This window comes from Oncorhynchus gorbuscha, linkage group LG06, assembly GCF_021184085.1.
Source record: "Oncorhynchus gorbuscha isolate QuinsamMale2020 ecotype Even-year linkage group LG06, OgorEven_v1.0, whole genome shotgun sequence".
NCBI classification, from domain to species: domain Eukaryota; kingdom Metazoa; phylum Chordata; class Actinopteri; order Salmoniformes; family Salmonidae; genus Oncorhynchus; species Oncorhynchus gorbuscha.
In genome coordinates this window covers 32,345,781-32,416,495 of record NC_060178.1, presented here as the reverse complement: position 1 = coordinate 32,416,495, position 70,715 = coordinate 32,345,781, and the positions used below count along the sequence as shown (strand labels likewise).

Below are 70,715 nucleotides of genomic sequence, written 5' to 3'. Positions count from 1 at the left end.
AGGGGGCTGTGCATTCACAGCAGCAAGATTTGTGGCCCGTTGCCATGAGAAAAGGGCAACAAGTGGAGCACAAACAACATTGTAAATACCACCAATGTGTATCTGTTTATTTATTTTCCCCTACTATTCGTACTACAGCTATTTGCTTTTTCCTTTGCTCTGCAGTCCAACTCATCCCAAACCATCTCAATTGGGTTGTCGGGTGATTGTGGAGGCCAGGTCCTCTGAAGCAGCACTCCATCACTCTCCTTCTTGGTCAAATAGCCCTTACACAGCCTGGAGGTGTGTTTTGGGTAATTGTCCTGTTGAAAAACAAATGATAGTCCCACTAAGCGCAAACCAGCTGGGATGGCATATCGCTGCAGAATATGTCAAATATATTTTGATTTGTTTAACACTTTTTTGGTTACTACATGATTCCATATGTGTTATTTCCTAGTTTTGATGTTTTCACTATTATTCTACAATGTAGAAAATATAAAAAATTAAGAAAAACCCTGGAATGAGTAGCTGTGTCTGTATATTTTATTAAACCTTTTTGAGTGCAATATTTAATATTCAATTAAAATCTTTTTTTGTTGATGTTGTTTGGTGTCTTCTCATTTAGATGTATTGTTTAATTCACTTGCTTTGGCAATGTTAATATGTTTGCCATGCTAATAGAGCCCCACAGTGGAGATGTCATAATACCCATAAAATCCAGCAGTCAAACAGGGAAATGGTTCCAGTTGTTTTTCCACCATTCATTTTCCCCATAGGTAACAATTAAAAAATAAGGGCTGTGTTTTTTGTAGGTTTACCCTGGCGTGATGTTTTGATAATCATATACATCTCTCTCGGACAAGGTGAGTTTAATCAACATATTCGACTCTATTAACTCTCAGATTTGAAAATGCTCATTTATCAAAGTAAACATCATGCAAGACTACAAATCCCTGCAAGCTCCTGCACATCATCTCTAGCGGACACCTTTGCTAGCAGCCATTGTGTCAATTTAAAACTTGGACACGACAGTTCACATAATTGAACATTCAAAGAAATGTTGCCAATTTATATATTACTACATTTGGCTAACATTAGATAGATAATCCAGAGATTCTTACATTTGCCTTGATCCGGCAGTCTCATCCAGGTCATCATGGTATTTGTAGTTCTTCATGATACCACATTAGCAGCTAATTAGCATTTCATTTTTTTGGAGGGGGGATAAATAAAAGCAAATATATTGATAAAAGTCACCTTGTCCTAGAGAGATTTACACGGTTATCATAACGTCATTCCAGGGTAAACCTACACAAAACACACCCCTTATTTAAAGTGTTTCAAAAATCCTCTATGGGAAAAATGAATGATGGAAAAACGATTGGAACCATTTCCCTGTTTGACTGCTGGATTTTATGGGTATTATGATATTGCGTTACTCTATAAAACCCCATTGAATTGAAAGAAAGAGAGAGAGTGTGTAAGCGAGAGAGAGAGAGAGAGAGAGAGAGAGAGAGAGAGAGAGAGAGAGATGCCAAAATATGAGCCTTTCTTTGTTCCCCATGGATGTTGTTGGCTTTTTGCAACTTTTGTGTTGTTGTAATGAAATAGTAGCAACTCTTCAAGGATTGGTGTATATATCTGTCATCTTGCTGACACTGAATGTAGACACTTTGCTGGAAGGACCCTAGAAAGTTGTGTGAGGGTCAATACAGTTGTACGTGGCCAGACTGCCATCCAGTGTTTATGTCGAGTATTTTAGTACTAATGGTGAATTGTGAAAGAGTCCTAAGGGATGTAAGTGAAGTGGCACAGATTCTGCAACATCCAGAATCCAAGACAAATAATCAAACAGATGGGCCTCTGCCTCCCATGGCAGCCTGGAGGAAATGCCTTTACATTGATTCCACTACGAATAATGGGATCTGTGTGTGTGTGTGTGTGTGTGTGTGTGTGTGTGTGTGTGTGTGTGTGTGTGTGTGTGTGTGTGTGTGTGTGTGTGTGTGTGTGTGTGTGTGTGTGTGTGTGTGTGTGTGTGTGTGTGTGTGTGTGTGTGTGTGTGTGTGTGTGTGTGTGTGTGTGTGTGTGTGTGTGTGTGTGTGTGTGTGTGTGTGTGTGTGTGTGTGTGTGTGCGCGCGTGCGTGTGTGTGTGTGTGTGCATGCGTGTGTGTTGGTACATCTTGTGGCCAATGCCTTTCTCTTTGCCCTGTTCTCACTCTCCCCCACCTCGTGGGTATTTGCTTTGGTTGGCACCTATCACCTATGACTGTAACCCACAAACAGAACAATGGAGGATATTCTCTCAACTCAGCATCTTGGTGAGAGAGCATGGTCAAACAACAACAAGGAGCAAGACTGAGACCAGAGAGACCACATTACTGAAAGTCGCATTGAAAACCACAGCAAGCCGATTAACACCACAGCACAAGGCATTATTTTCATGTACGCTTTCAAGTGTTGAAATCCTTCACCATGCACATGGGGGGGAAAAATAAATTGCTCTTGAAAGTTATATTATTGAAAACATTGTCTAGGCTAAATGTAAAACTGCCACTCGAATTGGTAGACTGCGTTGTTCTCTATGCTTTGTGCCAGTCCATTACAGCATTGAGAAAAGATTTCTCTCTGCTTTGGAAAGAGTGTTAGGTGGAAACCTCTTAAAGGCCCAGTGCGTTTTATTACACTGCTCAAAAAAATAAAGGGAACACTAAAATAACACATCCTAGATCTGAAATAATGAATTTTTCTTATTAAATACTTTTTTCTTTACACAATTGAATGTGCTGACAACAACATCACACAAAAATTTGCAATGGAAATCAAATTTATCAACCCATGGAGGTCTGGATTTGGAGTCACACTCAAAATTAAAGTGGAAAACCACACTACAGGCTGATCCAACTTTGATGTAATGTCCTTAAAACACGTCAAAATGAGGCTCAGTAGTGTGTGTGGCCTCCACGTGCCTGTATGACCTCCCTACAACGCCTGGGCATGCTCCTGATGAGGTGGCGGATGGTCTCCTGAGGGATCTCCTCCCAGACCTGGACTAAAGCATCCGCCAACTCCTGGACAGTCTGTGGTGCAACGTGGCATTGGTGGATGGAGCGAGACATGATGTCCCAGATGTGCTCAATTGGAATCAGGTTTGGGGAACGGGCGGGCCAGTCCATAGCATCAATAACTTCCTCTTGCAGGAACTGCTGACACACTCCAGCCACATGAGGTCTAGCATTGTCTTGCATTAGGAAGAAACCAAGGGGTCAGAGGATCTCATCTCGGTACCTAATGGCAGTCGGGCTACCTCTGGCGAGCACATGGAGGTCTGTGCAGCCCCCCAAAGAAATGCCACCCCACACCATGACTGACCCACTGCCAAACCGGTCATGCTTTAGGATGTTGCAGGCAGCAGAATGTTCTCCACGGCTTCTCCAGACTGTCACGTCTGTCACATGTGCTCAGTGTGAACCTGCTTTCATCTGTGAAGAGCACAGGGCGCCGGTGGCGAATTTGCCAATCTTGGTGTTCTCTGGCAAATGCCAAATGTCCTGCACGGTGTTGGGCTGGAAGCACAACCCCCACCTGTGGACGTCGGGCCCTCATACCACCCTCATGGAGTCTGTTTCTGACCATTTGAGCAGACACATGCACATTGGTGGCCTGCTGGAGGTCATTTTGCAGGGCTCTGGCAGTGCTCCTCCTGCTCCTCCTTGCACAAAGGCGGAGGTAGCGGTCTTGCTGCTGGGTTGTTGCCCTCCTACAGCCTCCTCCACGTCTCCTGATGTACTGGCCTGTCTCCTGGTAGCGCCTCCATGCTCTGGACACTACGTTGACAGACACAGCAAACCTTCTTGCCACAGCTCGCATTGATGTCCCATCCTGGATGGGCTGCACTACCACTAGAGTGAAAGCACCACCAGCATTCAAAAGTGACCAAAACATCAGCCAGGAAGCATAGGAACTGAAAAGTGGTCTGGTCACCACCTGCAGAACCACTCCTTTATTGGGGGTGTCTTGCTAATTGCCTATAATTTCCACCTGTTGTCTATTCCATTTGCACAATTTATTTGTGAAATGTATTGTCAATCAGTGTTGCTTCCTAAGTGGACAGTTTGATTTCACAGAAGTGTGACTGACTTGGAGTTACATTGTGTTGTTTAAGTGTTCCCTTTTTTTTGAGCAGTGTATATATTTCTAAACTACAAGGTTGGTGTAAAACGGTGAAATGGTGAACATGATGATAATGCCCTTTAAGTGAAAGAGCTGTTTGAAAGTGTTTTGTTGTGATTTAATCTGCCATGCCTCCACTTGATGTGACACAACTCCCAGCTTCCCCCCTTTCCCCCACCAGCTTCCCATCCTCCCAGTCTGGGATGTCTACAAAATGCTTCAATGCGATCACGGTCTGTAAAGTACCCGGCCCGGACCTAATTCCCCAGAAACTGTTGAAAGATTTGACTTGTGAGGGCAGCAACTCTCCTATGTCATGTTCACAGCTCCTCTTTGAAGGAGGACCTAGTTCCTAAGCATTGGAATGAAGCAGTGGACATGTCGACATCCCCATCCTCAAAACCTGTCCATGTAGAACAACTAAGACCAATATCTCTGACATCCCAGTTTGCAAAGATTGCTGAAGGCTTTGCTCTCCAGAGGATACTCAATGAAATCTCTTCTGACCCCAGACAGTTTAAAAGTCTAAAAGGCAGGTCCACCTCCCATCATCCCCATGACCTTGTTAGCCGTGTCTCTCCAAAGACTCAGAAAAAAACTTGGTCCGCTCTTTGGTAGCCACAGATTTCAGCAAAGCATTTGACAGGGTTATCCTCACAATCGTCATAAAAAAAAGATTCTGTCAGTGGGGGTGAGGCTTGAAATGGTCCCATGGATTTGTGACTTTGTCGCTGACAGGAGATGGTGAAGCGTGATTCATCACTCCAGAGAATGCATTTTCACTGCTACAGAGTCCAATGGCGGCAAGCTTCGCACCACTCCCGCCGATGCATCATTGATGAGTGCAAGGAAAAGGACAGGGCCAAGGAAGGTGAGGGACTCCCATTCAGATCGGACACCACGATAGCGATCACCATCTGGCAGTCCGATGGACAAATCTGGGATTGGTGGATGCCAGGAAAACGCTACCTGCCCAAATGCACAGTGCCAACTTTAAAGTTTGGTGGAGGAGGAATAATGGTCTGGGGCTATTTCTAATGGTTCGGACTTGGCTCCTTAGTTCCAGTGTAGAGAAATCTTAACACTACAGCACAAAATGACATTCTAGACAAGTCTGTGCTTCCCACTTTGTGGCAACAGTTTGGGGAAGGCCCTTTCCTGTTTCAGCATGACAATGACCCTGTGCACAAAGCGAGGCCCATACAGAAATAGTTTGTCGAGATTGGTGTGGAAGAACTTGACTGGTCTGCACAGAACACTGACCTCAATTCCATCAAACACATTTGGGATGAATTGGAACACAGACTGCAAGCCAGGCCTAATCGCCTAAAATCAGTGCCCGACCTCACTAATGCTCATGTGGCTGAATGGAAGCAAGTCCCGGCAGCAATGTTCCAACATCTAGTGGAAAGCCTTCCCAGATGAGTGGAGGCTGTTATAGCACCAAAGGGAGGATCAACTCCATATTCATACCCATGATTTTGGAATGAGATGTTCAACGAGCAGGTGTCCACATACTTTTGGTCATGTAGTGTATGTCGATGACACAAATCTGCATGAAATCAGGAAACTGCAGCAACCATCATCAATGCAGAAGCATTGACATGCTCCTCAATGAAAAGAAATGTGTAGTGATGTATGTTACACCCCCTTCTTCATCAATGGCGTTCCCCTGTCAGAAACATCAAAGGTCAGGGTGCTGTGTCTCACTGTCCAGCAGGACCTGTGTTGGAGGAGCCAGGTTAGCACCATGACCACAAGCACCAGAAGGAAACTGTTCCTCCTCAAGCGCATTAAGCGCTTCTCTGTAAAGACCTACTGTCAATCTACATTGGCTACGTAAGACCAGTTCTGGAGCATGTTGTACCTGGCTATTTGTCACGTGCGCTGAACACAACAGGTGTAGCATTTCCTTACAGTGAAATGCTTACTTACAGGCTCTAACCAATAGTGCAAAAGGGTATTAGGTGAACAAGAGGTAAGTAAAGAAATAAAAGCAACAGTATAAAGACAGTGAAAAACAGTAGCAAGTCTATAAACAGTAGCGAGGCTATAAAAGTAACTAGGCTACATACAGACACCGGTTAGTCAGGCTGATTGAGGTAGCATGTTAAATGTAGATATGGTTAAAGTGACTATGCATATATGATGAACAGAGAGTCGCAGTTGTGTCAAGAGGGGTTGGCGGGTGATGGTTGACAGGACACAATGCAGATTAGCCAATGTGGTTAGCCAATGTGCGGGAGCACTGTTTGGTCCGGCCAAATAAGGTAGTATGTACATATGTACATGAATGTATAGTTAAAGTGACTATGCATATATGATAAACAGAGAGTAGCAGCAGCGTAAAAGAGGGGTTGGGACACACACACACACACACAAAGCAAATAGTCTGGGTAGCCATTTGATTACCTGTTCAGGAGTCTTATGGCTTGGGGGTAAAAACTGTTGAGAAGCCTTTTTGTCCTAGACTTGGAACTCCGGTACCGGCTTGCCATGTGGTAGTAGAGAGAACAGTCTATGACTGGGGTGGCTGGGGTCTTTTATCCATTTTAGGGCCTTCCTCTGACACCGCCTGGTGTAGAGGTCCTGGATGGCAGGCAGCTTAGTCCCAGTGATGTACTGGGCCATACGCACTACCCTCTGTAGTGCCTTGCAGTTGGAGGCTGAGCAATTGCCGTACCAGGCAGTGATGCAACCAGTCAGGATGCTCTCGATGTTGCAGCTGTAGAACCTTTTGAGGATGTCAGGACCCATGCCAAATCTTTTTAGTGTCCTGGGGGGGAATAGGCTTTGTCGTGCCCTCTTCACGACTGTCTTGGTGTGTTTGGACCATTCTAGTTTGTTGGTGATGTGGACACCAAGGAATTTGAAACTCTCAACCTGCTCCACTACAACCCCATCGATGAGAATGGAGGCGTACTCGGCCCTCCTTTTCCTGTAATCCACAATCATCTCCTTAGTCTTGGTTACGTTGAGGGATAGGTTGTTATTCTGGCACCACCCGGCCAGGTCTCTGACCTCCTCCCTATAGGCTGTCTTGTCATTGTCGTTAATCAGGCCTACCACTGTTGTGTTGTCTGCAAACATAATGATGGTGTTGGAGTCGTGCCTGGCCATGCAGGCATGGGTGAACAGGGAGTTAAGGAGGGGACTGAGCACGCACCCCTGGGGGGCTCCAGTGTTGAGGATCAGCGTGGCAGATGTGTTGCTACCTACGCTCACCACCTGGGGGCGGCCCGTCAGGAAGTCCAGGATCCAGTTGCAGAGGGAGGTGTTTAGTCCCAGGATCTTTTGTTAGTGATGAGTTTTGAGGGTACTATGGTGTTGCACTCTGAGCTGTAGTCAATGAATAGCATTTTCACATGAGTGTTCCCTTTGTGCAGGTGGGCAAAGGCAGTGTGGAGTGCAATAGAGATTGCATCATCTGTGGATCTGTTTGGGCGGTATGCAAATTGAAGTGTGTCTAGGGTTTCTGCGATAATGGTGTTGATGTGAGCCATTACCAGCCTTTCAAAGCAATTCATTGCTACAGACGTGTGCTGTGGGTCTGTAGTCATTTAGGCAGGTTGCATTTGTGTTCTTGGGCACAGGGACTATGGTGGTCTGCTTGAAACATGTTGGTATTACAGACTCAATCAGGGACATGTTGAAAATGTCAGTGAAGACACCTGCCAGTTGGTCGGCACATGCCCGGAGCACACGTCCTGTTAATCCGTCTGGCTCCACAGCCTTGTGTATGTTGACCTGTTTAAAGGTCTTATTCACGTCGGCTATGGAGAACGTGATCACACAGTCGTCCGGAACAGCTGGTGCTCTCATGCATGCCTCAGTGTTGCTTGCCTCAAAGTGAGCATAAAAGTGTTTTAGCTCATCTGGTAGGCTCGTGTCACTGGGCAGCTCGCAGCTGTGCTTCCCTTTGTAGTCTGTAATAGTTTGCAAGCCCTGCCACATAAGACGAGTGTCAGAGCCGGTGTAGTATGATTCAATCTTAGCCTTGTATTGACACTTTGCCTGTTTGATGGTTCGTCGCAGGGCAGAGAATAATTTCTTGCAAGCTTCCGGGTTAGAGTCCCGCACCTTGAAAGCGGCAGCTCTGCCCTTTAGCTCAGTGCGAATGTTGCCTGTAATCCATAGGTTCTGGTTGGGGTATGTACGTACAGTCACTGTGGGGACGACGTCCTCGATGAACTTATTGATAAAGCCAGTGACTGATGTGGTGTACTCCTCAATGCCATTGGAAGAATCCTGGAACATGTTCCAGTCTGTGACAGCAAAACAGTCCTGTAGTTTAGCTTCTGCTTCATCTGATCACTTTTTTATAGACAGAGTCACTGGTGCTTCCTGATTTAATTTTTGCTTGAAAGCAGCGATCAGGAGGATAGAGTTGTGGCCGGATTGACCAAATGGAGACTGCTCAGCTGGAGTGTGTCCAGAAGAGAGCCTGCAGAATAATTCTGGATGGGTCATATACCAGCTAAAAAAAATCAGAATAATGTCCTTGGAGAGCAGACAAGAGCAGAACTCCCAGATTGCAGACTGGCTCACCTCAACCAGACAGCAGATTACTGGACGGGCAACCTGCAACAGCCACAACCTGAACACTCCCATTACACGCACAGGGCGCTAATCAGAACTCTCCCATTCCATACTTCACTAAACTGATTAATGCACTTAATGCACACACCATAGAGCCCAGGGGCCTTAGAAATAACTTCCTAAGAACTTTAAAGACGTATCTTCTAAAGCTGCCACCCCAAACCTTGTCGTTGTAGTATAATTTGTTTTGTATTTATTGCATATTTTAACATTGTAATCTATTAAGTTTTTGCTAGATTTTACTATTTGATAATTATATATAATTGATATTATGATTGTAAATTGGTGTATAATTCAGTCTATGACTTCGAGAAACCAATAAAGCCTACTACTACTACTTCTAAAATAGCCTGTTATGGTGGGATGTGTTTTTGGACATCCATGGTGACATCCCCATGGGGTAAATTAAGTAATAGACCGAAAAGAAAGAGAGTTCCAAACCTCTCTACCAATAACAGCACGTTTTCCCATCCCCACCCAGACCTCTCTCAGACAGTACTAGCCAAATTCTTGCTTGAGAAATTTCCCTTTGCTAAGAAGCTATTTTTGTTTGTTTTTTGACCATTTGAATTGGAAACAATCACAGTAACGTACTTAATTGGGGCGTATTTGAGAGAGAGCTTGAGTGTTCAGAGGATTCAATATAAGAGATTTAGCAGCTGCTCCATAACGTATTTTCTTTTAGCCTTAGACCTCTGGCTCAGTGAGGGCAAACCACAGCTATGAAAGAGTTTATATTCATTTGATGTGACATAGCCTGCTACATATGACCCCTGTGAAACCACAGTTATTCCATCTCTCAGATCTACACAGTCTCCCTACGACAAACATCAGAGTCCCAGATGTACCCACTCCCTCTATTCACCTCTCTCTCTCCCCCTGTGGGGTGGGACTGTTAAGCGTTAAGTCAGGGCCAGTCGGATGCAGGATTGACGCCGTTTTTTGATCGCCAGTTTCCATGAGAGTCTCAAATCAGGCTTCGCTGTAACTAGTCTCCAGGGAGCAGTAACACTGGGAAACTCACACCTGCACAAAGACTCTCCCCAGAGCTACTCTGTAATGGATTGCTGCTACAGCCATTAAACAAATCAACCAGATGGTTTTTTATAAGTTACATTCCAGAATCCAGGCAGGGCTTACTGGTCTGAAGCACTTAGGCCAGATATATTACGAATTTCAATTTGTACCATATTTTACGAATTAAAATTCTTACAATATGTAACACAATTGCAAAACGGATGATAAGTTACGAATTCCAATTTGTTGTGGCTAACACTAGCTATGTGGCTAGGTGGCTAACGCTAATGTTACCTAACATTACCTAGGCGAGGGGTTAGGGGTTAAGGTTAAGATTAGGGTTAAGGTTAGGAATAAGGTTAAAGGGTTAAGGCTAGGATTAGGGGAAGGGTTAGCTAACATGCTAAGTAGTTTCAAAGTATCTAAAAAAGTAGTAAGCAGTTGTAAAGTTGTGAATTAGCTAAAATGCAAAAGTTGTCCATGATAAGTTTCGAGCATAGAAACTTTGGGTTGCTAGTCATTTGTGTTATACACCAACCCATCCACCCCGACCAACCACCCTACTATAATTTTGGCCTTAAATCGCATTTCCTGGTTGCAAAAATGTGTATTTTATGTGACAAAACAAATAAGTATAGTGTAGAGAATCATTGTACCATCTAAACTGCTGTGAAATATCTTATTGAAAATATTGTATTTTCAGCCGTTTGAAGCTGGTGTACAAAACCGAAAGTAAAAGATGCAAAAACAAAACTTAAGAACGTGAAGCATAGAAATAGCACACATAGAACAGCTCTACCGCTTCTTAGACTTGCGTTGAATGAGAATGACAGATCCATAACATACATTTCTGTGTGAATTTGGTCGGGTCGCCCAAAAAGTTACATATTGTAGCTTTTGTCTTACGTAACCATACCAAACGTAACATACAGTACCGTAATACTTGAGTGTCCCGGATTAATGTTTACTATGTTACAGTGGCAAGGAAAAGTATGTGAACCCTTTGGAATTACCTGCCGCAAACAAAGAGATCTCAGAAGACCTAAGATTAAGAATTGTTGACTTTCATAAAGCTGGAAAGGGTTACAAATGTATCTATAAAAGCCTTGATGTTCATCAGTCCACGGTAAGTCAAATTGTCTATGAATGGAGAAAGTTCAGCACTGTTGTTACTCTCCCTAGGAGTGTCCGTCCTGCCAAGATGACCGCAAGAGCACAGCGCAGAATGCTCAATAATCTTTAGAAGAATCCTAGAGTGTCAGCTAAAGACTTACAGAAATCTTTGGAACATGCTAACATCTCTGTTGACAAATCTATGATACGTAAAAAAACACTAAACAAGAATGGTGTTCATGGGAGGACACCACGGAAGAAGCCACTGCTGTCCAAAAAAAACATTGCTGCACGTCTGAAGTTTGTGAAAGTGCACCTGGATGTTCCATCCAAAATATTCTGTGGACAAATGAAACTACAGTTGAGTTGGTTGGAAGGAACACACAACACTATGTGTGGAGAGAAAAAGGCACAGCACAACAACATCAAAACCTCATCCCAACTGTAAAGTATGGTGGAGGGAGCATCATGGTTTGGGGCTGCTTTGCTGCCTCAGGTCCTGGACAGCTTTCTATCATTGACGAAAAACTGAATTCCGAAGTTTATCAAGACATTTTGTAGGAGAATGTTAGGCTATGTGTCCGGCAATTGAAGCTCAACAGAAGTTGGGTGATGCAACAGGACAACGAGACAAAACACAGAAGTAAATCGACACAGAATGGCTTCAACAGAAGAAAATACGCCTTCTGGAGTGACTCTGACCTCAATCCGATTGAGATGCTGTGGCATGACCTCAAGAGAGCAGTTCACACCAGACATCCCAAGAATATTGCTGAACTGAAACAGTTTGGTAAAGAGGAATGGTACAAAATTCCTCCTAACAGTTTTGCAGGTCTGATCCACAACTACAGAAAACGTTTGGTTGAGGTTATAGCTGCCAAAGGAGGGTCAATCAGTTATTAAATCCAAGGTTTCACATACTTTTCCCACCCTGCACTGTGAATGTTTACATAGTGTGTTCAATAAAGACATGAAATGTATAATTGTTTGTGTGTTATTTGTTTAAGCAGACTGTGTTTGTCTATTGTTGTGACCTAGATGAAGATCAGATCAAATTTTATGACCAATTTATGCAGAAATCCAGGTATTTCCAAAGTTTCTTGCCACTGTACGTCTAGTTTATGAGACCAGGCTGGTACCCCTAGCTGGTTCCTTACTCTGTAGCTGTAGACTCTGTAGCTCTGACCACCTGTGAAGAGGACTGGATTGTTCATTGAAGTGAAATGTTTTTGCTCCCTTTTCATGTGTCCTCGTTCATATACACTGCAAAAAGTTAAATCTAAGCAAGCCTAAATCTTATATTGAGGGATATTTCACTTCAAATGTATGTTTTTTTCTCATTTTTTTTCTTACCAAGTGAAATAATATACATTGGTTGATAATTTAGCTTATTTTTACCTAAAAGGCTTAATACAATTAATGTATTTATTTCAGGATATTTTACCTCAGTAAGAAGATAGAAGTAAAATGTTTTGAAAAACATCTTGAAATGAAAAACTAGTTGTAATGAAGCCTTTTATTTTTTTTTTTTTTTTAAAATGATCTGTGAATGATGTTAGATAATTTTGCTTGGTAAGAAAAAAAAGAAAAATACACACATGCAGTGCAGGTTGAAGGTTACATTAGCATGACCTCAAGAGCTTTAGTTGTTGTTAATCAGAACACTCTCCATTTCTGTTGGAAACTGGCATGAGACCGTTATTAAAAGATCCAACTGCAAAAAAATATATACTTTTTTTATTGATTCTGTATTCATTCAGAGAGAAATTATCATGACAGCCTTCACAGCTTTAACGACGTCTGAACGACGTCTGAAACGCTAGTCTGTCAAAAACATTAACCAAATCACCTTACAACTGGGCCCTTTGTGTGTCGTTGTGCTTTTAAAATAATTTAAGTGAAAATGTTTCTTCAAATGATTAGCAGTACCGGGTCCAGACATGTCTCTGGAAACTGGACTGATTTCAAAAATAAAATATGACTGTTTCAACAGGCTAGTGGAGCCACAATTCTCTCTGTGTTCTGAGCCCTGAATGTCAGCCAATCATTGAAAACATTTGGTTACTGAGAGCTTTGATTGGCACACAGGTGGCAGAAACCAGCAGGGTTGGTTAGGTTACTTTCTAAATGGAAGAAGACAAAAACTATCCATTAAAAGCATATGGTGTGTCATCATATTGGTCTCTGACATGTGGTCGGACTCACTCAGGTGGGACAAACTCAATCTTGGCCCTTTTTTCATTGCTGAATTGAATATCATTGAGAAAACAGAAAGGTTTCCCGCAAATATATTTTCTGAATTTAAAAGTAATCCAAGAAGTAATCATCTAGTTTTACAAAATGATCTGTAATCAATATTTTATCTGGTAACTTAACCCTAACCAGTCACCTGTCTCCAAGCTGATGACAACATCCTCTGAAACCTGAGGTCCAGCGGGCCAAACATTGATCTTATGCCTCCACGTTTTAAAAGACAGACCTTCCTTTTGAACTAACGCATTGAGGCTACACAACTCAGTGACTTTCATTGGTCATCGTTGCTTGTGAAATTCCAGATGTGCTACAACAGAACAAGGGGAGGAAAGAAACGTTGACAAATCTCTGCAGAGGGAGATGCGATGGCCAAACAGATTAAGTAGGCCTAGTTGATGTGAGGTAGATTGATCTTCAGAGAGATCAGAGGAAGGAAGTGTTTGGCAACGGAATCGCTGGCAGAGTGGTCCGTCCGGTTTCGGACCTCGCTGGAGTCGAGCTGCGGAGGTAATGTTGTGTCACGACTGTTTGGACTTTCCTCCTCAGGGTCCGGACGTCAGGCTGGCTGTTACTCAGGCTAACGTGGCTGTCGCCTCTGGCCAGCCCCCATACTGACCTCACAGACTCAGCAGAGCCTAGTCATTGTCCAAGGCCATATCACCACTGGCCGACTGGGACAAAGAGAGATGCATCCACTACATCCACTCCCACACACTGTACACTCCAGTACACTCTTCTTCTGTATGTATGTATGTATGAAGTCACACAGATACTGTACACGATCTGTATATTTCTAACATACTGTAAACTCTCCAATCACACCTCTCATAACTCTCCCACTCTGCCTACCCTGGTCCCTGCTGTCATAAACAGGTCCATCCTGTGCAGCGGCCACTGTGTCCTGCTCTGGACCAGATGTGTTTTTATGGCCCTCCAGGGCCACACAGACCCAGAGTCTCCAAGCGTCCAGCGGTTTCCTGACTTACTCCTCCAGTGAGGGATTTCTCCATCAGGGAGCAGAGTAAACTGACCAAACCCCACCACGTCATTACAACGTGGATAATTGGGTAATATTTGTTTGAGACATTGAGATTATAACCTATATCCACCCACTCAAAAAGACAGCCAATGTGTTATCACTATGCTTTCAACCATCTAAAAGCACAAACATATTCCAACAGAAAACAACCTCTGTTTTTTGGGTTTAGTTGTCACCCAAATGTCTATCACTGCGCTTCCACGTCACAATATGTTGACAAAGTACGTTGAAACAACATTGATTCACCACAACTCTGGACCCCTGGCCCAGTCTGTTTCACACGAACCAATATCCACAACCACTATGAACAGTTTCATAAACTTTGTCTGTGAGAAAGTACAATGTAATCAACTTTGGACTGGACACAATGTAATCTGTTGCAATCTCTTGAGTAAGCATATTACAAGTTCCCATGTTCAGAGAGTGTTGTTGATTGGGAATTGGGAACTGTTCTTGACAGTAGACACACACACAGCCTTGCTTTTGTTCTGTCCTGCGAGTCTACTCTGAAACCTTTCCTCTAGATATTTTATTCCCTAAGTTGAATGATATACATCTTTATCTTGCACTTTCCCCCCCCCCCCCGTTCCCTCTCTCCCCCCTCTCTTCCTCCTTCTATCCCTCCATCTCCCCTCTCTCTTCCTCCTTCTATCCCTCCATCTCTCCCTCCCTCTCTTTTTTCCTCCATTTTCATATTCTCTTTGATTTATGCACTTGAGTCCGATCACCCATAACCGTGTCATCATGTGCAGTGATATACGGCCCTATTAATGGAGCCCTGTTCATCTGGCAGGCTGCAAGGCCTGGAGATGGGGGCCAGAGGCCGGGCCAGGGAGGGTATTCACTCAGACTTCCACTTGGAGTAGAGAGAGCGAACTGGCCAGAACTGAATACAACACAATGAAAATGGCCCTGGGCGAATGAGAGGAAGCATCATATGCTCCATTGATGTCGAAACAGAGCTTTGAGGCTGAACTGAAGGCACCATTTGGACTCACATCTCTGGATCTAGCCAGGAGGAGGTCCAACTATAACACAGCTCCTCTAACTAGGGCTGTAAATACATGTCTCACTTCTATCTCACAGCCACACATCCATGTGCTCACCTTGGTGCAACAAGACACAGTCGCTCGAACTTTTTTTTTTAAATCCAATTTTCCACAGAGATTCCATGTCACAATGCGTTGAAACAATGTTGATGTTCAACCCGTTTGTGCAACAGTGAATCTCTATTCAGTCTCCTCAGTGGAGCAACTCTTTCTCAGTTTCTGCACCGATTCCGCGTATGAAATTGCATGTCAATATTCATGTGCGTGTCATTATGTATATGTCCACATGTGTTTTGCTCTCTAACAAAAGTTCGAGTGAGTGAAATATTAAGCCTTTAAAGTCAGGAAGTGATTTCGAAGTGTCCATTAGTCTGTGATTTGAGGACCTATAAAAACTATAGGGGGTGGGTTTAATGGTTTTTAATACAGAAGATTGCAGGCCTGAATGGTTTTGTCACATGTGGAGCCACCAGAGGGCTGAGAGCGGGGGAACCGTCTGACCCCAAAGATTCAGCCTGGGTCCAGGGCAATAGATCAGGGAAATTGATTCACCTGCAACTAGGGCAATAGATCACATGTGACTTGTGACCAGGGAGATAAATCCCAGGTGACCAAACAGGAGATACAGATGGGTTCTGTTTGGTTCTGCCTGCACTTCATTACCCCATGCACTTTCTCCACAGCTCTTTGACTCTTGGAAAGCAATACGATTCACAAGAAGGGTTGCAACGGGAGGGTATATTAGTGGAAACTATTGAAGTTTACCAGTAAACTACCAGAATTTTAATGGAATCTGTCAAAAGACATCTAGTGGCCCCTTTGGGTAATTCAGATTTTTACAGGTGTCTAATTACCTCTGGCCCTCTGTTGCGGCCTTATCAAATGTAAAATATATGAAATAATTTAATAAGATGCTTTTAAAATAAAAAATAGACTGACAAAGCTGTAAAACATTATCCTAAATATGAACCATCAACTTAGTGAATACCATTGGTGTTGAATATGAGGGTTTCAGGATGAAATTTACACACTTATTTATTTTCGAATGTTAGTATGTACTTTTTCTCAATGTTTTGCATCAAACTAGTGGCAGTTGTAAAATATGTCAATAGTTGGAAGAGTTGCAGAGTTAATAGAAAATAATGCAATTTTTGATTGAATGCTTTTTCATTAATTAGGCTATTTTCTCTTGAACCATATGGTCCATCTACTAGAAAGAAGTTCATGGACAATATTGACACAGATATCAAAAAATAATATTATATATGAATACATTTTTTAAACGTTATCCAAGTATAAATGACCAAAGTTACGATAGATTGCCATAGATGTTCTGTTAATTACCAAAATGACTGAAGAATCCGGTAACTTTGGTAAAAATACGGGTAGCTTTGCAATCCTACTCACAAGGTTGCAGTTTATGTACAGTTCATTTGGAAAGTATTCAGACCCCTTGACAATTTCCACATTTTGTTATGTTACAGCCATAATCTAAAATTGAATAAATAAGTTGTTTCCCTCAACAATCTACACACAATACCCATAGTAACAAAACAAAAATAGTTTTTAGAAATGTTTGCTAATTTATTAAAAATAAAAAACAGAAATGTATTATTTACATAAGTATTCAGACCTTTTGCTATGAGACTCCAAATTGAGCTCAGGTGCATCCTGTTTCAAATGATCAATCCTTAAGATGTTTCTACAACTTGATTGAAGTTCACCTGTGGTAAATTCAATTGATTGGACATGATTTGGAAAGGCACACAACTGTCTATATAAGGTCCCGCAGTAGACAGTTCATGTCAGAGCAAAAACCAAGTCATGAGGTCGAAGGGATTGTCCGTAGAGCTCCGAGACAGGATTGTTGTTGACAGTGCACGTCAGAGAAAAACAAAACAAGCTATGGGGTCGAAGGAATTGTCCATAGAGCTCTGAAAGAAGATTGTGTCAAGGCACAGATCTGGGGAAGGGTTCCAAAACATTTCTGCACCATTGAAGGTCCCCAAGAACACAGTGGCCTCCATCATTCTTAAATGGAAGAGGTTTGGAACCACCAAGACTCTTCCTAGAGCTGGCCGCCCGAGATCCTGTGTGGAGATGGGAGAACCTTCTAGAAGGACAACCATCTCTGCAGCACTCCAACAATTAGGCAGTTATTGTAGAGTGACCAGACAGAAGCCACTCCTCAGTAAAAGGCACATGACAGCCCGCTTGGAGCTTGCCAAAAGGCACCTAAAGGACTCTCAGACATTGAGAAACAAGATTCTCTGGTCTGATTAAACATCTGAAAGACATTTGGCACCATCCCTACAGTGAAGCACGGTGGTGGCAGCATTATGCTGTGTGGATTTCTTTCGGCTGCAGGGATTGGGAGACTAGTCAGGATCGAGGGAAATATTAACAGAGCAAAGTACAGAGAGATCCTTGATGAAAACCTGCTCCAGGTCGCTCAGGATCTCAGACTGGGGCAAAGGTTCACCTTATAACAGGACAATGACCCTACTGTAAGCACACAGCCAAGACAATGCAGTACTGGCTTCAGAACAAGTCTCTGATTGTCCTTGAGTGGCCCAGCCAGAGCCCGGACTTGAACCCGATCTAATATCTCTGGAGAGACCTGACAATAACTGTGCAGCAACGCTCCCAATCGAACCTGACAGAACTTGAGAGGATCTGCAAAGAAGGATGGGAGAAACTCCCCAAATACAGGTTTGCCAAGCTTGTAAAGTCATACCCAAGAAGACTCGAGGCTGTAATCTCTGCCAAATATGCTTCAAAAAAGTACTGAGTAAAGGGGCTGAATACTTATGTAAATGTAAAGTTTCAGTTTTTAATTGTTAATACATTTGCAAAACCTTCTAAAAACCTGATTGTGTGTAGATTAATGAGGGAAATTAACAATTTTATCAATTTCAGAATAAGGCTGTAACTTAACAAAATGTGGAAAAAGTCAAGGGGTCTGAATACTTTCCAAATGCACTGTATTATAACGTCCACCAAATGAAAAAGAAAAAAGCTTCTACGTTTGCCACCACAGGTTTCAGCTCCTCAGTTCCCATAAACCCATAAAGTTGTATTTTTTTAAATGATGGGTTATTACACGTTCTACTGGGCGTTCAAGTCCCAGGCATGGAACAAGATTATGTTGAGACAGGAAACCATGTCGAGAGAGAGAGAGAGAGAGAGAGAGAGAGAGAGAGAGAGAGAGAGAGAGAGAGAGAGAGAGAGAGAGAGAGAGAGAGAGAGAGAGAGAGAGAGAGAGAGAGAGAGAGAGAGAGAAAAAAAAAAGAGAGAGAGAGAGAGAGAGAGAGAGAGAGAGAGAGAGAGAGGTAGAGATTTAAAGCAGCAGACAGACTAGAGGGTCCCATATGAAGTACATACAGTGAGTGAATATAGTGTACCGTATGGTCATGTTGCTTAGGGCGCCCAAAAGGCTAGAGCCGGCCCTGCATGTTGGGATGGACCTGCCTCTCGATAGGGGAGAGTTGTGAGTTATTGTCCCCAGAAGAGACCCGGCAGAGCCAATAGAGACCCCTTTCTCTCTCATCTGTCCCCCCTGGACTGCGGGGTTCTGTGGTTAACCACTCCATGACCACGGCTGACCACAGCACACCTGTGTAAACATTCCCCTGGCTCTGAAAGAGAGAGCTATCAGCTCTCACTAGTGTGGTGGCGCAGCAGCACAGCCCCTGTAGACAGCAGGTTGGTCGCACCTTAATTGGGGAGAACGGGCTCGTGTTATTGGCTGGAGTGGAATTTGTGGAATGGTATCAAATACATCAAACGCATGGTTTCTATGTGTTTGATGTCATTCCATTTGCTCCGTTCCAGCCATTATTATGAGCCGTTCTCCCCTCAGCAGCCTCCTGTGCTGAACTGTGACTCAGTTCCATCTATGCCATGGTAACGGCTGGCCCTGGCACTGGGTATGGGAGCTAGGAGCTGATTGGACCATGCGAGCCGGGTCAGAAAGGACACGCTCGGTGTGGGAATGGGGTGAGGAAACATGGCCGGAGTTTCCATCACATCCTGGATGGAGTGATTGAGGACGTCTGCACGTTCCAGAACACACAGGGTTTTCCATACATATTCCCCGGTCTCCCAGGATTCAGAGGTTCACTAAACACAAAGGTTAAACAAGGATATATAAATAAGTTAATGTGAGGAAATGTTTCAAACTGGCTGATTGCAAGGGAGCCACAATCTATCAGGAGAGTACGGAAAAATAACACATTTACATATATTTTAACAACATGTATGTACATGTGTTAACATATATGTAAACGACAGATATCTAAATATAATCCTTATATGTACATATATTTAAATATATGGACAAAAATACATGGACATATTACAAAATGGGCAGTTTTCATAGAGTTCTACAAATGTGTTTATGTGTTTAAGTATATGGTGTGGAAATATTAAGCTATTAAAATATATTCCAAAATATATTTCATAAATATACAGTACCATTCAAAAGTTTGGACACACCTACTCATATTTATTTTTACTTTTTTTTTACATTGTGGAATAATAGTGAGGACATCAAAACTATGAAATAACACATATGGAATTGTCAAGGATCTTCCCAAGGAGAAGTGTGTGTGGAGTCAGGCGCAGGAGAGAGCAAATTTGAAAAGGGCGTTTTATTATACAAGTCCAAAGAACAGGAAGAGGACTACAACAGTAGCCTCAAAACAACCGGACACCATCCAGAAAAAAAGACCTGTTCAACAGAACACAAGAAACCGCAATCCAAACAAAATGACAGCTAACGTAACAATCCTGCACAAAACCCAGAGGGTATGGCGAGATTAAAATATCCCCCTAATTACCCTAAATCGAACACAGGTGAAACACAAGACAGACATAACCAAATGAAAAGGAAAAATGATCGGTGGAAGCTAGTAGACCGCCGTGCGCTCCTCTCCGAACAGGGAGAGGAGCCACCTTCGGTGGAAGTCGTGACAGGAATCATCTAGTAACCAGCTTCATGAGGTAGTCACCTGGAATGCATTTCAATTAACAGGTGAGCCTTGTTTAAAGTTCATTTGTACATTTTCTTTCCTTCTTAACACATTTGAGCCAATCAGTTGTGTTGTGACAAAGTAGGGGTGGTATAAGGAAGATAGCCCTATTTGGTAACAGACCAAGTCCATATTATGGCAAGAACAGCTCAAATAAGCAAAGAGAAATGACAGTCCATCATAACTTTAAGACATGAAGGTCAGTCAATAATGAAAATTTAAAGAACTTTGAAAGTTTCTTCAAGTGCAGTTGCAAAAACCATCAAGCACTATGATGAAACTGTCTCTCATGAGGACCGCCACAGGAAGAACCATAGTTACCTCTGCTGCAGAGGATAAGTTCATTAGAGTTAACTGCACCTCAGATTGCAGCCCAAATAAATGCTTCACAGAGTTCAAGTGACAGACACATCTCAGCATCAACTGTTCAAAGGAGACTGTGTGAATCAGGCCCTCATGGTCGAATTGCTGCAAAGATACCACTACTAAAGGACACCAATAAGAAGAAGAGACTTGTTTGGGCCTTAAACATGAGCAAAATACATTAGACAGGTGGAATTCTGTCCTTTGGTCTGATGAGTGCAAATTTGAGATTTTTGATTTCTTCCACCGTGTCTTTGTGAGACACAGAGTAGGTGAACGGATGATTTCCGCATGTGTGGTTCCCACCGTGAAGAATGGAGGATGTGTGATGGTGTGGGGTGCTTTGCTGGTGACACCGTATGTGATTTATTTATAATTCAAGGCACACTTAGCCAGCATGGCTACCACAGCTTTCTGCAGTGATACACCATCCCATCTGGTTTGCGCTTCGTGGGACAATCAAACAGTTTTCAACAGGACAATGCCTTAAACACACCTCCAGGCTGTGTAAGGGCTATTTGACCAAGGAGAGTGATGGAGTGCTGCATCAGATGACCTGACCTCCACAATCACCCAACCTCAACCCAATTGAGATGGTTTGGGATGAGTTGGACCGCAGAGTGAATGAAAAGCAGCCAACAAGTTTTCGGCATATGTGGGAACTCCTTCAAGACTGTTGGAAAAGCATTCCTCATGAAGCTGGTTGAGAGAAGAGTGTACCAAGCAAGGCAAAGGGTGGCTACTTTGAAGAAATATAAAATATTTTTAAAAATGTTTTGCTTACGACATGATTCCATATGTGTTATTTAATAGTTTTGATGACTTCACTATTATTCTACAATACAGAAAATAGTACAAATAAAGAAAAACCCTTGAATGTGCTGGTGTGTCCAAACATTTTACTGGTACTGTATATATTTTTAGGAACTCAGTCTGGTTCTCAACTTACTGTTTAGAGTTGGAATAGTAGAATACATAAGGTGCAATTGTTTTTTGTCACTCACTGACAGTCACTCAATTAGCCCGATTTGACTGGTACTGTACGTTGCCATCTATTTTAATGAATAAAATATGTCGTTTTTTACTTTACATACTTTAGCTAGGCTACATTAAAATGGATTGCATAAAACTACAAATTTGAGGCAAAATCACAATAGCATGCTGTGGTATACTTTGAAAGGTTTGAATGAATGATTCATGACTGACAACTACTGAACAAAAATATAAACGCAACATGCAACAATTTCACAATTTTACTGAGTTACATTTCATGTAAGGAAATCAGTCAATTGAAATAAATAAATTAGGATCTAATCTATGGATTTCACATGACTAGGAATACAGATATGCATCTGTTGAGCAGAGATAACTTTTTTTAAAGGTAGGGGAGTGGATCAGAAAACCAGTCAGTATCTGGTGTGACCACCATTTGCCTCATGCAGCGCAACACATCTCCTTTGCATGAGTTGATCAGGCTGTTGATTGTGGCCTGTGAAATGTTGTCCCACTCCTCTTCAATAGCTGCGCGAATATTGGAACTGGAACACCCAGTCATACATGTCCATCCAGAGCATCCCAAACATGCTCAATGGCTGACATGTCTGGTGAGTATTTAGGCCATAGAAAAACTGGGACATTTTCAGCTTCCAGGAACTGTGTACAGATCCTTGTGACATGGAACTGTGCATTATCATGCTGAAACATGAGGTGACGGCGGTGGATGAATGGCACGGCAATGGGCCTCGGGATCCCGTTGCGGTATCTCTGTGCATTCAACTTGCCATCGATAAAATGCAATCATGTTCATTGTCCGTAACTTATGCCTGCCCATACTATAACCCCACCGCCACCGGGACACTCTGTTCACAACGTTGACATCACCAACCCGCTCGCCCACACGATACCATACATGCTGTCTGCCATCTGCCAGGTAAAGTTTAAACGGGAATTCATCAGTGAAGAGCACACTTCTCCAGGGTGCCAGTGGCCAGCGAAGGTGAGAATTTGCCCACTGAAGTCGGTTACAAAGCTAAACTGCAGTCAGGTCAAGACCCTGGTGAGGACGACGAGCAAGCAGATGAGCTTCCCTGAGATGGTTTCTGACAGTTTGTGCAGAAATGATTTGGTTGTGCAAACTGACAGTTTCATCAGCTGTCCTGGTGGCTGGTCTCAGACGATCCCGCAGGTGAAGAAGCTGGTTGTGGAGGTCCAGGGCTGGCGTGGTTTATATTGTCTGTGGTTGTGAAGCCAGTTCGACGTACTGCCAAATTCTATAAAACAACACATGGTAGAGAAATTAACATGAATTTATCTGGTAACAGCTCTGGTGGACACTCCTGCAGTCAGTTTGAGACATCTGTGGCATTGGGTTGTGTGACAAAACATTTTAGAGTGTAATGATCATGCCGTTAAATCGTTATCTTGATATGCCACACCTGTCAGGTGGATGGATTACCTTGGCAAAGGATAAATGTTCACTGACAGGGATGTAAACACATTTTTCGTTAAAAAATAATTGGGAATTAGCTAGTTAAATGATAAAAGGCTACATTGTCTGGGGTCTGTCCATAGGCAGCTGGCTCCAGACCAGATGGATCCACTGCAGTAGAAAAATATGAATTTATTTTGGCTAAACATAATATACTGTAGCTAGCTAGCCAGTTCTATCAGAGACACCTGACCCTCAGTAAAGCTAGCTAAGTTATTTAGCTAGCAATCAACACATTGCTTGGCTATCCAATAATGTCTAACAATAGCTTTGACAATATTATTTTTTTAATATATATTTCACCTTTATTTAACCAGGTAGGCCAGTTGAGAACAAATTCTTATTTACAATTGCGACCTGGCCAAGATAAAGAAAAGCAGTGCGACACAAACAACAACACAGAGTTACACATGGAATAAACAAATGTACAGTCAATAACACAATAGAAAAAATCTATATACAGTGTGTGCAAATGAGGTAAGATTAGGGAGATAAGGCAATAAATAGGCCTTAGTGGCAAAATAATTACAATTGAGCAATTAAACACTGGAGTGATAGGTGTGCAGAAGATTAATATACAAGTAGAGATACTGGAGTGCAAAGGAACAAAAAATAATAATAATAACAATATGGGATGAGGTTGTTGGATGTTCTATTTACAGATGGGCTATGTACAGGTGCAGTGATCTGTGAGCTGCTCTGACAGCTGAGTCTTAAAGTTAGTGAGGGAGTCTCCAGCTTCAGTGATTTTTGCAATTCGTCCCAGTCATTGGCAGCAGAGAACTGGAAGGAAAGGCAGCCAAATGAGGAATAGGCTTTGGGGGTGACCAGTGAAATATACGTACTGGAGCACGCTACGGGTGGGTGCTGCTATGGTGACCAGTGAGCTGAGATAAGGTGGGGCTTTACCTAGCAAAGACTTATTGATTACCTAGAGCCATTGGGTTTGGCGACGAATATGAAGTGAGGGCCAGGCAACGAGAGCATACAGGTCGCAGTGGTGGGCAGTATATGGGGCTTTGGTGGAATGGATGGCACTGTGAAATGGATGGCACTGTGATAGACTGCATCCAATTTGCTGAGTAGAGTGTTGGAGGCTATTTTATAAATGACATCACCAAAGTCAAGGATCGATAGGATAGTCAGTTTTACAAGGGTATGTTTGGCAGCATGAGTGAAGGATGCTTTGTTGTGAAATAGGAAGCCGATTGTAGATGTAATTTTGGATTGGAGATGCTTAATGTGAGTCTGGAAGGAGGGTTTACAGTCTAACTAGATACCTAGGTATTTGTAGTTGTCCACATATTCTAAGTCAGAACCGTCCAGAGTAGTGATGCTGGACGGGCGGGCAGGTGCGGGCAGCGATCGGTTGAAGAACATGCATTTAGTTTTACTTGCATTTAAGAGCAGTTGGAGGCCACAGAAGGAGAGTTGTATGGCATTGAAGCTCATCTGAAGGTTAGTTAACACAGTGTCCAATGAAGGACCAGAGGTATACAGAATGGTGTCGTCTGCGCAGGGGTTGATCAGAAAATCACCAGCAGCAGGAGCGACATCATTGATGTATACAGAGAAAAGAGTCGAACAGAGAATTGAACCCTGTGGCACCCCATAGAAACTGCCTGAGGTCCGGACAACAGGCCCTCCGATTTGACACACTGAACTCTCTCAGAGAAGTATTTGGTGAACCAGGCGAGGCAGTCATTTGAGAAACGAAGTCTGTTGTGTCTTCCGATAAGAATGTGGTGATTGACAGTGTCAAAAGCATTGACCAAGTCGATGAATACGGCTGCACATTATTGTCTTTTATCAATGGCAGTTATGATATCATTTAGGGCCTTGAGCGTGGCTGAGTGCACCCATGACCAGCTCGGAAACCAGATTGCATAGCAGAGAAGGTACGGTGGGATTCTAAATGGTCGGTGATCTGTTTGTTAACTTGGATTTCGAAGACCTTAGAAAGCCAAGGTAGGATAGATATAGGTCTGTAAAAGTTTGGGTCTAGAGTGTCTCCCCCTTTGAAGAGGGGGATGACCACGGCAGCTTTCCAATCTTTGGGGATCTCAGATGATACGAAAGAGAGGTTGAACAGGCTAGTAATAGTGGTTGCAACAATTGCAGCGGATCATTTTAGAAATAGAGGGTCCAGATGATCTAGCCCAGCTGATTTGTATGGGTCCAGATTTTGCAACTCTTTCAGAACATCAGCTATCTGGATTTGGGTGAATGAGAAATGGGGGAGGTTTGGGCAAGTTGCTGTGGGGGTTCAGGGCTTTTGACCGGGGTGGGGGTAGCCAGGTGGAAAGCATGGCCAGCCGTAGAAAAATGCTTATTGAAATTCTCAATAATCATAGATTTATCAGTGGTGACAGTGTTTCCTAGCCTCAGTGCAGTGGGCAACTGGGAGGATGTGCTCTTATTCTCCATGGACTTTACAGTGTCCTAGAACTTTTTGGAGTTTGTGCTACAGGATGCAAATTTCTGTTTGAAAAAGCTAGCCTTTGCTTTCCTAACTGACTGTGTGTATTGGTTCATGACTTCCCTGAAAAGTTGCATATCGCGGGGGCTATTTGATGCTAATGCAGTACGCCACAGGATGTTTTTGTGCTGGTCAAGGGCAGTCAGGTCTGGAGTGAACCACGGGCTACATCTGTTCTACATTTTTGAATGGGGCATGCTTATTTTAGATGGTGAGGAAAGCACTTTTAAAGAATAACCAAGCATCCTCTACTGACGGAATAAGGTCAATATCCTTCCAGGATACCCGGGCCAGGTCGATTTAGAAAGGTCTGCTCGCTGAAGTGTTTTAGGGAGCGTTTGACAGTGATGAGGGGTGGTCGTTTGACCGCAGACCCATTATGGACGCAGGCAATGAGGCAGTGATCACTGAGATCCTGGTTGAAGACAGCAGAGGTGAATTTAGAGGGCAGGATGATATCTATGAGGGTGCCCGTGTTTACAGATTTAGAGTTGTACCTGGTAGGTTCATTGATCATTTGTGTGAGATTAAGGGCATCTAGCTTAGATTGTAGGACGGCCGGGGTGTTAAGCATGTCCCAGTTTAGGTCACCTAACAGTACGAGCGCTGAAGATAGATGGGGGGCAATCAATTCACATATGGTGTCCAGGGCACAGCTGGGGGCAGAGGGTGGTCTATAGCAAGCGGCAACGGTTAGAGACTTGTTTCTGGAAAGGTGGATTTTTAGAAGTAGAAGCTTGAATTGTTTGGGCACAGACCTGGGTAGTATGTCAGAGCTCTGCAGGCTATCTCTGCAGTAGATTGCAACAACGCCCCCTTTGGCAGTTCTATCTTGTTGGAAAATGTTATAGTTAGGGATGGAAATGTCAGGATTTTTGGTGGCCTTCCTAGGCCAGGATTCAGACATGTCTAGGACATCCGGGTTGGCAGAGTGTGCTCAAGCAGTGAGTAAATATATTGATATATAATACATACATTAAATTAGCTAACTCTACTCAACTTCAATTTTCAAAACAATTCTTACCTTGGTCAGTCACAATGCACGTTGGTGGCGCAAGCTAAAGATGAGCTAACTAGGTAGGTAGCTAGCTGTGTTAGCAAGTTCGTTGAAATCGTATTCTTCTGTCACCCACCATGTGAAAAACATATTTTAATTCAATGTTATGAATGTATAATCAAATAAAATGCCATTATCCATTAGAAAGCTTTTTGGAGGTGACATTTGCTCTTCTCCTTCTGAAGTCTCCGCGAGACCACGGGAAAATTCCATTTAATTCTCCATCGCGCTATGAAGCGGATCTTCAGCATTACGGATTGAATAGTCCCTTTACAGGCACTATCTCATCGCCAATCAACTATGACCAGTGAGCTGCTATCATCAACAAAAAGGACCTGGAGGATGGAAGTTGGCCTAATGTCTGTTTCAGTTTAGTGTCTGCTCTGTCAAGCAGGGGTGCTAACTATATGCGCTGGACAGCCAACTGTGTCATGTGTCTGGCCTGTGAGGAGAGGAGGCGAGCAGGGCAGGACTGGGCAAGGCATTGCCTGGGGAGAGGGAAGGGGAGCAGGCCAGGACCGGGCAAGTCCTGGGAGAGTGGGCACTAATTAGACTGTGTTAATTAGGGACTGTGAATGCTGGATAATCACGAGACTGGCATCACCACTGGGATTGTGCTTAATGAGTGCATTCATATGAACACACAAAGACACACACACACACACGTGCGCTGCACACACGCGCTCTTCAGCATGTCTGGGGGCTCTTGTGTCTTATGTCTTTTCTTTCTCCCTGTTGCTCTCTCCATGGCTCTCAGTGTCTCTTGATGGAGAGTCATGGTTTAGGCCCTAATTTAAAAACAAACACTTAGTCTTGCACCAAGTTCCTGGTGTGCAGTGACTTTGAGAGTCCAAGGACAAGGCCAAACTTCCCCTCTTCTTTAAACAAGTCAAAAGCATATTTTTGGCTCAAGAGAAAACCTTTGTCTTTTCTGGAGCCACTCTACTCCCCTGCAGAGTCTAGTCTCTACAGTGGAACAACAGTGCCCTCTCATGTCTTACGTGCGTGCAATATGTACAGGAACTCCATTTTTAACATCAGTGCAGAACAGTAGAGGAGACCCACTGAGATCAACACCCTGATGAGATTCTAACTCGAACCCTTTACAATGGTGGAGCATACTTTTAATAGACAGCTCTAACTTCACCCATAGGGAACATGCCTGTTTTTCCTTTCATGCACTATGAGGGGCACTGGTACTGTAAAGGATGATGGAAGAGTCATTTGCTATAGTTGGGAGAGAGAGAGGGAAGAACGTTACGGTGCAACATGTTTCTTGCAGTAAGAATAACTTCAACCAGGGTTCTTTGAGGACACAGAATACAGTATGAGCAAAATAGAGCAGGTTTTTCATGCTGAAAATTACAAGTGTATGAATTCATAACACATCTGCATGCATTATACCAAGCAGTGCTTTCTAATTTTGCTGTCGGCTTGAGTCCTGAGACATTGTGTAATTACATGGCTGTAGTCTCTCTAAATAGGCCAAGGCTGGGGGAGGTTATGTGATATCCTGGCAACGACAGAATGGTATTGTTATTTGTCCTTGTGGTCAGTGAGTCTTTCGAAACAGTTTGTCTTAGTAACTGGTTTGGTGTGTTCCATGCCTGTCTGCCTGTCTCTGTTTGGTCTCTAGACTCTCTGACAGGGACACTCCAACAGCCACCCACATCATGAACAACCCAAAACCACATTGGTAATGGGATTATTTGCCACATAGGATGTCCTCCTCCCATCCTCAAATGGACCTGTTCATAGCCTACATTCATAGCCTACATTCATAGCTTACATTCATAGCCTACATTCATAGACTACAATCATAGCTTATATTAATAGCCTATATTCATAGACTACATTCATAGCCTACATTCATAGCCTACATTCATAGCTTACATTCATAGCCTACATTCATAGACTACAATCATAGCTTATATTAATAGCCTATATTCATAGACTACATTCATAGACTACATTCATAGCTTACATTCATAGCCTACATTCATAGACTACAATCATAGCTTATATTAATAGCCTATATTCATAGACTACATTCATAGCCTACATTCATAGGCTATATTCATAGCCTATATTCATAGCCTACATTCATAGACTACATTCATAGCCTACATTCATAGACTACATTCATAGACTACAATCATAGCTTATATTAATAGCCTATATTCATAGACTACATTCATAGACTACATTCATAGCTTACATTCATAGCCTACATTCATAGACTACAATCATAGCTTATATTAATAGCCTATATTCATAGACTACATTCATAGCCTACATTCATAGGCTATATTCATAGCCTATATTCATAGCCTACATTCATAGACTACATTCATAGCCTACATTCATAGACTACATTCATAGACTACATTCATAGCCTACATTCATAGCCTACATTCATAGCTTACATTCATAGCCTACATTCATAGACTACAATCATAGCCTACATTCATAGCCTACATTCATAGACTACATTCATAGACTACATTCATAGCCTATATTCATAGGCTATATTCATAGACTACATTCATAGACTATATTCATAGCCTACATTCATAGACTATATTCATAGGCTATATTCATAGCCTACATTCATAGGCTATATTCATAGACTACATTCATAGCCTATATTCATAGCTTACATTCATAGCCTACATTCATAGACTACAATCATAGCTTATATTAATAGCCTATATTCATAGACTACATTCATAGACTACATATAGCTTACATTCAGCCTACATAGACTACAATCATAGCTTATATTAATAGCCTATATTCATAGACTACATTCATAGCCTTCATAGACTACAATCATAGCTTATATTATAGCCTATATTCATAGACTACAATCATAGCTTATATTAATAGCCTATATTCATAGACTACAATCATAGCTTATATTAATAGCCTATATTCATAGACTACATTCATAGCTTATATTAATAGCCTATATTCATAGACTACAATCATAGCTTATATTAATAGCCTATATTCATAGACTACATTCATAGCCTATATTCATAGACTATATTCATAGCCTATATTCATAGCCTATATTCATAGACTACATTCATAGCCTATATTCATAGACTACATTCATAGACTACATTCATAGCCTATATTCATAGACTACAATCATAGCTTATATTAATAGCCTATATTCATAGACTACAATCATAGCCTATATTCATAGCCTATATTCATAGCCTATATTCATAGACTAGGCAATCATAGCTATATTCATAGCTATATTCATAGGCTATATTCATAGCCTATATTCATAGACATATATTCATAGCCTATATTCATAGACTACAAAGTACACATAACCTACACAGTATATTTAAATGGCATATATTATTATTATTATTATTATTATTATAGCCTACATACACAACACGATCATAATAACTGACTAGAATTCAGCATGTTCTGCAGGAAGAAATTACTGACAGTGGATGAGGGTAAGGACTGCAGGAAAATTTACTGACAGTGGATGAGGGTAAGGACTACAGGAAAGAATTACTGACAGTGGATGAGGGTAAGGACTGCAGGAAGAAATTACTGACAGTGGATGAGGGTAAGGACTACAGGAAAGAATTACTGACAGTGGATGAGGGTAAGGACTGCAGGAAATTTTACTGACAGTGGATGAGGGTAAGGACTGCAGGAAAAAATTACTGACAGTGGATGAGGGTAAGGAAGACAATAATTCAATTAGTCTTCATTATCACAAGAAATTGATAGTAAAGTTATTTATTTATTTTATCTTTAAAAAGACACAATCTCTCAGTAAATAATTTAGTTTTTTGTATTCTGTAACAAGAACAGCACAATTACATGATATATATTTGAGTCCAAGTTTTTGGGGTTTATCACCACGTTTTGCATACACAACACTAACACACTGTTTAATGCAAAATGAAAGATTAGACTGTATAATGATTTCAAATAGTGAAAAATACTTAGGCTCCACATTTCATTGATTTACAGCCTAACAATTATCCTAAATATGGTATATGTTGCTCTTGGATCTTGTGCGTACAGTAGATAATAAGCAACTTCATTAGGACTAACAAAAAAAGGCATCTTTTCTCAAGTCAACCATTTGAAGTTACAGAATATGTTTTGTATCATTTTAAATCCCTTCTATTGTTCCAAATCCATTCAAACCACACATCTAGCTAATATCACAACACCCCAAAAAAAGAAACATGGACTGGAACGGATGACTTTACAAACTGTATGCTTAATCATTGTTCTCAGCAATACCAATCTCTCGTGTTTTTTGTGGAGTTGAACAGTTCTGACTGAACTTTAGCACCATGTGTCTTACAACAACAAAAAATCGACCAACAAAAAAGCAGGCTAAGACTTACATTAAAATGACATACAAATGTATTCATTATATTCTTTATAACCCAGAGTCTATCAAGGTTTGAGGTTAAAGATAAAACCTAAACTACAACAGTCTCAGAAAATGATACTGTGCAGGTCTAAATGTCCTTAAAAAGTTACATTACGGTCAACCACACAATCATCCTGGTTTTGCATAGTGCACAGTTAAGAATCACTAAGATAATGTGATAGATTATGCGCGCACACACACACACACACACACACACACACACACACACACACACACACACACACACACACACACACACACACACACACACACACACACACACACACACACACACACACACACACACACACACACACACACACACACACACACACACACACACACACACACACACACACACACACACACACACACACAGCCTTGTCATGTGCTGCTCCAGCACCCTGAAAGGATTGTTCTGAAAGGACCAGCTGCCAGAGTCTCTGGATACTGTAATGGTAACATGGAACATCTCTCCAGAATACTGTAAACCCTGGACCAATGTCCATATTGACACGGAGTCTAACTACTTAACATCAAGTCATCACAACTGACAAATAACGACAGGATCCAGTCCATTAAAGCTAAAGATCTGTCTTTGTTGCAAACATGAAATCGATGTGTAGAATTTTGTTTTCCTTTTGTAACTCAGTGGTCAGTTAGGGTTTACAGGCGACTGGCGGAGAGACGTCCGGGAGAGGGGCTTCTGCTGCGACTAAACCCCTGAGAAGGAGAGAAAGTCTGTCACACAGAGCATTTCTTGCACCTTTGGATTTGAGATGAAGTTACTCTCTCCCACTAATACAACATCTAGGAGTTGCTGTTTTGTTGTTGTACTTACCCCAAGGGCTCAGGGTATGCATGGATGTATTTTGGTGGCAAAAGAAAAGTCTAAATCACACATGCACAGCTTTCATCTAGTGTGCTTTCCCACCCGCAACTTCCCTGAATATGTTCTTGCTTCATAAAAACCCTGGGCTGACACATCTTTCCAAAGAGTTTCTTGATATTTGTGACATTATTTCAACGTGTTAGGTCTCAGTCGTCGTAGTAACTTACGAGAGTGCGTGAGGGGCTGCCAGAGCGAACAGGACTGCAGCTCCTGCTTCTGCTCCTCCACTGGAAGAAAGCAGAGAAACACCACATGAGTCATTCTGCATGTTATATTGTGATAATGCAGTAATTGCTCAAGCAAAGCCTATGACTCTACAGTAGGGACGGAAGGTGCATCAGTACCAGAGCTCCTCTCCTGGTGACTGCCTCTCCCTTCACTATGACACCGTCCCCCTCCACCAGTGCTGGCCACACATGGTACGCCACCAGAGGAGCAGTAAACTCAGAGTCATAGCTACGACGATACCTGGTAAAGAGCGAGAGAGAGGGAGAGAGAGACAGAGAGAAGAGGGAGGAGATGTATATACACGGGACCAGGGTGACATCTAGTGGTAAGATTAGGAATTGCACATCTAACATGTTTTTTTTTCCTGTAACTTCATGAAGTCAAGGGATGCAGACTGACTTGTTGTCGCTGTAGAGTTCTCCACCGCTGGTGAAAGCCAGGTCCAGAGGAGAGTCCAGTGTCTGCATGGCGAAGGCCACTCTGCATGTCTCCCGGATGAAGCTGTTGATCAGGACAAAGTCTACCTCCGGGGGGAAGGAGATCCGTGGGTTTACATTCATGGCGTTGATCACGTCCTGGGAGAGGGAAACACATCACAATACACTCTGACACACATCTCCTATTAACATACACTCAATGAGCTACAGTGCGTGAGACTCTTGAAATTGTAATGTAAAGGTGACTGGAATCTACAGGTTTTTGTAACATGTCAGACATGTTAGTAAGAGAGAAAAGTGTAGGCCGTACATTAACACTGGCCTGCACGTCGTAGAGGTCCAGGTTCCTGACGATATAGTCCACCACCGAGTCCTCCAGGGACTCCGGCCCCAGGTGGGAGGGTGACAGGGTCTTCTTTACTCTCAGCTTGAATTGACGGTAGGCCAGCTTGGCTGCCTGGAAGGCCTCCTGACAAACACACACACACACACACACACACACACACACACACACACACACACACGCGAACACGCACACGCACACACACACACACACACACACACACACACACACACACACACACACACACACACACACACACCACACTCAGACAAAGGGATTAGAGATACTGTATGCTATAGGAGATTTACAGAGAAACCAGAACCTCAGATCTGACATGTCAAATTGGATGAAAACAAGGTCAGGTGGTTCCATGTGCTAGGATGATCATCTCCTATACATTGTGAATCCCAGCTAATCATCACAGGTTGTACTGTATGTAGTGTTATTCCATAATGTACAGGGTTTCCAGATGTCATACCACAGTGGCAATGAAGATGATTCTCTGGACCATCTCCAGGTCGTCTATGTAGCGTCGGAGAAGACTCTGGGCCTCCAGGCGCTCCACAGCATACAAGTCACTGAAGCGGGACACCAGCCTGGCGTGGCGGGACGAATTGGTGAGCTGGGCCCGGGTGGGAGACTCACTCTTCAGAGGGCTGGAGGGGCGGCTCTGTCTGGGCAGGGGGCTGGGGGAACAACTCCTCACCAACCTGAGACAGATAGAAAGGAAGAGGGGAGGGATGGTTGACTTATGCCATGTTAATATGATATCTGAGTGAGTGACTAACAATATCAATGAGGGCCCCATGGAGGTCTCCTGTGCACCTACCCTGCATGCCCGTCAGTAAGTCGGCCATGATTACTACATGTTTAAATAGCTGGCTAGACAAACTAGTCTAATTTACCAATCTAAAAAAATGACTGACCTTGGGTATTCTACTATTCTAACTCTCAACAGTAAGTGACTGAATTCCTAAAACAAGTGTTAATATTTTTTGTTAAAGATTTTTTTTTTTTAAATGACCAAGGTCTGACCCTCTGTGTCCTCAGTTGAAGCTACGGCCCTGTGTGTGTGTGTGTGTGTGTGTGTGTGTGTGTGTGTGTGTGTGTGTGTGTGTGTGTGTGTGTGTGTGTGTGTGTGTGTGTGTGTGTGTGTGTGTGTGTGTGTGTGTGTGTGTGTGTGTGTGTGTGTGTGCGCGCGTGCGCGTGTCCTGCTCACCTCTCCTGCAGCATGCTCTTCTCTGCTGTGAGGAAAGACACCTCATCCCTCAGCAGACGCACCTGTCTCTCATAGTCATCCAGAACATCCAGCTTCCTCTTATAGGTCTCCACCTGGTCACGGGACGCACGCAACCTGACACACAGATACACACCATAATAACCTCGGAACATACACATCAATAAGCCAAATAGGACAAATAATACTCAAATGAAACGTGTACAGTGTTGTATTACAGTATTTATCCCTCACTCTGCTTTCAGCTGTAGTATCTCATCCTCGGTGGCCAGCAGAGTTGTGGCTGACATATTTTTTGTGTTGTCCAGTTGCAGATGAGCATCCGCCAGTCTGTAAACGCATTCAAGATACCAGTAGGTGAATAAAACAGAGACCAGATAGTTAGCCATACTAACGTAACCTGGGGCAGACTGATTTGTTTGGATAGAAATGAGTAGGTCTATTGTATAGCTGAGTCATTTGTTGTATGTTTAGTGCAGACTTACTCCTGTTTGACAGAGTCCAGCTGTAGGTGAGTGGAGCACAGCTGAGTCTCCATCTTCTGCATGTCGTTCTCATGGGAGGCAGACAGCTCTCTGATCTTCCTCTCCTTCTCCACGGACTCCTGCATGACAACACTCCTCATTTAACCTTGATTATCACTGTCTTATTCACACTATGTGACAGGACAGCATAATAGAATAGAATAACTTAATGAATGTACAGTAGCTAGAACCATAAATAACAGAACAGATTATTTCACCTGGATGAGGTTGAGGCTGGTGTCATTGGTGACAGAGGAGGTTGCCATGGAGAAACAAGTCCCCAACCAAGGCAGCAGGCGTGATTTGAGCACATCCACTCCTGCATAGTGACCACCTGACTCAAAGGAAAAGGAGACATTATTAGAGAATGTCAAAGAGAGAGGGAAGTTGTGAGAAGCTTGGACACATACCCTCTCTAGCAGTGAAGTTGAGGATGGTGAAGAGTTGACCCTGTATCTTGGAGGTGAGCTCTACCAATTCACAGCACCTGTTCAGATTCTGATCACAGGAGATGACCTTGGAAGGTGACAGACACTGTATGAGAATTATGTACCATCACAAAAGGGACATATATTTTAAAGATGTAATGTCATCTCAATTGTGGGGTCAACAATGTAGGACATTTAAAAAACAAACATTCACATGGATCATTGATTAGTGAATATCTGTATTGATCATATTGAATTGAGGGATGTACTATATGTGCTTTTAAAATAAATGATCTGTGACTTCCAGGCAAATGCACTGGTTGGTCTCTGGAGTATCTGTGTGATAATACATGGGTTCTATCAGGACAAGCGGTTCGGGTTCACACCAAAATGCTCAAGGGGGCGTGCTCGAGCCACTAGCTTTCAGAGTCAGCAATGGTTTCACGGTCGCCATGACGACTAGCGTCTATAGCAACCAAACTTCGCCAGAAAATCTATTTAATCGAAACAATTGAATTCCTTTAGCCCCTACAGTGTTTCAAAAACGTTCCAATCCATTGTCAATGTGATACATTGTAAAAAAATAAAATAAAAAATACATACCAAATAATGATTCCAAATATATTACACTATCTGGCCATGAGTGGCATAATCAAGTAGGCTAATCAAGTTATTTTAGATGGGTGGACAGAAATGCTATAGAGGAATCAAGTTCTCAAGGGAAGAACGCATTTGCTGAATCAAACAGTGATTCATTAAATATGCTATTGATTTCCACACCAATATCACATTTATTATAGCCAAGACTAATTTAGACAATAGCCTAAACTATTACACGGATCGAATGGTTGCAATAATCATGTGTCGCCTATCTTTATTGTTGGTTAGGCCACTTTTCAACCAACAGATTTAGGACAGAAATCAATTATTGATGACTTACATGGTAGTCCTTGTACCAGGACTCAAGTTTGTCCTGTAGAACGCTGAAGGAAGATGTGTTAACCAGCCTCCTTAGCGAGTCGGCCATGTCTGCTCCCTCACTAATCTTGAAAGGTTCAAAACGCTTTGGACAACCGTGGGATTTAATCTGGGGCGAGAGCGCCCGTGACAGGCGCGCGCTCCCTTTTTATACCCGCCTTAGAAATTCTTGCCCTTGACGTTTTGTCCACCTTCGTTACAACGGGTGCCAAGTACCATCTCAGTTGTGGCAACGCTTTTTACTCATTTTACTCATATACAGATTGAGAATGTTTGATAAAGCCACTTGCATTGTTTTCAGTAATAGTCTGGATATTCTTGTGAGAAAAGTATAGACCGTAAACGTCTTCTGCCGGTTCTTCCTTTATGATGTAGGCGCTCAAGTGAAGTAGGCTGTCTGTGCTGTAAACAAGACCATTGTAATGTCATACTGTTACACACACGTGGGCGTTGGGTGTCTCCTGCCATTAATGTCATATGTGGAAGATGTGAAACACTGAGCTATTTTTCAGAGGCACAGTCAATTTCGGATGACGTCAGTATTAGTTAAATCGGTTATAGGCCAAGTGGTACGTTTGTGTTTTAAGGTAGGCCTACTGTACTATGGTAATTTTGTAACCCAATCAAAATAAATGTTTTTTGGTTTGTTGCTGAATGTGTTCTGTGCTTGAAAAAAATGGTATTGGTTAGTGTGACATCATCGTAGTGTGTGTGGTCAGGTTTCCTAGGTGGGGCGACCTGTTAAAACTCATAAAAAACCGGCATACATATGAAAACTTGCGCTAGAATGAAAAAGGTATAATTCTGTCAATTATAATTAATTATAAACAATTTAGCTTGTTGTGTTAAAACAAACTGTTATTGGTAGTGTTTTAAACTATAATAATTATTCATGTAAACAGTTATTGTATTTTATGAAAACCAGGTTTATAGTATTGTCCCACTTCCCCTGATTGGTGTTTGATGAAACTTAAAAAAGGATCTTTAATTAATTCAAATATATTTATGGCATTAGATATTATAAAATACATTGTAATTTGTTGTTTAAGTTGTTCATAGCATCTCTGAATCGATGTCATACACTATATAGCAAATAAACAGTATAGGATGAGGGTGGAAGGAATTAGAGGGAAGATAACAAACAAGGGTAGGAAGGAAATAAAGGAAGCACAATGACATGGAAGAAAGAGACTATAGAAAGAGGCTACAATAATTTTGAAAGGGGAATTTGGGGGATAGTAGTGTTCCAGGATCAAGTTAAAGCTGTGCAGACTCCTAAAAGCTTGGAATGTCCCCCAATTCATTTTCCAATGGCATGGGGAGGGTTTAGTAAATGTTTATTGTAACAAAATTGTGAAAACAGTGTGTTATCTACAAGCTTCTACAAATTCTACAGTCTTATTGATTGAAGTGGGACACGAATGTAGTTCTAAGGAGAATACAGTGTCCCAGTTCATTTACTAAAATGTCCCACTAACACTGAAAGCCACGCTTTAGTAAAAGTGTCGGTCTGGTAGTGTTTTAGGGGCTGTGGAATCCATACATTATCAAGTTGTGTCATCATCTCTGATAAAACCTTTATTACTTGAAATAAACAACACTTAAGTAGGGATAAAGTGATGTTAATTGTCTGTGGACTAGTCTATTCGGAAGCCCTGCCTGGAAGAAAATATGAATGGACAGGCTTTATATGGACTTTCTTATTTTGGAATCCTGTTGCGGGCCTTTCCCATTGGCTGGTTTAGCCAGGAAGGAACCATCTGTGATAAACAGTGATCCAGCTATGAACAATTTGATAAAAAGGCTTCAAATTCCACCTGCTAATATAATAATTACCCTAATAAAAACCTCGTTCCAAGTATTAAAACTGGAGAGATATATATTATTTTATTCATTTGAATGAAGTGGTCTAGTCCACTGTCTTTCCGGACTCCGGAGCTGTCAAACGCTTTGGAAGAGGGGGAGGGTGAACATGGCGTCTGAGCAGGTCTGTTTCCATTTAAAGACATTATTGTTTTTCTACATTTTCCATTCCCGTTTTGATGTAGGCATCTATATGTACTACGAACTCATTTGAAAGGAATTACGGTATTCGGGCGGGCGTTGTAAAGCGTATGCGGAATATCCATAGTACGCTATCACGCTTCCAAGCCCTGTACTGCTGTTACGCTTTTTATGATAGACATACCTCGAAATAACGGCTTGATTGCCGCAGTTTTTCCACGGCATTGGGAAGTTTAAACTGGTTGTATTACCCCAAATCATGAAGTTATCTTTTCATCCGAGTTGAATATGGACCTGGACTATTCATATTTGTTACGTGGAATATACGTGTACTTTATTTTTAGTCATTACCTACAGACAGAGAGACCCGGGTGTTTAATTGCGCGCATTCCTCAGAAGCAACCTGTCTATACAGCGACGCCTGCATAAAGTCTAATAAAATAGAATGTGGTGGTTACAATATGTGGTGCTGTACTCAGAGATACAGTATATTTGTTACATTGTAACTACATATGACAGCTAAATAAGCTGTCAATTGGGTTGTTACAATGTATCAACTACTAGATCAACTAGATTGCAGAGTGGGGAAAAAATAACATGTGGTAGTTACAATGTATAGAACTCTTAATGTTTAATCTCACCCAGAGAGGTGTACAGTGAAGTCAATGCTTTGATTGATGGGAACCACCCAGAAAGTGTTGTTTGTAGATGTCACAGCAGTATAGCATGTTAAAGCTGAGTGAGCCTACTGAGCCTTGACATTGCTGCTGTTCTGTGTGCTGAAGGAGAGTTCTAATGGGCCTGTGAAGAGGTCCATGAGGGAGAAGGCCATGGAACGGCGGACCACCAACAAGGAGCACAACAGCAACTTCAAGGCGGGCTATGTGCCCATTGAGGAGGAGCGCCTGCACAAGACAGGCCTGAGAGGACGCAAGGGCAACATGGCTGTTTGCATCATAGTCCTGCTCTTCTTGCTGGCTCTCATCAACCTCATTGTGAGTGCCCAATGACACACAAAACATGCTCTGCATAATGTCACCATCCTTATTTATCTGAATTCACTTTTTAACAGGCTAGTATCATCAGAATGTTAGTTATGGATATGTTATAACTAGTTCTGATTATGACAAATCAAGTCAATGTATCTGAATCTCTGACATTTGTCCTGTCTCTCAGATAACTCTAGTGATATGGACAGTGATCCGCATCGGGCCCAGTGGTTGTGACAGTATAGAGTTCCATGAGAGTGGGCTGCTGCGTTTCAAGCAGAAGGCAGACATGGGTGTGGTCCACCCACTACACAAGAGCACTGTGGGGGGCAGGAAGGACCAGGACCTGGTTATCACCGGCAACAACAACCCGGTGAACTCAGGCAAAACACACTCACTTATGGAAAAATACACTCACTTAGGCAACACACACACACACACAAACACGCACACACACACACACACACACACACACACACACACACACACACACACACACACACACACACACACACACACACACACACACACACACACACACACACACACACACACACACACACACACACACACACACACACACACACACACACACACACACACACACACACACAGAGGGAATAACAAATACATTGGTATAAGCAGTCTATACACACACTTCCCCAGTCTGATTAATGTATTCATACCCAGATATGAATACCTTAATCAGACTGTATGCTCTTACATGTATATGGTTTTTGTATATGTGTTCCAGGTGGTGTTTCAGCAGGGCTCCACTAAGCTCAGTGTTGAGAAAGAGAAGACGTCCATCACCAGTGACATGGGAATATCCTTCACTGACCCCCGCACTCAGAACACCTTCTTCAGCACAGACTTTGAAAACCACGAATTCCACCTGCCCAAAGGAGTCAAAGTACTCAGTGTGAAGAAAGCCTCCACAGAAAGGGTATATTCCAGGCCAACAGAAGCCATCTAATAAAACATGTAGCACCACAAATAGTGTTACTGTAGATAAAATACATTCTAGTATCCATTCCTGTCATTGTTTTTTTTTTATCCCAGAAAAAAGTGGTAGATCTCTGAATACTCTCTCTGCTTTCAGATCACCAGCAACGCTTCCTCTGACTTGTCCATCAAAGGGGACAGCAAGGCCATCATCCGCGGCAATGAGGGGGTCTTCATCATGGGCAAGACGGTGGAGTTCAGGATGGGAGGGGACATCGAGCTCAGAGCTGTGAGTGTTACCCCTTACCCAATTTGGTCTACTTGTTTATCAGGCCCTCTCCTCGGGCCCCCCAGACTTTTCACATTTTTCTTTTAGCCCTAAACTGGCACACCTGATTCAATTAGTTAAAGACTTGATGATTAGTTTACTAATCGAATCAGGTGTGCCAGTTTAGGGTTATAACATACATGTGAAACATCTGGGGGGGGGGTCTGGTCTATGGTGTATTGCATTCCATTAAAACTTATGGTTAACAAGGTCTTTCCCCTTGCAGGAGAACAGTATTGTTCTGAACGGGTCGGTGATGGTGAGCATCAGTCGCATGCAAAACTCCTCAGTGGGGGCCAACGTGTATTTCGACGAAGGTCTGTTGAGGTACAAGCTGTGTATGTGTGCAGACGGCACTCTGTTCCGTGTCCAGGTGAAGTATCAGAACATGGGCTGCCAGACCTCAGACAACCCCTGTGGAACGGCCCACTAAAGAGACTGGAAGACAAACTGATGTGACACCATCCATCTTGTCCTACAATTAACAGATGGTCAAGTATGGCCAACCAATGTTGAAATAACCTAGAACAATGTGCAGTGCATACTGCATACACATTCAAAATGTAACACCCAGAAACACACACTTTTTTATGGAGGCCTTTTTGTTTGTCTGCATATCCGCTTGGCCAAAGATAAGAGCTACATACAGTATTATCATTTTGTTTTGTTTAGACTTAGAGCAGCACACTATATGAAGTAACAACAGACACAGCACTCTACCAAGCAGTCCAGTATTATTACCGGTGTTCTGGGTATTTATATTGATAAGATTTGCTTATGTATATTTCCACTGGCAGCTGTGTGTGACTCGAGTACAAGTCCCCATGTATTAAGCATCAGCCACTGATCACTTAGCCACTATATTTATGTTTTGAGTATGGTTAGTTAAGGAGTAATGAGTTGGAGTTAGTGGGATATGTACAAGGGTTAACACTTAAAATAGGAAACATAATTTGAGCTTAAAATAGGAAACATACTTTTAGTGCTCCCTACATTGCTATCTACAGTGCATTCGAGAATTCTTCAACATTATGTTACGTTACAACCAATTAAAATTTAAAAAACAGAAATACCTTAGTTACAAAAGTATTCAGACCCTTTGCTATGAGACTCGAAATTGAGCTCAGGAAAAATCCTGTTTCCATTGATCTTCCTTGAGATGTTTCTACAACTTGATTGGAGTTCACCTGTGGTAAATTCAATTGACTGAACATGATTTGGAAAGGCACACACCTGTTTATATAAGGTCCCACAGTTGACAGGGCATTTCAGAGCAAAAACTGAGCCATGAGGTCGAAGGGATTGTCCGTAGAGCTCCTAGACAGGATTGTATCAAAGCACAGATCTGGGGAAGGGTTCCAAAAAATGTCTGCAGTATTGAAGGTCCCCAAGAACACAGTGGCCTCCATCATTCTTAAATGGAAGAAGTTTGGAACCACCAAGACTCTTCCTAGAGCTGGCCGTCCAGCCAAACTGAGCAATCGGGGGAGAAGGGCCTTGGTCAGGGAGGTGACCAAGAACCCGGTGGTCACTCTGACTAAGTTCTAGAGTTCCTCTGTGGAGATGAGAGAACCTTCCAGAAGGACAACCACCTCTGCAGCACTCCACCAATCAGACCTTTATGGTAGAGTGACCAGACGGAGGCCACTCTTCAGTAAAAAGCATATGACAGCCCATTTGGAGTTTGCCAGAAGGCACCTAAAGGACTCTCAGACTATGAGAAAGATTCTCTGGTCTGATGAAACCTAGATTCAACTCTTTGGCCTAAATGCCAAGTATCACGTCTGGTCTGGAGGAAACTTGGTACCATCCCTACTGTGAAGCATGGTGGTGGTAGCAATATGCTGTGGTGATGTTTTTCAGCGGCAGGGACTGGGAGATTAGTTAGGATGAACGGAGAAAAGTACAGCATGAACGGAGCAAAGTACAGAGAGATCCTTCTTGAAAACCTGCTCCAGAGCACTCAGGACCTCAGACTGGGGCGAAGGTTCACCTTCCAACAGGTCAACGACCCTAAGCACATAACCAAGACAACGCAGGAGTGGCTTCGGGATAAGTCACTGAATGTCCTTGAGTGGCCCAGCCAGAGCCCAGATTTGAACCTGATTGAACATCTCTGGAGAGACCTGATAGAGCTTGAGAGGATCTGCAGAGAAGAATGGGACAAACTCCCCAAATACAGGTGTGCCAAGCTTGTAGGGTCATACCCAAGAATATTTGAGGCTGTAATCTCTGCCAAAGGTGCTTCAACAAAGTACTGAGTAAAGGGTCTTAATACTGTGATAATAAAAAATATAAAAAATGTTTAATACATTTGGAAAAATGTCTAAAAACCTGTTTTCACTTTGACATTATGGGGTATAGTGTGTAGATTGATGAGAGGGAAAAAAATATGTAATCCATTTTAGAATAAGGCTGTAACGTAAAAAAACGTGTGGAATAAATCAAGTGGTCTGTATACTTTTGGAATGTCCTGCACATCTGCCTTCTCGTCCTGTATGTGCCAAACATTGTCTCTGTGTTTTCACAAGGGAAGAGATTGGAGTGTCTTTAGTTTTGGTGCCAAATGGAATTCATTTTGATGTGTCTATAATATCATACTGCCTAATGCTCAGAAACAGGACAATTATAAGATATACTACAGATTAATGCAGTCAGCTGCTTTTTTTGGGGCGGGGGGGGGGGGTATTCATGAGGCTTTTGTGTTTGTTTCAATTATACATTTTGATAACATTGGTTTGAAACAAATCATTTTGAGTGACATTTTGTGCAACATAACATGAGTGGCAGTGCTACACGTGTGATGTGTATTTACTTTGTGCTAACTGGAGTGTATATTCAAGTGTTGCTATGGTAACAGTGTGGTCATCATCTCAAGCAGCAATATGGACTCCATGCCTTTATTTATGTATGTATTCATTGTTTTCACTGGAACCTTGAGAATGAGCTTTTGGAAAAATGTCCATTATTTAACTTCCATGTTTGTTTAATAATAAAGGGTTGTGCTGTGTTTGAAAGGCCCTGTTGTCTTTTGTCAATTTGCAGTTTTATTTTCATGTTTAAAACCACCCTTTTTGTGCCCTATCCCACAATGCCCACTTGGAGGTGTTATGCCACAATTCATTTAGTGTGTATTACATGTTTACTACATTTCACACTGTAAAGGGGCTAAATAACCTAGATTTCTTTTTTTTTTAGCTTAATTCAGTTCCAATCCAGTGATTTATCAATCAATAATAAATCCAAGCTGGGCTTAGTTGTCCTTGTTATGAGGATTCCTGGCAGCACAGTTACCTATGAAGGAGAGGGCAATAACATCCTGGTAAGACATTAACCATGGCATGTGAATGATTGAGGGAATCTGCGAAATGCTTATGCCATTTTTGTGTATGTGCATGTCTGACTCAACATGGCAGTACACACTGCAGACTTTGATCTGAAACTACAGGAGACAAAGTAAAATAATATGCTACCTTTGCCGGTGCACTGGGTGGGGAGAGAGTGAGAGTCACAAGTTCGTTTCGGTTGTATACAATGCGTACACGGAAGGGTGAGTTAGATTTCTTTTTACGTATTCATTGAGATTTTTGTTTATGACGTGTGCCAATATTGCAGTTTGATTTCTACATTTGAGAGTAATGTGTGTGTTTTGATTCCATTTGGGTGTTTTTGTATGTGTTAGATGTATTAGATTAATATTTAATTACGGTATGTGTTCAGATATTGTCTTTCATGTTGAAACTCACATTTCGCTAACTAAGAGTTATTCTCTCTTGTTTTACCTGTATAGGCACAGGGCGGTTTGTGATGGCCGTGTCTCAGTGGATGTTCTGTGCTGCAGTGCTGCTCCTCCTCATCCAGGGGCTCCAGTGTTCTCCTGTTCCCCCTGCTTGTCCGGAGTCCTGCCTTTGTCAGAAAGGTCTGCTAAACTGTTCCTTCGCTGGCCTTTCCCAGGCCCAACAACATGTTCCATCCACTGTCACTGAACTAGATCTATCTCACAACCTCCTGAAGTCCGTTACCCCCTCATGGTCAAGTTGGAGGCTTGAGAGTCTATGGCTTGGACACAACAGCATCACTCACCTGTCTCTGTGTGTGCGGAGGACCTGGAGGGGTAAATATTGGAAAATCCCCCTCTCACGTAGCCGAGGGAGATGTGTGTCCTGGGCCCCAACTCTGCAGCTGCTCTCTGCTGAGAGGAACCAGCTAGAGATGATTCCTGAAGGTGAGTCTCTCTCTCACACACACAAATACATAAGGAATTGCTTCGCTGTACTATACATGTAGTTACACTTATCATGAAAATGTGACTTTGCCTAACACACATACAGTAAATAAGCACACATGCTCACACACACACATTCACACCCATACGCCTGTGAATGATTATCCTTAATAATTAGGACTTTGCTCTAAAAGAAAATGATTAAACCAGCCCTGCGCCAATCACAAAAATTACTTGACAAACCATTGCACAATCTTCAGCCAATCTTCGAGGCTGTTTACTGACATTCCAATGGCTCATAAGAGGGTGTAAAAGTGCAATGATTATGTTTTAAAAGAGGGCCAAGCCTCAATCATCATTTTACAGTAGTAGTTAATCTCTTTTGTCAACATTCCATTTCCATCAGAAGAGTTGAACCTTTGAGTTTTATATGTATCCCCTGGTGACTGTGAGTGTTTTCTCCGAGTTTGAGGTTTGTGAGGACTGTGGGCAGTTGTTATGTGAGCTCTGTGAGACAGACAGAGGCCTCTCTATGCTGCTTGATATTCTGCTCACAGTCTCCCAGTGCTCCTCTAATGAAGCCCAGGCCCACAATGTCTCACTTCAGCTCAGCAGTCTCACGCTAGAGAGAAGAGGAGACTGGGGAGACTGAAAATCACAGTGTGAAATAAGTGCTGTCAATAGAAAATCCTTGGCTTTAATGAGTCATAACAGTACACATATTTCTACCCAACCCCAGTGATTGTTTGTTGTCCCAGGCAGTGGTGTAAAGCACCTCAGTAAAAATACTTTAAAGTGTTACTTAGGTCGTTTTCTTGGGGTATCTGTACTTTACTATTGATATTTGGACAACAGTTACTTTTGCTTCACTACATTCAAGTATGACAATAATGTACTTTTTACCCCATACATTACTTGTTACATTTTGAATGCTTAGCAGGACAGGAAAATGGTCCGATTCACACACTTATCAAGAAAACATCCCTGGTCATCCCTACTGCCTCTGATCTGGCAGACTCTGTTATGCAGGTGAATGAGGACCCAAAAGCGACTTAGCGAAAACAGAGTCTTTATTCCAGTAACTGGCAAAAGTATACTCCTGGACAATATAAGAAGAAAACAAAACATGAAAAAACTTAAATCCACTCGTAGTGACGAGGACAGACTGGAGACTCGACCATTGACTGCAGGTTGCCTCGGGAAGGCACCGACCGTAGCAGACTTAGACACCTGCTCACACGCAGCATCTGAAGGAGACAAGACACGACCGGGCGAGACAATGACACAGCACAGCGAACATCATATAAGGATCCGACAAGGACAGAAGCGGAAAACAAGGGGAGAAATAGGGACTCTAATCAGAGGACAAAATAGGGGACAGGTGTGAAAAGACTAAATGAGTGAGTTAGGAGAATGAGGAACAGCTGGGAGCAGGAACGGAACGATAGAGAGAGGAGAGAGAGGGAGGGGGAGAGAGAGGGATAGAAAAAGGGAACGAACCTAATAAGACCAGCAGGGGGAAACGAACAGAAGGGAAAGCATAATGACAAGACAATATAAGACAAAACATGACAGACTCACTAAACACAAATGTTTTGTTTGTAAATGATGTCTGAATGTTGGAGTGTGCTCCTGGCTATCTGTAAATAAATACAAAGCACGAACCTTGTGCCGTTTGGTTTGCTTAATGTAAGCAATTGGAAATTATTTATACTCTTACTTTTGATTCTTAAATATATTTTGCGGTAACACTTTACTTGACACCCAGTGTCATAATACAACATGACATGCTTATAACAGCTGACATAACTTGTCATAACCTGTCATAATATGGTCATAACACTGTCATGACCCATACATTTACAACTGCTGTGACATGCATTGCATTATGTTTTGTCTGGTTATGACACGTAGTACATAAGAGTGTTAAAACCCAAATTTATTCAAATTCGTTTTTCCCCTGCCAAGAAGTTTCCTTTTATTTGAAAGTTTGTTTCTTAAATCCTTTGTTGTTGTTGTAATGAATTCTTTAGTCATGTTTTTTTAGATCATATTTTAAATAGCTTGTAGAAAATACACTTTATGACACTGTCATGAAGCATTATTGTAACGGCGTTCGTCTGTTGAAGGAAGAGAGTCGGACCGAAATGCAGCGTGTTTGTTACTCATGATCTTTAATGAAGAAAACTAAACGATACATGAAATAACTAAATACAAAAACAACAAACGGAACGTGAAACCTATTACAGCCTATCTGGTGAAACTACACAAAGACAGGAACAATCACCCACGAAATACAAAGCGAAACTCAGGCTGCCTAAATACGGTTCCCAATCAGAGACAACGATAAGCACCTGACTCTAATTGAGAATTGCCTCAGGCAGCCAAGCCTAACAACACCCCTAATCAGCCGCGATCCCAAATACTACAAACCCCAATACGAAACACAACATATAAACCCATGTCACACCCTGGCCTACCCAAACATATAACAAAAACACAAAATACAATGACCAAGGCGTGACAATTATGAGCTTCATAATCATACAAGCCAGACAGGCCTTTCATGTACATGCCCTTATATTAGTCATCAGTCAAAAAGAGGGTGTCTTATCCTGCTCCTTAAATCTGTTCCTGCATTCATCCCAGTCATCAGCAACAGAGCATTGGGGTAGGTGCATGTCTGACAATGTGTGTGCAATTACAATCATAATTTAATATGGTCAATATATATATATTTTTTAAATATAAAAATATATACAGTGGGGCAAAAAAGTATTTAGTCAGCCACCAATTGTGCATGTTCAAAATGACTTTTGTCTGTCACCAATTGTGACAGACAAAATGAGAAGAAAAAAATACAGAAAATCACATTGTAGGATTTTAAATTAATTTATTTGCAAATGATGGTGGAAAATAAGTATTTGGTCAATAACAAAAGTGTATCTCAATACTTTGTTATATACCCTTTGTTGGCAATGACAGAGGTCAAACGTTTTCTGTAAGTCTTCACAAGGTTTTCACACACTGTTGCTGGTATTTTGGCCCATTCCTCCATGCAGATCTCCTCTAGAGCAGTGATGTTTTGGGGCTGTTGCTGGGCAACACGGACTTTCAACTCCCTCCAAAGATTTCCTATGGAGTTGAGATCTGGAGACTGGCTAGGCCACTCCAGGACCTTGAAATGCTTCTTACGAAGCCACTCCTTCGTTGCCCAGGCGGTGTGTTTGGGATCATTGTCATGCTGAAAGACCCAGCCACGTTTCATCTTCAATGCCCTTGCTGATGGAAGGAGGTTTTCACTCAAAATCTCACAATACATGGCCCCATTCATTCTTTCCTTTACACGGATCAGTCGTCCTGGTCCCTTTGCAGAAAAACAGCCCCAAAGCATGATGTTTCCACCCTCATGCTTCAAAGTAGGTATGGTGTTCTTTGGATGCAACTCTGCATTCTTTGTCCTCCAAACACGACGAGTTGAGTTTTTACCAAAAAGTTATATGTTGGTTTCATCTGACCATATGACATTCTCCCAATCTTCTTCTGGATCATCCAAATGCTCTCTAGCAAACTTCAGACGGTCCTGGACATGGACTGGCTTAAGCAGGGGGACACGTCTGGCACTGCAGGATTTGAGTCCCTGGCGGTGTAGTATGTTACTGATGGTAGGCTTTGTTACTTTGGTACCAGCTCTCTGCAGGTCATTCACTAGGTCCCCCTGTGTGGTTCTGGGATTTTTGCTCACCGTTCTTGTGATAATTTTGACCCCATGGGGTGAGATCTTGCGTGGAGCTCCAGATCGAGGGAGATTATCTGTGGTCTTGTATGTCTTCCATTTCCTAATAATTGCTCCCACAGTTGATTTCTACAAACCAAGCTGCTTACCTATTGTAGATTCAGTCTTCCCAGCCTGGTGCAGGTCTACAATTTTGTTTCTGGTGTCCTTTGACAGCTCTTTGGTCTTGGCCATAGTGGAGTTTGGAGTGTGACTGTTTGAGGTTGTGGACAGGTGTCTTTTATATTGATAACAAGTTCAAACAGGTGCCATTAATACAGGTAACGAGTGGAGGACAGAGGAGCCTCTTAAAACCTCTTGGGGATAGGGCTGTTTACTGCCCCCGCTGGTGTAATTGCGTGCCCATAGTAAACATAATTTTTTTTGTCAAAAGTTTCTAATATATGCAAATAAAAATTATTATTGAATAGAAAACACTCTAAAGCTTCTAAAACCGTTTAAATTATGTCTGTATGTAAAGCAGAACTCTCAGGGCAGTCATTCTCCCAAACTCTCTCTTGTCATCAGAAAAGTTGGCCCAACTTTGACATCATCCCCCCACCCTTCCCAAGCACCTACAGGTCTGGGAACAGTCTCTTTGTCTTCAGCGCGATCTCAGCTTTCAATGGGGATTCTCATTGTGAGAATCGCGCTCACGAGAGTTTTGGCGGGCCGAAACCTTTCGGTCACGCGAAAAAACAGGTCACTCTCATGCGCGCTCTTCTCCGGTCCTGTCTTTTTTCCAAGATCGATTATACAATGCATGCGTTTCTGTTCGTCCTCACGATTGCTGTACACCTTTATAACATGTTAAAGCTTGATTATGAACTTAGTTTGACAAGTTTAGTCGACATATATTATGTAAGTTCGACGTTTTGGTGCGCATCCACATGACTTTTGGCTACATTTCAACCGAAATGTGTTGTGTTTGAGAACCGAAAGACACAGACTGCAAAACTAAACGCTGTTTTTGGTAAGTATAATTCCTTCCAGGTCTTCTGATGGAAGAACAGCAAAGGTAAGGGAATATTTATGTGGTAAATTTGGGTTTCTGTGGACTCCAAGATAGAGGAGCCATAATGCTACTTTTTGAGCGCCGACTCATAGTATAGCCTAGTGAACGAAACCTGTAACGTTAAAAATAAATGTAACACAGCGATTGCATTCAGAAGAAGTGTATCTAACTATATATATGTAGAACATGCATATTTAGTCCAAGTTTATGATGTGTATTCCTTGTTAGCTGACATTATCTGCCGGAGCTATCGTCATTTCTCAGGACATTTGAGTAGCATTTTTTGAACGATGCATCATTGTAAACAGAGATTTATGGATATATATAGCATATTATTGAAAAAAACATTAATGTACTGTGTAACATGTTATATTACTGTCATCTGATGAAGATTTCAAAAGGTTAGTGCATTATTTTTCTTTTAATCCTGCGTTTGTTGATTGCATATTTTTTTCAACTTGGCTATGCAAATTAGCTGTGTCTTCAGTGGTGGTTTGACATAAATATGTGCTATGTTTTCGCCGTAAAACATTTTAGAAATCTGACTTGCTGGGTAGATAAACAAGGTGTTTATCTTTCATTTGAGCCATTGGACTTGTTAATGTGTGGAGGTTAAATATTTTTAGGAATATTTTTGCGTTCCATGCGCCACCTTCCAGCTGAACGTGGGGGGGGTTCCAAAATTGGAACCCTAGTCCCCTTCTGGTTAAAGAAGAAGTTACAGGTCTGTGAGAGACATAAATCTTGCTTGTTTGTAGGTGACCAAATACTTATTTTCCACCATAATTTGCAAATAAATTCATTAAAAAATCCTACAATGTGATTTTCTGGATTTGTTTACATCATTTTGTCTGTCATAGTTCAAGTGTACCTATGATGAAAATTACAGGCCTCTCTCATCTTTTTAAGTGGGAGAACTTGCACAATTGGTGGCTGACCAAATACTTTTTTTGCCCCACTGTATATACACACATAACATAAACATACTGTTGACACAGGCTATGATGTAATGGAATCTTTTGCCTTTTGTGGTAGGTTTTGTGGGTTTTTACACTATTTTGTAGGTGTCATAACCAGCCATAAAATCACGCAATATATGTCACAACAGGTCTAAATATATGTGTCATAACAGGTTATGACAAGTTATGTCAGTTGTTCTGACATATAATGACATGGTTATGATTGTTACCACCAAATACAATTACTCAAGTAGTATTTTACCGGGTGCCTTTAATTAACTTTTACTGTAGTCATTTTCTATAAAGGTATCTTTACTTTTACTCAAGTATGACAATTGGTTACTTTTTCCACAACTGATCCCAGGATGGAATGTTCAGCGTAGATAAAAACAAAACGGTTACAAGTACTCTACCATGTTATTGTCAATCACTCAAATACTGTTAGACCTGTCAGGTATAGGGAGCTGTAAGGGCAGGTATACATTCATCTCTGATTGGTCGGCTGCTTGTAAAGCTCTGAGAGGAATGCCGGACTCCTGCCCATGTATAGAACAGTACAAAGGTGAGCAGGGGACATACACCTTACAACTACTATCCTCTGTGCATTCACAAACAGGGGCCGCCCCAGTCATCTGTGTAATTACACCAATGTTACTCCAATGTTGCGACTGTGTTTGTGCTTTGTCCTTCAGGCCTGGGAGGTAGTGAGTTCCTACAGGTGCTGCAGCTCTCCCACAACAGGATCTATGACCTGCGACCTGGAGACCTGTGCAGGTGCCCCCTTCTGAGAGAGATCCATCTGCAGCACAACCGTATCTCCAACCTCCATCCACAGGCCCTGAGGGACATGCCAGAGCTCAGGGTAACTATACACATGATAACTACAACATCATAACAGCCATTTTGTTATCCTTTTCCTCCCACCTGACCAGATTTTTGATATTCATATTCATAATGTCATCCTTCAAGGTCCTGGATCTGAGCTTCAACTTGTTGACCACGATCACTCCGTCAGCCTACCTGTCGCTGCGTAACCTGAATGCCCTGGTGGAGGTGAGTGGGAACAGGTGGAGGTGCGACTGCAGCCTGCGGAGCTTGAGGAGGAAGATGGCCTACGACAGGGACAGGGCCCTGCAGCAGACCTGGAGGGGGGTGGTGTGTACATCCCCCTCCACCCAAGCAGGTAGAGACCTGCTACACCTGGAGGACAGTGACCTCACCTGCTCTACTGCTGAGAACAGGGTGGGGCTCCACCAGGATGTGACAGTGGATAAAGGGATGGAGATCCTGCTGCCCTGTGGCTCTCCAAAGCAAGGTAACACACTTCTTTCACGGTCTCCCAAACTCAGTCCTTGTTTTTTGCCCTAGCACTACAAAGCTGATTCAAATAATCAAAGCTTGATTATGAGTTGGTTATTTGAAACAGGGCTAAATCCAAAACGTGCACCCAGAGGGGGGGCAGGACCCTGCATTACACCAACAGTTAAAGGCCAAGTCTCGTCAAAAACGTGATTTCCTGTGTTTTATTTGTATATATTTCCACACTATGAGATTGGAATAATAATGTGGCATTGTGAAAATGATGATAATGCCCTTTTAGTGTGCGAGGTGTTTGAAAAGGCTGACTGAAATTTCAGCCTGTTTTGGTGGGAGTTTAGGCCTGCCTAGTGACATCACCAGTGGGTAAATTAGTTAATAGACCAATAAGAAAGAGTTCCAAACCTCTCTGCCAATAACAGCTAGTTTTTATTTTTCCACTCCCCACTCAGACCACTCACAGACAGTTTTAGCAAAGTTAGAGCTAAGAAGCTATTTTTGTGTTTCTTTTTGACCATTTTAATTGAATACAATCACAGTAAGGTACTTTCTTTGTTTGTGTGTGTTGAGTATATAGCAAACAACCATTTGAATTGTAATCACGCTTGACTTTATAATAGTCTCCCACTGTTTGTGTATTTGTTCTAGATTCAACATGGTGGACGCCCAATGGACAAGTTCCTGGGAGCCAGGCAGGCCTGCTGATCAGTAACATCACAGAGCGAGACGCAGGACTGTACGTGTGCGTCTCTGGGCCACACGAGGAGTCTGTGTCTGTATTCAACCTGCTTGTTCACAAGGCAGAGAGGAAAACCAGAGACACTAGGAGTTTACACAGGGAGAGGCTACAGATGAACTCAGAGTTAGGCAGCATCCAGGGGGAAGGTCAGGAGACAGACCTGAACTCTCTAGACCTCCACAGGGCTACCCAGAGAACACAGTCTGACTTGGTCCTGGCTGTCTGCCTGTCTGTGTTCATCACCTTCCTGGTAGCATTTGTAATTGGTGCTCTGACCAGACCTCTCCTGGACGCTCTCTGGAGGAGGTGTTGTAGCTGCTGTAACCGTACCAAGCAAAGCGCCTCCCCACCACAATCGGTCTCCTCTGCCGGGCAGTCCCCCTACGATAACACGGCCTATTCAGATGAGGATGAGCGAGAGGAACTAGGGACACACAGGGAGAGGAGAGTGACATTTAGTGGACATCCTTCAGAACAAAGGGATCAGAATAGTATTCCATACTATGATACTGTGGCCAATGGCATGCAGGACAACCTCGCTGGGGAATATGATGCAACATATGAGAATGTTCCGGAGAGGGATACCTCACACCCCTCTCTTGAGGTCTATCACCCGCCTGAGGAGGAGAAGCCTAGGGTACGGGGCTCTGTCAGCTCAGGAAGCTTCCGACATGACAACCCAGAGACAGACACTCACATTGGAGATCTCTCTGATATGTCTCTGAGTGATCCACAAAGGGGCGCTTACCCAGTCCATACCCACGGCATGGAGTTTGAATCCATCCCCGACCCAGAACAGTTGCAGGGGTGTCGAAGCTTGTCTGTGTCTTCACACTCTGACCAGGAGAGTCCAGATAGGGATCAGGATATGGACTGGCCCAAAGACAATTTGGCTCAGAGATTGGAGGAGCTCAAGACCCGGAAGAATTCCTGGGAGCCTCAATCCCCCCAGAAGGAAGGCGACTCCTTTGAGCGCAGTTCAGATTTCCCTACAGTTAAACCAGTTGATGTTCTACAGATCAACATTGGCAGAGTGGGTGAGATCCCTGGATTTGCTTATAGGAAATCAAACATGGCAGATCCCAACCCCATGGATCCTGAGCTGTGGAATGACAGCGGAGAGAGCTTTGAGTTCCCTGATTCCATCCAAGGTGCATCGGCACGATCCAGTAGTCAAGATCTTTCAGGTTCTGCTTTTGCTGATCAGTTGAGAAAAGAGTATGAACAAGCGTGGAATAAAGAAACACTTGTGGAAGAATGGAGGGAGAATGATGAGTCCAGCTCCAGCAACTCAAGTGACAGTGGGAATGAACCTACAGAGTACACTGTGAACCCAGAGATGGGGGTAGTGAAGGAGAAGGAGATTATCCAGGATGCACTACTTACACATGATAGCACAACAGACCCTGCAGCAGCGAACCCCTATCTCAAACATGATGTTAGTTTGGACAAGCAGCACTATAAGGACCCAGTCAGTCCCTCTCCAGATGAGGATGGATTTCATGTGAGTGAACTGAGACAGGAAGTTCAACGCTCTCATTTGTTTTCAGAGCACTCTGATTTGTCCAGTGATAGTAGTGATGAACCCACAAAGTACACAGTGAACAAGGATAGCGATGAGGAAGAGGAGGATGAAGCTCAAGTCCCAGCTGTGACACACAAAGGTCCATCTCTCAGTCTTGGAGACATTAATGTCTCTTTGGCTCCAAGGAAAGCTCTCAATATTGGCTTTTCCAAGGATGGTTTTCAATATCAACCAGAGCCTGAGACAAGGTTGACTGGCGTGGGTCTTTCTTTCCAGAGTGCCATCACCCCAAAGGAGACTTCATTGCCCTCAGACGGGACAAGGGCTGGAGAGTCTCCAGCTCCATTCTATATCCCCAGCCTCAGGAGATGTCTGGATATTCAGCCTCCTCAGGACACTACACCTGCTCCACCACGGACACCACCACCCTCTGGTTCATCCTCTTCTAGAAGTGAAAGTGAGGATGAGACTACAATGAATCAAAAAAGAGAAGAGAAAGCTAAGGTCCCAGATTCATCTTTCATTCCCGCAGGCATTGATGTCTCTTTTGCTCCAAGGAAAGCTCTCAATATTGGCTTCTCCAAGGAGGGTCTTCGATATCAATCAGAGCCTGAGACAAGGTCGACAAGCTTGGATCTCTCCTCTCAGAGTGAATTCACCCCAAAGGAGCCGCTTCCCCAACATCGATTCCCAGAAGGGACAAGGACTGGAGAGACTCCACTAGATATCCCCAGCATCCGGGGACATTTAGATATTCAGGCCACTCAGGAAACTCCACCTGCTGCCCCAGGGTCACGCCGACCTGCTGGTTCATCCTCTTCTAACAGTGAAAGTGAGGATGAGACGACAATGAATCAAAAAAGGGAAGAGAAATCTCAGGACTCCGATTCATCTTTCATTCCCGCAGGCATTGATGTCTCTTTTGCACCAAGGAAAGCGCTCAATATTGGCTTCTCCAAGGAGGGTTTTCAATATCAATCAGAGCCAAGTTTGACTGGCATGGGTCTAACCTCCCAGATTGCCATCAGTACAAAGGAGCCCCTTCCCAAATCTTCAATTCCCTCAGATGGGACAAGGGATGAAGAGTCTCAAGTTCCACTCTATATCCCCAGTTTCAAGAGACATGTGGATATTCAGCCTCCTCAGGAGACTCCACCTGCTGCCCCACAAACACCACCACCCTCTGGTTCATGCTCTTCTGGAAGTGAGAGTAAGGAACTTGACAGGGAGGTCCCAGATGTCACACACAAGGATCCATTTCTCAGTCTTGGAGACATTAATGTCTCTATAGCCCCAAGGAAAGCTCTCAATATCAGCTTCTCCAAGGAGGGTTTTCAATATCAACAAGAACCTGAGACAAGGTCGCCTAGCTTGGATCTCTCCTCTCAGAGTGAATTCACCCCAAAGGAGCCTCTTTCCATATCTTCAATTCCCTCAGATGGGACAAGGGATGAAGAGTCTCTAGTTCCACTCTATATCCCTATTTTCAGGAGACATGTGGATATTCAGCCTCATCAGGAAACTCCACCTGCTTCCCTACGAACATCACATAACTCTGAATCAACCTCTTCCAGCAGTGAGAGTGAAGATAAGACTACAATGAACCAAGAAAGAGAAGAGGAGAAAGCTAAGGTCCCTGATGTCACATATAAGTATCCATCTCTCAGTCCTACAGACACACCCATTAATGTCTCCTTTGTTCCAAGGAAAGCTCTCAACATTGGCTTCTTCAAGGAGAGTTTTCAAAATCAATCATCAGAGTCAAAGTATGAGAGTATAACCACCACAAATGATAGAGGTTTTCAGGAAGATGCCAAGCCTGCTCCCAAAACATCAATATTTTACTCCACCTCCTCAGACAGGGCGAGAACTGAGGAGCCACCAGTTCCACTCTACATCCCTGGACTCTGGAGGCATCAGAATATCCAGCCCTCTCAGGATGCTACACTTGCCGAATCATCCTCTGCTAGCAGTGAGAATGGAGATGGGCTTACAGAACACACAAAGAAACCAGGGAGAGACGTCACAGATTTCTCGCTCAGTCCTGGGGACACGCCTATTAATGTCTCCTTTGCCCCAAGAAGAGCTCTCAATATCAGCCTTTACAACTCAGCCAGTACCACAGAGGAGGTGGAGAGGAAGACCGGAGCAGAGGACAGGTGGGAAAGGCCAGGGCTTGGTGGTCTGAAGGCACTGTCAGAGACACAAAGGTGGGACACAAAGGACAGTTCTACAAACATGAATGTTTCTTTCTCTCAAATGAGTGCTCTCAATATCAACTCAGACAGCAGCACAGATGAGGTGGGCAGGAGAGCCAGAGCAGACTACAGCAGTCCCATACTCGAGCGTACCATTAGCAGAAAGGACGGAGGCTTTGAGGAAGAAACCCATCCCTTTCCCCAACTGTCTTTACCAAAAACATCATCCCTTTTCTACACTTCCACTGATGAGGCGAGGCCTATAGAGTCTCCACTCCAAATCCACCGCCATAGGAGGCGTCTAGTTGTAGACATTCAGCCCCACCTGGCTCCACCTAGTGCCCCAGGAACACCACCACCTTTCCCAGAGGGAGAAGAGGCAGCTGGTTCTGGATGGAGGAGCAGGGGACAACAGAGGTGGAGAGCCATAGATGGATTTGGCCGTACATCCATGACACAGGGAGATGAAGGAGAGAAGAACTATATGGGGTTATTGGCTGCTAAACCATTCGGCACAGCTCGTCAGTACCAGAGCGTTACCCCAGAAACCATTATGGCCACACAGCATAGTGAGATCTCCGAGAGGGATGGTTCTGACCTGACCTTCTCCACTGTAAGACACAGTGAGGCTTAAGACCGACCGTATTTGTTTGTGCTGATTTAAGATAAGTTGCACTTAATATTGAGAAAAACGCAGCAGACGACAAAGAGATTAGAAGTTGGATTTTATATTTTATTACAGAATTATACTGTTCTTACATTGTAAAATATGAGTAATTTGTGGTGGAAAACCAGACATGTTTATCGTAATGAAAATGGCTGTTTATATGACTTTGAATGATATAATAGACTGAGGGATTGTAAAGGTGGGAGCATTAAACACGGTTTGAATTTCCCAGATTCACATCCTTACCTACCTTACTCGATACACAAATCCCCTTTTTTCTTTGCCACAAAATATATATCTTCATGACACTGCCTCTCCACATGAGGGGTATGCACAGACTGGTCATAGACTAGACGTAACATAGCAAACGTAAATCCGGGACCCTGAAATTAGTATGATACACTATATATACAAAAGTATGTAACCTCGGTTGCAACACACTACCGAGTTCCAAACTGCCTCTGGAAGCAACGTCGGCACAATTACTGTGTCAGGAGCTTCATGAAATGGGTTTCCATGGCTACCTGCCCCAATGCATAGTGCCAACTGTAAAGTTTGGTGGAGGAGGAATGATGGTCTGTGGCTGTTTTTCATGGTTCGGGCTATGCCCCTTAGTTTCAGTGAAGGGAAATCTTAACGCTACAGCATACAATAACATTCTAGAAAATGTTGTGCTTCCAACTTTGTGGCAACAGTTTGGGGAAGGCCCTTTCCTGTTTCAGCATGACAATGGCCCCGTGCTCAAAACGAGGTCCATGCAGAAATGGTTTGTGGAAGAACTTGACTGGCCTGCACAGAGCCCTGACCTCAACTCCATCGAACACCTTTGGAATGAATTGGAACGCCGACTACGAGTCAGGCCAACATCAGCACCTGACCTCACTAATGTTCTTGTGGCTCAATGGAAGCAAGTTCCTGCAGCAATGTTCCAACATCTAGTAGAAAGTCTTCCCAGAAGAGTGGAGGCTGTTAAAGCAGCAAAAGGGGGACCAACTCCACGTTAATGTCCATGATTTTGGAATGAGATGTTCGACAAGCAGATGTCCACATACTTTTGGTCATGTAGTGTATGTTATGTTTGGTATGTTTACATAAGATAGGTTACTTAAATCAAAAACAAAAAGGAGGGTGGAAAAAGGAGGAAGGGACTAAGGGACACAATAGTACATTTTGGTAGACAGAAGGTGCTCTTTGGTAAAAGGGGTGAATTGGTCATCAAAAAGGAGGACCAAGGCACTCTTCATATAATTCATTAAAATGCCTTTATTTGTATGGAATGTTCAATAGAAACAAAGTTTTTAAAAACCTGACGTGTTTCAGCTACATGGCCTTCGTCACGGAGTACAAACAGAGGGTGGTTGGTCAGGTGGATGGGTAAGCATAGAACGTGAACACCTAGCAACCCAAAGGTTGTGTGTTTGAACCTCATCATGGACAACTTGAGCATTTTAGCCAATTAGCCACTACTTAAAATGTTAGCCAACTCTTCCCCTAACCATAACCATTTTAGCTAACCTCCCTAACCCTAACCTAGCTAACATTAGCATTAGCCACCCCTAGCTAACGTTAGCCACAACAAATTGGAATTCGTAACATATCATACGAAATGCTCTGAGACCACATTGGTATGCATCATAAATAAACCTGTAAAGAAAGTAACTGTGTTTGTGATGCCTTTGTCTCTGTTGTTCTATGGATACCTGAATAATAAGGTGCACACACACACTGCACGTGTAGTTATTACTGTGGTAATGCAATAGTCAGAAAAAAAATACATTAGGCCTACAGTAGAGGGACAAAATATGATCCTGTGCAATTTAGGAACGCAGAATGAAACATCCTTTGACAACAATTGTTCACAATCGTTCTGTAAAGGAAAATGACAAAGCAAAAATGAAAGACAACGATAAGTTAATAAACCCATTTATACGTAGAGATAGGTTACAGTGAAAACAGACATACATACTGTACATACAGTCAGGACAAAGTTGTTCTTCCTCCTGCAATACCAATGTAGAATACCATCTGAATTAGACTTTGTGCAAATGATTAGTGAGCCGTTTAGAAACTAGCTCCATCTCCTACCAAAACCTAATATACACAAATACACTGATTACTGACAGTCAAAGCATCATGGATCACTGATAGGTGAAGCTATCATGTGTTCTTATTACTTCAGAAATTGAACCATTTACTGTACATGCTTTAGTTCAGACCACTGGGTTTGACCAATAAATGATTGACATATGACCGGATACCATTCTTACACCACACCTTCAACACTGCACCAAACTTGTCTTTTTTCTCCAATTTCTCAAACTTTTGTTAATTTCAGTTCATGTCAATTTGTTTGAGAGACTAACAGTGTGGTTCTGTGTGTGTGTGTGTGTGTGTGTTAGAAGGGAGTGGTTGGGCAAATGCAGGATGGAACTCCTCTTCCCCAAATGAGGTTGCATGTGTGTTCCAGCTCTGAATATACACAGTCATGGTTTTCATAAAGCGTTAAGACAACATGACCAAGGATATCAAATGAAGCACAAAAACACTTGCACAAATTCCTGTACAAAAACAACAATAAAATAAGTATTCAAAAAATCTCATCCATTCGCAGATGGCTCTGATGGAGAGCATGCATGCAAGGTTTCACTCTCATTGACAATTGAGCGTCACATCACAGCTAGAGACAAAAGTTGACATGTGTTACAAGAACATTAGCCCTACGCTAGGCAAAAAAACACCATTACATCACCACCGGGTTCCAAATCTAACCCGTCAGTGTCCATGGTTTTGAGACCTCTTGAATGATACATGGCAATGCATGCTGGGATTGGATTTCCCCTTAATGTACAGCCTGCCTACCCTACACAACCTATTCCTCAAAGGCCTTAAACAGTCTTCCAATTATAACACTCTCAGTACTGGGGAGAGAGAGAGGCTCGTTAGTAATATGGATTAAACTGGACATGTTCAGTGGACATAACAGAAGACAAGACCAAAGCAATATGCCAGATATGAAGAAAAAATAGAGGTACGTTTCTATTTTAACTTGCAACTTAGGCCAAACAGTCTAATTTAATCCTGAACTTATCCCTGACCACTGTGTGTGTGTGTGTGTGTGTGTGTGTGTGTGTGTGTGTGTGTGTGTGTGTGTGTGTGTGTGTGTGTGTGTGTGTGTGTGTGTGTGTGTGTGTGTGTGTGTGTGTGTGTGTGTGTGTGTGTGTGTGTGTGTGTGTGTGTGTGTGTGTGTGGTGCAAGTAAAGTGACTTCTATAAATTGTTAAAGAGGCACAGAAAACTCTTAAAAACCTACAGCTTAGAAACATAGATTGGTCACATAACCAATGAATGCTGGCCAGTCCACTAACGACTGACCACTGCACTGTAATAAGAGTTCATAAGCAGCACTGCTGATTGGTTAGTTGTTGTGGTATGAGGTAATCTGAAGCCTTCACAGGGGGCTACAAAGCTTTAGCACAGGCTGGTATCACAGTAAGACTAAGGATGGAAAAAAAAGGGGGCTCAAAAAGCACTGGCACAAATGACTTCATCACAGTAAACTGTACAGGTGTCATCATCCACCTGTAACAACAGCTTTAATGACCATGACTAAAATACCAACTACTGTAACACTCAGCCATTTGACAGTGTGCTTCTTCAAGAATTCCAATTCAACCCAAACAGGACAAAACTGATAGAAACGATGGGTTCTGTAGGTTATAAAGAGTCAAGCACAGATCAAGTTCAAAGCACGGATATGCAATATTCAAATGTGACCGGGTCAAAATGACCTTGTTTTTAAGACTAAGACCGACCGTTCAAAATGGAGGGATTTAGTTTAATTCCTCCTAACGGGAGCAAAGGGTTCAAGAGTGGATCTCTCGCACACACAAAACCATTTAGCCACTCATGAGAACACGATATCCTAACACGCAGCAATATGACATCACAGTGAGGGGGCACAACGCCACTGGGGCTCGCCGTGTGATTACCCACAATGTAACATGGGTAGGGATCATTACCTGGAGAGGGTTTTTGTCTCCATGGTGACCTACATCCTAATCTCGCCAGAGCGGCTTGCACCTAACCCCCCCCCCCCTCCCTCCAAACCATATCGCTATCATTACCTGGATGCGCCACCTGCCATCACTGACAAGCACCTCTCCCATTTTGTATTCTTTGTTTTTAGTTTTCTCATAGCCGTTTGTCATCGTCGTTGTATTATAATGTGGTTTTGTTGCAGTCTACCTGATGCTATGACATCTCTCTTTCTTTGTACCATTCCACAAACTCATCCAACAAAACGGGCCCTGACAAAAGGAGAGAGAAAAGAAGGGTCGCGTTAGAGCACTGATCCCTTGTACCACTTAGGGAATGAGTGAGTGTGTATTAGTGTGTGTGTGTATGTGTCCACTTACAGGCTCCATCCTCATCATAGTTACTGAGGTCTAGGTTGATTGTCCTGCTGAACTCTAGAACGTTGCACCACTGGTCTTTGTTGATAACCTTATACTTGGATTGCTGAATGACAGACAGGACAGGCAGTCAATACATAGTGACAAAACCGTGTCAAATGTTGTATGTACGGTATCAAGTTGAATGTTACACAGGTTAGTTAGACACCATACCTCTAAAAACTGATTGAATACAGGAAACAGTGGCCACGTCTTCCCCAGGAGAAGCCCCAGCATGCATTTGGCTGTGTTCAGGTCTAAACTCCTCTGGTCCTTTTCCTACAAAATCAGAAATGAAGGTCTCTATTCAATCAGCATCACGGAAATTCAGCTTTACAGCGTGACTGAAATTTAAAGGCAATGTTCCCGCTTTAGCGGAGACTGCCTTCCCTGTAAATATGTCGGCTCAAACGGAAATGACCTTTACATTTATTCTGCGGAGTCTGTAATGCCTCAGCTTTACAGATTGAACAGAGCCCTAACAGATGTCTCCGAAGTCAGGGGTCAAATATGACTGACTCAATAGAAAGAGCAGTACTCATGATGAGAGCTTCAGCCATGCAAGACAAATAGGAAAGTTATCTTCACACACTCAAAACTAAGAGCTGACAGCACAGACGTACTTCCCTACCAGACGTCACTTATCCCTTGTGTTTATTTCTACAAATGGTAATAGTTTCATTTGTCTGTCATCTTTCGTGTGTTGAATCTAAACATCAACAAATAAATATAACAGTCAAAATAAATATCCCAGTCAGAGGAAATCTAGTGAGAATACTGCAGATGTGGCTTTGTCTCACTCACCCGAGCAAAATCAAGGCGTATCTGTAAATGAGCTTAAAGTTGGTGGTGTCGTTTAGGACAGACCTCAAGTAGTCCAGGGAGTTCCTCAGTCTCTCTGTGGAGTCGCACCTGACAACGCCAGAGAGACAAGTTAGAGACAGACTCGAGTCCCGGCTGACAGAGTACAGACTGTTGACTATAAAACAGACAGTCGAATATAAAGTAGACTATACAGACAGAGGCAGTCTATAAACCCAGTCTGGGGTAAGCACCATTTTGTACATGGCACAGCTAGAAAAGGACAAACTGTAGGGATAGACACACATAACACACGTACAGTAAAACACACAAACTGAGAGCAGAGACTTACTGCAGGGAGCCCATGCCTTTCAACCACTCCTGTAGAGTGAAGTAGCCCATACTCTGGGCATCCAGCTTCCAGGCCAAAACCAGCATCACCACCTGTTCACAAAGAACAGCATACACTCACATGCTATAACACAATGAGATGTTTACTTTTCAATGAGTCATTTTCATCTTTGTGCCATCTCTGAATAACAGAGCTGTACCCAACTATAACCACCAAGTGCATGCACATGTGGATGGATTACAAATGTCATGTCTATGTAGATGGGTGACTAGCCATCCTTACATTCTCTGGTTCCACTCCAATATCTTCACAGAACTTCTCCATTCCCTCTGGCCCCACGACATCATCACAGCCTATCAAAGATACACACATATATATACAGGGACATTATTTATGACATCATCCACTCCTACCAGAAACAAACACATAGGATTAATCTCTGATATTATGACAGCATAGTATGCCACAGACACAACAATGCTATGACATCACAACCATAGAGATTCTATTATATTTACATGGTGTGATATCATAATGTGGAGGTCAAAGCAGTCCCTATTATGACATCGCATCACAAAAACTATGATTGTAATCGCTATTGTTATGATGTCATAGAATTCTATGACATAGAATGAGGTAACAAAGTATTCTGACATCATCACAGCAAAAATTACAATCACAATGCGTACATACATACGTAACAATTCTCTATGACCCTATCCCACCTGCAGGTGACAAACACAAAACATTCATCTATGACATCATTTCAGCAAGCAAGAGACATCCTTTATGACGCAATCAATGATGCCCGATTCACAGCTCTCACACAGTACAATTCAACTATGACATGAAAACCCAAATCTAAAAGTAACAAAGGTATTTACACCATTATGGTCAGTGTGCTTATATAAACTGATAGAGAATTGCAAAATGTATATTTACAAACCTTGAGTCTCACCTGCGTACTCATAGAACCACTCCAGACATCTTTTACTGGAGAAGGTCTCTTCCTCCCGGATTTGTGGTGCCTCATGTTTTCTAAAAACACTGCATTTTGAAAAAGACCATTCAGACACAATCTACGGCACTGCACACCCAGCATATTTCACACATTACTGCGGGTGCTGGGAATACAGTGTGACCTAAAATCCTACCGTCTAGGAGCATATCAAACACTACGATGTAGAAGAAAGTTAATCCTGACGAATAACTATTGGATGAGCTATGTGATGGAAAGTCCTCTTGCTGCTCTTTTGGATTTCTAAGCTGACAATGAAGTATGCAAATCCACTGGGGAGACAAATCACGTGTCATCACGCATGCATACCGTTTCAGAGAACAGTTGAAAATCCAGAACAAAAATTGCACGCAATTGCGTAACATACTGGATTAGGTTCTGGGGGAGATGTATGAGAAAAAAAAGATACTGGACTGAGGAGCAAAAGCAGGGTGGTAGCTCCACCCGCCTCTCCCTGTAAGGCTATGGGTCAAACGTACCCTCCCCTTCCCGAATTTTCGATAAGACGCGCACACCCGCTAAATCAAGACTTGTTCAAATAACCAGTGACAAAAACCTGCACACATCAACAACTGTTATTCGCTATGCCTGGATCAGACTGACAGCGTCTTTGCATCAACGCTTTGTAATTAAATGACACAGCATTTTTATTATGCAATCCCAAAATGTTTACTGGATATGTGTGCAACAAAAGGTCAACATCCACCTTTTGCTACTATTTCTGTCAAGCCTGACGCATACAATTTGATGCATACGTTGGATATATAGACCACAAAGAATGCACTGCAACTGCCTCCGCAAGGTAATGCTGCAAGGCAAACACAGCGTTTATTTGGAAATGAATGTACTTCTGGTGTCGGTGTGATGGAGGTGTTAGTCATCCCCGTCTTTTGACAGAAGTTACGTAGCCTGTCCACGAGTGATTAGTGAATCTAAATAAGTTGGATATAATTCCTCTTATTGTGTAAAACCTGATGTAACTGATGCATTCGTTGGTGTAGCAGGTTGGTAGTACCTGTCCTGGCGACTCTTCTTAGCTGACAGATCATCTCCAGTAGTGGGTCTCCTCTTTTTCCTCGGAGGCATGGCTCTGGAGCGGCAGGCTGAGAGAAACACAATCCGAGAGAGACAGAGAGTGAGGAGAGAGATATAGAGAACAGCAACCAGGTTTTTATGCGAGTAAATACATGTCAGATAGAAAATGTATTGACAGGCCGTGATGGAAACAGCAAATTTGTCAGTAAACTTTCCAAATGTCGACAAAACAAAACACGCTAGACAAGGTGGGATCTTTTTGCGTCGGTAAATTGTATTATGTGAGAAATGGCCATGGAAATGCCTTTATGCGCAAATAACCATCACATCGAAGTAAACTTGGGAGTCACGCGATGATATGTCGTGTGGTCCTCCCACTACGACTTGGAAAAGCATGCAGTTAGACTACAGATTAAATAAGTTATGATGAACTTCCCAGGTTGGTGAAAGAGCGCAATGATGAGCTTGATGCTCCTTTCAATAAATATGGAAGGTCTTATTCTGGTGACGTGATGATCGATGCTTGACTGCCATTTGACAAATAAATATAATGGTGCTCTTTTTGTCCATAATAATCTCATCATGTAGGCTATACCCGCACTGTATCTGTGAGCTGTTGGCTAGAGCGAACTTGCCGAGGCCAGAGTGGGAAAATTCGCTATATAATCAAAGGGATTGTGACAAAACAATCAGTAGGGTATAAAATTCAATAGAAACCCATTTAACTTGTCTTTTTCTTTTGGTACATGGGAATTTCAAGTGCACTACGTCATCACGCACAGCCTTTAATCAATTAGATGGAAACACACATGTGGTGGGAAAATGATAATATTGTGTTAAAGCCTGCCGCCAATTGGATGGAAACCTAGCTAGTAAGTGTCATGTGGGTCTGCATTAAGGTGCAGGCAGGGTCGGTACCTGTGGAGTGACCGTCCTGTCCAACGTCCTCCGTCAGGTTCTGAGTGGAGAGATAAATGGAACTATATTAGGCAACCCCCACCAAGAGACACACACACACACACACAGCAGCACCGGCGTTCGCATGCAGTGAGCAAGGGAAGGGTGTGAGGGGAGGCCTGCGCTCTCATTTCCTCAAGCTTGTAACCTTTAGAGATGCAGTTATTATTTCAGACAGAGAGAGGGAGGAGAGAAATAGGATGAGAGGAAGGATGAATTAATCCCTTTTAAGTATCCATCCAGGAATAGAAAAATCTATCCATGTCTATAACTCATGAATAACTAGGATTCATTTGTAGATAAGGGGTAAATGTCCATGATCAAATTCTTAGCGTTTTGCCAGAGTAACTCCATAATGTAAACTGTTGGAACAGGTGGCTGGTACTCATATGTCACATGAAAAACACATAATGGTATGAGGGCAAAATGCTTTTACCAGCCTGTGCAGGGTGTGGTAGATTTTGTGGATGCTGGCCAGTGTAGAAAAATGGGAGTTCAGCTGAAAATCTAAAGGAGGAAAAGTACATTTCAGCACATCTCTAAATGTAACACCACTACATTACATGCATTAGATATGGAACAGACGCGCAAAAGCAACAATATTAAAGAATTATCTGCTTCTCAGAGAAACATAACCTTCTCACAGAAATATAGGTTTCCCAGGACACTGATAGCTGGGAGAACTCACCATCTGCTACCCACAGCCTGCCTACATCATCATGCTCCTCCCTCTGTCATAGGGGTCACATCTTTGCATTCAGCCAATAGGAATGAGAAGGTATGCATGTAACCATCTTAATCACCTTCATAATTTGCATCAAAGTAGTTGGGATGACTAAATAGTGATGTCAAACAGCCATAACTGCACATAATAAATGCCTTTCATCGTGATGGGATTGACAATAAAATGTTCATTTTTATGCTGAGCAGTTATAATCGTTCAGTAGGCATAATACCAACAAGAAATAGGTATGAAGGACTGTAGCTACGTAGATAGATTAGAATACAGTAATATAATACAGTAGTCTACAGTCAGATCATGAGCAGGATTGACAGATGAGGATTGTATTCAAACGTAACAGGGTTCACAGAACGCCAGACAAAAAAGTAGAGTGGTCGATTTTGATTAAACCACGCCGACATGGCCTATCCAATAAAACATGTAATCTTCTGATCTGCGCTCACAAAGTGTCATTTTCGTTTTTAATCCGTTTCTTTAGTCAAAACGCTCACACACCTAGATCAACGGAAGGCCGAACCTCATGATAGCACTAACTGAATAGACTACTTAAAATAGCAATACAGACACACAACTTGCAGAGTTTACAAAGTATCTGGAGAGTAGAGGGAGACATTATGGTTGTTGTAGTCCATTTCCTGGATCAAGGCTCTAAGAGCTTGATCAATGGAGAGTGGAATTAGACTACAATTCCCGCCCTCAGAAATTAACATTTCATTCTGCACCCCTCTCCTGACACTCACCCCAACTGATGAATGCATATTATATCGATACAAAAATGTTACATCCTATGGAATAGTGCATGAAAGTATCTTATGCTTCTCTTGCAACAGTTGATGTATATGACGCGCAGTCGGCCAGCTCTATTGCAGCAAGCATAGAAATATATTTTACAGAACTGCGTCACAATTTTCATCCTCTGTAATTTTCCGCAGTTGACTGGAAAACTGACCTATTTAGCCTACACAACATTGTTCCAAGTGTAACTTGCTTTGCAGTAGCACTTCATTCCCGTCCGTAAATAACCGACAAAATAGCAGTATAATAGGTCGACAATAATGACATATTTAGCTGATGTATTCAACCGAATAGTAGCCTTTGCAACGTTAGTTGTCCTAACAATAAGTCAACAAAAAGTGTGTACATTCAGCAATAACACAGTACAGTCCCTTTGTTGCGCCCCAAGACAACACTTGGAAATACAAAGAGAATGGCAATAGACAGATAGTCTGCACATACCTCTATTTGACACTCGATTAACAGCTAAATCTAAAGGTAAACAGATAGATGCAATAGGTCCGGTCGCTGTTACGTAAGTTATCAATACGAGGAGCCTAAACACACCAAAAGCTACTACTATAGCTACTTACTTGCCGCATCAGAGTGCATTTTTATGAAACACACAACTGCCTGTGTGAAGTCCGCAGACCGGCCAGTAGGCGGGACATGTCAACATAACCAATGCCCACAGATGATTTGGGTGGACAAGGAACCTAGTAGCCGCACCCCTACTCCTTCATAATAGGCTGTCTCTGGTGTCATGTAGGAAATCTGAAGACAAAGAATTTGGACCCTCCTTTGGGTGAACGTGAGAGGTCAAAATTCCAAACCAGGCCATCCCACCGCTGAAGTTCATTGGCTAGGAAAAGTACCTACGTATGTCAATGGGAGAGTTCGATTAAGCTGCCTCGGTTTGAACCGAACTATGGCCCAACACGTGACCGGGCGAAACCGGTGAGCGAGGCACGCTCTTTTCAAATCAAACAGTAATCTGCGCCGCTCAGTCATATTGTGAATAGTGCAGCATCGTTCAGAAACATACATCTATTTTTTTCATAAAATATATATGCTCGAATTTTCAAACTGGTTTTCATTGTGACGGCAGATAAAGCGTTTTTATCTTAATCAATCACTTTTGCATGTGTTAACACATAATCATACTCGTTACTCCACGACCTTAACCCGAAGTCACTTTTGTTTTGAGCCGACTTCTCCGCCGGCCAAAACGGAGCACCCGGCTCATGCCCGGTTCCAAATGGACGCAATCAACGCTAAGCCGGTTCACCCGGGGAATGCCCTGAGCATTAATCGAATCCCCTCACTAAATCGGAATTTCCTCGTGCAAGAACGAAAACCAACCCACGATGGACCTTCATTGGCCGGTTCACCCATTAGGAACCTCCCAATACGCTTTGTGAATGGTGAAAATTCCATTCAGTCATAAGCAACTACGTTTGTTGTAAAATACAATTGGTTACACAGAAAACTGTTGTTTACAGAAGGGCGTGATTTTATTTATTGTTCCCCATCTGAATGAATTGTTTTTTGTCTCAAGTTCAAAATGATATTCTGACATCCCATGTTTCTGCAACATATTTGACAAGCATAATGCGTAAAGCTCAATTTTATAACATTCTGTGCCTGGCCTCAAATTCATAAATGTATGGAACTTAAAAAGCCATGTACTTTTCATTTCAAAGGACTTACATTTCATAGCTACCTTTGCAGAATAGGTGCTGCTTGATTCATTACATTACATTACATTTAAGTCATTTAGCAGACGCTCTTATCCAGAGCGACTTACAAATTGATTCCACATAAGAGCAGCCTGTTAGTTTGCTGGAATAGGTCAGCCTATATAACGACATTATAGTGATGGGTTTGACAGGGCAGCCTTTGTGGGGATCTCCCAGTCACATACCAGAACTGCAGGGAAAACATCCTGTTCTCACAAGAGGGGTTTAAGGAGGAGGAGGCATTTACTAAGTTGTAGAGCACTGAGAGGTCAATACAGATTGAGTTACAGTGCTTCACTAGAGGGAAAATAAGAACATAATGAATTGTCACCTGGATTAATGGGTTAGAATGGGACAAATAAAGCAACGTACACATTTTAGTCAAAAGGACATATGTTGTTCTGTGATTTTCAAATGAAACTGCAAATCTGGGTAAACAATGACATATCTACAACACTTCATTGTTTCCTGTAAATAAAGATCAGCAGGGTAGGCCACCAACACTTGGACAAAACTTTGTGGTTTTGAAGCCTCTGATAGCAGAAAGGTGAATGAGTCAGAGGGAGAAATTTTAGGCCCTCATCATAGATACAGCATATATCTCTGCCTCAACATAGGATAATATAAACAGGTTAAGTCATGTAATGGGAGGGGGATGTACTTCCTAGTATTCATATTTAAATTGTGCTTCAAATATTCTTGGTAACATATGTGAAATATTTCTTAGAGTAACCACTGTAGCTTACTGGGAACTTAACTACTCTTAACAAAAATATAAGCACAATATGTAAAGTGTTGGTCCCATGTTTCATGAACTGAAAGAAAAGATCCCAACCATTTTACATATGCACAAAAAAAGGATTTCTCTCAGATGTTGAACACAAATTTGTTTACATCCCTGATAGTGAGCATTTCTCCTTTGCCAAAATAATCCATCCACCTGACAGGTGTGTCATGTCAAGAAGCTGATTAAACAGCATGATCATTACACAGGTGCACCATGTGCTGGACAATAAAAGGCCACTTCAAAATGTGCAGCTTGGTTAACAAAACAAGTAAATGTTCATTTCTCTACCATAAGCCATCAGCAAACCGCTCACCCACATGACGCTATACACGTGGTCTGTGGTTGTGAGGCCGGTTGGATGTACTGCCAAATTTTCTAAAGCGACCTTCAAGGATGAATAGCCCATTGTCGTGCCATTCATCCGCCGCCATCACCTCATGTTTCAGCATCATAATGCATGGCCCTATGTCGCAAGGATCTGTACACAATTCCTGGAAGCTGAATATGTCCCAGTTCTTCCATGGCCTGCATACTCACCAGACATGTCACCCATTGACCATGTTCAGGATGCTCTGGATCAACGTGTACGACAGCGTGTTCCAGTTCCTGTCAATATCTAGAAATTTCACACAGACCATGAAGGAGTGGGACAACATTCCACAGGCCACAATCAACAGCCTGATCAACACTATGCGAAGGAGATGTGTCGCACTGCATGAGGCAAATGGTCACACCAGATACTGACTGGGTTTCTGATCCACGCCACTACCTTTTCTTTAAGGCATCTGTGACCAACAGATGCATATCTGTATTCCCAGTAATGTTAAATCCATAGATTAGGGCCTAATGAATTTATTTCAATTGACTTATTTCCTTATATGAATTGTAACTCAGTACAATATTTGAAATTGTTGCATGTTGCATTTATATTTTTGTTCAGAGTAATAAACAATAAAAGACCCTATGTATCAAATCAGATCCATTCAAGGCCACAAGAGGGCGATAACACCTGCAATCTAGTAATCAGTCTGGTAAATACAGCCGAGGACAACACCTAAATGAGACTAGGCTGGCACACCCAAATCATTTACATTTACTGAGCTGGACTTTATTCCCAGTGACTCAAATATTTATTTGATGTATAGTTGTCCTTGTGTGACAACAGCAATGTGGCAAGAGTCATGTGACTTGAAAGCAAAGTATATGGCATTTAACATACAGTTGAAGTCTGAAGTT

At 42.6% G+C, this 70,715-nt stretch overlaps 4 protein-coding genes across 7 annotated transcripts; 2 read left to right on the top strand and 2 right to left on the bottom strand.

The window, feature by feature from the left end:
* Nucleotides 1–30,403: 30,403 nt before the first annotated feature.
* On the bottom strand, nt 30,404–44,747 carry LOC124037846 (mitochondria-eating protein-like). Of its 4 annotated transcripts, none has more exons than XR_006839246.1 (12): nt 36,101–41,562; nt 35,143–35,248; nt 34,951–35,066; nt 34,694–34,812; nt 34,443–34,538; nt 34,191–34,325; nt 33,450–33,681; nt 32,939–33,097; nt 32,591–32,766; nt 32,308–32,431; nt 31,913–32,190; nt 30,404–31,794 (listed from the first exon to the last, which is right to left on the bottom strand). XR_006839246.1 is itself a non-coding variant. In XM_046352993.1 (12 exons), the coding sequence occupies exons 3-12, from the start codon at nt 34,996–34,998 to the stop codon at nt 31,738–31,740; spliced, it is 1,206 nt and encodes a 401-aa protein (XP_046208949.1). In that variant the 5' UTR covers nt 34,999–35,066; nt 35,143–35,248; nt 44,187–44,747; the 3' UTR covers nt 30,404–31,737. The 4 variants fall into 4 exon arrangements, 3 of the variants coding, with proteins under 3 accessions (XP_046208949.1, XP_046208948.1, XP_046208951.1); XM_046352993.1 differs by lacking the exon at nt 36,101–41,562 and adding an exon at nt 44,187–44,747 and having other exon boundaries at nt 32,131–32,190; XM_046352992.1 differs by having other exon boundaries at nt 32,131–32,190; nt 36,101–41,561.
* LOC124037847 (beta-sarcoglycan-like) lies at nt 38,015–41,580 on the top strand. The gene is made up of 6 exons (XM_046352996.1): nt 38,015–38,125; nt 38,928–39,137; nt 39,319–39,504; nt 39,886–40,077; nt 40,234–40,365; nt 40,631–41,580. The coding sequence occupies exons 1-6, from the start codon at nt 38,111–38,113 to the stop codon at nt 40,835–40,837; spliced, it is 942 nt and encodes a 313-aa protein (XP_046208952.1). The 5' UTR covers nt 38,015–38,110; the 3' UTR covers nt 40,838–41,580.
* Nucleotides 43,794–57,057, top strand: LOC124037845. The gene is made up of 5 exons (XM_046352991.1): nt 43,794–43,954; nt 44,195–44,629; nt 51,071–51,240; nt 51,348–51,693; nt 52,344–57,057. The coding sequence occupies exons 1-5, from the start codon at nt 43,939–43,941 to the stop codon at nt 56,789–56,791; spliced, it is 5,415 nt and encodes a 1,804-aa protein (XP_046208947.1). The 5' UTR covers nt 43,794–43,938; the 3' UTR covers nt 56,792–57,057.
* A 1,674-nt stretch (nt 57,058–58,731) lies between these two features.
* Nucleotides 58,732–67,634, bottom strand: LOC124037844 (DCN1-like protein 4). The gene is given in 12 exon segments (XM_046352990.1): nt 58,732–61,130; nt 61,239–61,341; nt 61,449–61,553; nt 62,079–62,092; nt 62,095–62,186; nt 62,428–62,519; nt 62,710–62,780; nt 63,386–63,474; nt 64,461–64,548; nt 65,399–65,438; nt 65,874–65,944; nt 67,547–67,634. Coding segments are annotated over 12 exon segments (840 nt in total). The 5' UTR covers nt 67,566–67,634; the 3' UTR covers nt 58,732–61,074.
* Nucleotides 67,635–70,715: the final 3,081 nt, after the last annotated feature.

Coding starts and splice junctions, on each gene's coding strand:
- LOC124037846 (XM_046352992.1), bottom strand. CDS start 36,187: ATGGCCGACTCGCTAAGGAGGCTGGTTAACACATCTTCCTTCAGCGTT. Junction 34,813..34,950: donor CCAGCCTCAACCTCATCCAG/GTGAAATAATCT, acceptor GTTGTCATGCAG/GAGTCCGTGGAGAAGGAGAG. Junction 34,539..34,693: donor CTGGACTCTGTCAAACAGGA/GTAAGTCTGCAC, acceptor ATGCGTTTACAG/ACTGGCGGATGCTCATCTGC.
- LOC124037847 (XM_046352996.1), top strand. Junction 39,138..39,318: donor TGGCTCTCATCAACCTCATT/GTGAGTGCCCAA, acceptor CCTGTCTCTCAG/ATAACTCTAGTGATATGGAC. Junction 40,078..40,233: donor AGAAAGCCTCCACAGAAAGG/GTATATTCCAGG, acceptor CTCTGCTTTCAG/ATCACCAGCAACGCTTCCTC.
- LOC124037845 (XM_046352991.1), top strand. Junction 51,241..51,347: donor GGGACATGCCAGAGCTCAGG/GTAACTATACAC, acceptor TCATCCTTCAAG/GTCCTGGATCTGAGCTTCAA. Junction 51,694..52,343: donor CTGTGGCTCTCCAAAGCAAG/GTAACACACTTC, acceptor TATTTGTTCTAG/ATTCAACATGGTGGACGCCC.